A 72089-nucleotide genomic window follows, 5' to 3' on the forward strand; every position below is an offset into this window, starting at 1 on the left:
ATCAGAAGATCCAAACAAGGGCTATGTTCATGTTCCACGCCATGTTGTTCTTGTCTAGGAGCTAGGATAAGTGCTTTAGAAAATTCGTTAGATAAATGGTTATCAACATCAACATATTCATATTCACTATCAGAAGAAAGAGGAGTAACATTTTCATCATGAATAACATTTTCATCTATATCATCATCAAGATTTATAAAAATAGGATCTTTAACTCGCACAGGATCAAGACCATCATGCATCTTATGTTTAGGAGATTTTGGCTCAATTTTCGGCTGAGGAGAAAATGGAATAATACTAGCTGAAGATGTTTTTGGGGATTGCAAAGCTTGAGAAGCAGTTGCCTGAGCTCTAAGACGACGCTTTCGTCGGTGTTCACGTGCAGAACGATTTCGTCTAGTCTTAGTAGGAAGTTGAGAAGATTGAGGAGGAGGAATGTTCTCATCCTTATCACTTGGGTGTTTAGGTTGTGGTCTCTTAGGTTGAATAATAGGAGAAGAGGAAGGAGGAGGAACTACTCCATATAAAGGAGGAATATTTGGTTTAGGAAGGAGACCAAGTCCATCATGATGAGGAGGTATAGGTCTACCTTTAGAAAGTTTATTAGACATAGACGTAGTCACATCCATAGGGATGGGTTGGGAATCTTCTTGAGGAAAGACATTAGTTTTATCTTTCAAAGGAAGGACTGCCTTCTCAAGAATGATAGGAATATCAAGTTTGGGTGTTCTAGGTTCACTTAGAGATAGGATCATATCTTTTTTTCTACTTTTGATAAGATTTGAAAAGATGATCACTCTGCGGTGGAAGAGATTGGAATTGTTTAGGCCAAAAATAATCAATAGGAACGCTAGAAGTTCTTTCAGCCGGTTTAAAGAGACTATGATTGACAGTAACAATTTCACCATTATGGGGAAATTTCAAACACTTGTGAATAGGAGAAGCAATAGCTTTAATGGAAGATAACCAAGGATAGCCTAGCTTCACACGAAATTGTTCGGATGATGGAATAATAGCAAAGTCCACATTAAGGGGTTTGTTATGGACCTCAATAGGTAATGTAATAGAACCAATTGCAGGAGGAGAAAATGCATCAAATAATTTCACAACCACATTTGTTTTGTCATAGATTACTTGATTCAATTGCAAAGTAAAAAGAAATTCTTCAGTAATGACATTAACCATACAAGAAGGATCAATAAGCACTCCACGACAAGGTGTATTCTTGACTTTTGCCACTATATATAAAGGACCATCAGGTGCCCTGATAGTTTCACTGGAATCAAATGTGATGGAAGGCTCTTTAGGGATTTTCTGCTGCTCCACAAAGTTAATCACATTCGGAGTCATAGACACAAGACTATCAGGTGAGAAAGAGGAATCATTAGTCTCAATCACATTAGAGGTATGAGAAGGTAATGGATCAGTAAAAATCTTAAGATTTTGGTTAGGAGGAGCTACAGATGTGTTGCCTTTATCATTCACACCTGAAACAGAGATAGTATTATTATCAATCAAATCTTGAATTTTACCCTTTAAAGCAAAACATTTTTCAGTATCATGCCCAGGTTGACGATGAAATTGACAAAAAGATTTGTTATCAAAATAGGGTGAATTAATCTTTATAGGATCTATTTGCCTTATAGGACGAAGAGTAAGCACATTTTGTTCCTATAACTTATTCATAATACTATGCAATGATTCATTCAAAGGAGTAAACTTTCTTTCTTTCTTGAAAAACTTAGAAATAGGAGGCACACCTGATGCTGCATTCACATTGTTGTTGATGATGTTTTCATTGAACTTAATGACCTCTCTGTTCGGTTTAAACTTCCCAAATGGTTGTTGACTACTATCACCCTTATCACTCAGAGCCATAGGATTTGCTTGTTCCATTTGACTCATAGTCAGTTGATAATTGTGAAGAGTTGCGCACAACTGTTGGAAAGAAGTAAACTCAGAAAACAGAAGTTTTTCTCTAATATCTTTTTGTAAATTAGAAATAAAGATTCTTTGAATATCATTGTTAGGTACTGGAAAAGAAATTTGAGCATACAAATGCTTATATCTACCAATGAAATCATTCACTTTTTCTTTAACACCTTGTTTACAATGCATTAAATCAATCAAAGTAACTTTAGGACCTATATTGTTTTGAAATTGTTGAATAAAAGCATTTGCAAGTTGTTGGAAAGAAGTAATAGAATAGGAAGGCAACAAGCAATACCATTGTAGAGCTTTATCTCTTAATGTTCTAGTAAACAGTTTTGCAAGCAACCTTTGGTCATGAGCAAAATCAGTACATATTGTTTGAAAGGTCTTAACATGTGTTAGAGGATCACCCTTACCATTATAAAGCTCCAATTGCAGGATTTCAACATGCTTAGGGGGGATAGCTCGAACAATGTCAAGAGAAAGTGGGCTCGCAACATCAAATGTGGGCATACTAAACTTAGATTGATTCATAGAGGCAATTTGTTGCTGTAAAGAAGAGACAGTTTGTGCAAGATTGTTAATGGTTACTTCAGTTGAAGAGTTCATATTAGACATGTTAGATTGTGATGGAGGTATTATGTTATTGAAAGAAGGTATTGATTGAGAGTACGGTGGCGGGACACTATGATAGTTAGTCATAGGAGATGATTGGAAAGAAGGAACACTACAAGGAGGAATGGAAGGGTTAAATGAATTGCCCCCTTGCGTCATGTTCATTTGTGGGGATATAATAGGAACACTCATTGAAGGAATGAATGAAGAAGTAGGATTGCCCCCATGACTGGTGATCATAGGTGGAATGTTTTGTATTGAAGTAGTCATTATGTTTGATGTAAAAGTAGGTATACTAGCAATAGAAGTCGTCAAAGGGGTAGAATGATTGACTTGAGTAGGAGGTTGTGTATAACCTAAAGTTTCGGCACAACTCTTCATAGGCATCACATTCAAATCCACAATGTGTGCAATACCACGCAAAATATCAATTCCATTCTTATCACTTTGAACCATACGTTTTAGACCCTTAATCAATGAAAGAGCTTCACTATCGGGGTATTCTTGAGACATCCATTGCTGAAAATCATCAAATTGGTTATCCAATTTCGAAAGTTGTTCTACAGAAACCTCATGGAGAGCTTCTTCATCATTAAGAGGATTAGAGGAATTACTCGTGTCCTCGTTAAAAAGGCCATTCAAATTAGGTTCCATCTCCTGGGTAATTAAACCTTGGAAGGACTTAATTCTAAGGCTTCGTCTAACGGGAATAGTGTAAGTAGGGCTTATTGTTGTAAAACTCATGCACAACTTCCAAGAAAGGTAGGCACAATTGAAAATTAGGGCCAAGGGGGTAGCACTTAATTTTAATTGTTATCTTGAAAATTGAGATCTTGAATTTTGAATTTATTTTCGAATTTAGAGGTAGCAAATTTCAATAAAATCAGCCAATCTCCTAGATTTAAGCTGTTAAATGCAATCATGACAATCTCTCAAAGTTTCAGAAAAAATGTCGGGGACCGTGGCAAACGGAGTGCACACGGTCCTCACAACTTTTTTTGAAATTTTTAGGGATGCAAGTTATGGTGATTTTAAAGCTAATCTGAAAAAATTGAGTGATTTTACGATCTGTAGATAGGCCAAATTAAAGTTGCAATCTCAAAATTGAATCCTACCAAGATTGTTGAAAAATGCAAAATTTGAAAAAGAGAGGGAAACTGAAATTTTGAATTTTATGATTTTAGAGGAAATACTGAAAGCAATGCAAGCTTTGAAATTTAAAAGTTGACTCGATTTCATGCAAAAATTCAAATTTGAAAGCGGAAATCAAAGTTGTTGCAATTAAACACTTAATTTCAACAATCACAAACTGCAAGAATTTGAATAAAGTACTGAAATTTCGAATGAATGCCAACACACTTTTCAGATTTAGGACTATAAGAAACACAATTTTAACACAAAATTTCAATTTCAACAATTTTTGAATGATTATAAGCCTTAATCCAAGCAATCACTATACCAATTTTGACTTTAATTTTGAAAGTGTTAGAATTGATGAAATCAGCCAAGATTCTGGATTCTAGTAGAAAAATGCAGTAAGATCTAGCTACCGAAATTTCAGAAAAAATGTCGGGGACGATGGCGCTTGGGGTGCACATGGTCCTCGCAAATTTTTTCAAAATTTTCAGGGATGAGAGATATTGTGATTTTGTTGCGGAATCCAAAGTTACAATCGATTTGGAGGTGTTTTGATCAGTGAAATCATTGGTTAAAGGTTGAATCAAGAGGGTTCTAAAAATTAGGGTTTTGACACTTAACCACTTAATTTTCAGAATTAGAGCACAAATATGAATTGACAATTTGCAATAGAAGGGTAGATCTAAAACAAGCATTAACAATTAAACATTTCACAAGCTCAATTACTAAAAAGAAAATTTAGGGTTTTTATGCAATTAACCTCTAAAATTTGCAAAAGATCAAACATGGAAATGTAATTAAGTAAGCAAATTTTTCAGATCTAATCATGAATAATCACAATTAGGATGTTCACGTCAGGTTCACCAAAATGTAAAGCGGAAAATCAAACCCTAGGTGTTCCCCCACTCCAAGGAGAGAGAAGGAGGTCACTAGGGTTGACGGTTTTCACTTAGGAGAGACTTTACATTCAAAAGAGGGGTTGAAACCCACAAGATCCAATCCCACATAATGCAAGACTGAATTCTAAATGAGTTTCAAGGGTTGAGACATCAAGGATGCCCTCTTTTGTAAAGAATGTAGATAGAAAGATCGAACTAGGAATGTATGTAAAAGTAAGAAAGATTTGCTTGTAGACAGAGATAGGGACACGGGATGAAGCTACAGACCTGAAATTAGCAGTAAAATGTCGAGACGATGCTGTCCTACAAATTTGAGCGAAAGTTGACGGGACGATGGCGCCTGGAGTGCACACGGTCCTCCGAAAAATCCGCGAAACGAAGGGGGATCTGTTCATCTCGGCACAAGGATTCCAGATCTTCAATTACAGTCGCGTACCTGCAACCTACACACAGAAAAGAGGGGATGATTGGGGGGTTAGGGATTAGGGGTTTGCCTTTAGGTCAAACCCCGGTTTTGGAATTAACCAAGAAATGAGAATGCTGTAAATGTAAGTGTTTGTAATGTAATCAGGTACTGATACCTTGTTGTAAGAATGTTTGTATTCTTACATGCGAAGGTGTAATGATGTTGTATGTTATATGTTGTAGGTGATCTCCTCTTCAATGGTTGAATCCTTGTCTTGAATGCAACACCTAGCCTTGAATGGAGACTTAGAATGCTCAATTGCTTGAAGGGATGCTTGAATGCTTGAATGTTTGAATGTTTGCCTATCGCTTTCGCGTCTTGCACTTGCTTACTTCCTTACTACCCTTTCTAGGAGGGGAATTTATATACTTGTCAATTAGGGTTAGGAGACTAATTTTTCCGACCTTAGGCCGACCTAGGAACATTATTTTCCAAATTGCAAACTTGAAGACCCGATGCCCAACAAGAGACCGGGCCCAAAATAGGGCCAGGGACCAGGGCGTTGGGCGCCATGGTCCTGGGGGACCAGAGCGCTAGGCGCCATGGTCCTGAAGGACCAGGGCGTTGGGTGCCATGGTCTTGAGGGACCAGAGTGCTAGGCGCCATGGTCCCACCTCCCGGGACAGCAGGGTGCAAGGAGGATCAGGCCAAGGTGCAGAAAGGTGCAGTTTTTGATGTCGCAAATAGGTTTCGGGGTCTCCATTTAGGTTCAACGTTGTGCCGCCATCATGAAGACCCAAATGCAGTCAAAATTGCAAGTGTCACAATTTTAGGACGCTACAGCAGGCCTCCATAGGTTCCGTCCCCATCTACTGGGTTACCCTAGCAACCTTTCCCGAACCTTCGGCCCATACAAGTCCCATGTGGACCCAACACATCCTTTCGTGGAGACAAGGTTGTTGGTTTGCCATTTCAAGCCTTCTCACTGCATGTCGAGTCTGTACTAGCCCTCATCCCATGCGTAAGGCACAATTATCTTACTTAGTGATTTCATTAACTAAACTCTCTAATATGCTATTATGTTATCACTTATTTAGACACACTTTCGATGGGTTACCTTGCAACCACTTTGGGTGCAGCCCCCACTCGAAAGCCAGTTTCCCATATGACACTAGATCATAATCCAACGAAACTCCTAACCCAAGGAATACACCAAGACAAGATTACAAAGTTCAATATGGTAGGAATAGCCACTTGGCCAAACAAGTCTTCATACAAGGTGCACTGACTGATGGTACTCTAACTAGAGACATGACCAACTACAGTCAACCACAAAACAACACCCAACACTCGCATAAAGGACATGACCAGATACAAACAATCACAAGAAAAAAGTCAATACTCGAGATCAAGGACATAAGAAGATTTGAAACTAAACATACGACAATATCCAACAATTACAATCCAGGACTTGCCATTTCTTAATCAAATGCGAATATAGAAAATAAAACATGCATAGGCATAAATTTGAAAATGACAATCTTTTTCCATATTGTTTAAACATAACAATCAACCCAGTTTTCTAATAGATCTAATTGATTGAGATTTGTCTACCTTGTCTAGGTACATGACGCTCATGGTTTACTAACTCACTAAAATTCATTTTGTATCATAACATTAATATAAATACTTCATTATGAATTTTCAAACCAAAATCACATTAATATAATTGCAATTATATGCAGAACGTACAAAGGTACATAATCAAAAATACATTAATCCACTTAAAAATATGGTATTTATTTTTCAAAATAACATATCATTCCCATTCTTATTCGAGACAATTTATCTAAACTTATCTTTTCCAAAACCAAGATACACTTTCCAGAATATGGAAATATACATTAAAAGAAACTAAGATAGATAATCATTTCTATTTCCCTTAAACAGAAATGCCTATTTAACCTTTCAAAAAAATTAGGTAATGCCCTTTCATAGATATATATTTACAAACAAAAATACAAATTAAATATTAACTAATATATATTATATTAATTTACAATTAATAAAATATATACAAATTAATAATTAATCATTAAAAAATACTATTTAAAACTTTTTAATAATTAATATTAAAAACTTTTAAATAAACCAAATTTTATAAACTACGATATAATAATATATATATTTTAATTTTAAATAACAAATAAAAGGGAAACCATGGGGCCCACGTCCCAACACGGGAGTGGAGGATGTGCCCTCACCGCAAAGGTTGCGGCCACAAGGTGGACGCAGACTGTTGCATCCACACTGTGGAAGCGGCCGCATGGACGTAGACCTCTGCGGCCACATTGTGGACGCAGACCCCTGTGGCCACAATGTGGTCGCAGAGCTTTGCGTCCACACTGTGGACGCAAACCTCCATAGGCTGTGATCCATGGGAGGGGATGCCGGTCGAGCCTCAACTTCCCCGCCCTCCAAAACCTAAAACTGCTTCAACAATATTTTTTTTTATATTTTTTTATTTTTTTATATAAACTTTTAAAATGGAAAACCCCAGTTAATTCACAGTCTCAGACTGAGACTAAAACAAATTTCCAGAGTACCCATGGTTTTCAAATGATAAAATTTGTTGAATAACCAGACCCAGAATAGGCAAATTTTTCCAACCAAATACCATATTTGGGCAAATAGGATTGATTTACACACATTAATCCAATCAATTCAACCAATCTTGCCCTAAACAAACTAATTTCCAATTTAAAACTAGAATCTGAAAACATTTATTTGGAGTTTGAGCAAAATTTTATTAAGATCAACCAACCCCAATTTTTGATTTAATAAAAAAACAATTTGAGCAACCAAAATTTAATCTAGAGGTTTGGAAAGGAAGCAAGGAGGGTTTGAATTGAAGATTTAACTACAACTCTTCCATTTTCCCCCAAATATATGAGATTTTCAACAAGCACAACCAAATTTCTTCAAAATCCAAAACAATCTCTATTAAACAAAGAAACCAAGTAGATAAACAAGAATCCTACCTTATTCAACAATCCTGGAAATGATTTGATGAAGAGCCCAACCTGCAAGCTCAAGAAAATCCATTTTCCCCCAAATGCGCAAAATTTTCATTCCAAAAACAACTCTCCCAAAATATTTTTCCAAACCTAGGTTAAAAGGAATTTGTTTGACCAGTTTTTATTTTTTATTTTTGGATTTAAAATACTTTTCTCCAAATAAAAATGAAAATCATTCTTTTCAAACAATTTAAATATGCTAAACTTGCTTTTCTTCTAAAAATGATTTTCTTAATTTAATTAAAACTAACATTTCTATTTCAAAATGCCAAGGAGGATAAAATATTTCTATTTTTAAATACTATTTAACATTTCCTTTCAAAATGCATAAACTGAATAAATTCATCATTTTAAAATAACCATTTAATCGAACTTGCTACAAACACGAATAGAACAATTCTAATTAATGATTAATCGCACAAAGGGGTCCTATTTAATTTAGTCCCTTAACTTACTAATGTGTAAAAGAACACATTAATCAAATTAAATACTAAGGATTAAATACTCAATTTTACCACACGCAAAACACGTAACCCAAGAAAGCCAACCAGATACACGACCTGCATACCCAACCCAAGGGGAAACTGATGGACAACTGACGACACTCACTTGAGCACGACTAGGGTAAAACGAGGGTCTTATGACCACCTAATCCAATCTCTTAGGGTCAATGAGGTACACTCAAACCTGCGAATCCAGGTGGAGACGAACCTCGTACCTATGCAGTACTGTACCTGCAATCTCCTGCAACCATGAGCCACACATGCATACATATATATAATGAATGTGTTAGCCCGAGATTAATAACACGAATCAGGAGAACAAATAATCATACATAATACTCGATGTGAAATCAACATTTATAGGTACACACATTAAGCATAATTCCTAACTTTAACATTACAACCTGGTAAATCAACCATTCAAGAATGCCACTTAAAAAAGTCAACCAAGGTCAAACCAGTTTTAAAACATCTGATTAGGGTAGGGGTACTACAACACCACTCATCATACTCCTAGCTCTATCCATCAATTTTTTATTCATCCTCTATGAAAATCCATTTTTCTATGGGATTAATGGAGTTATCTTGTATCTCTCAATCCCACAATCCTTATAAAACATGACAAATTTTGTTGAACAACACTCTCCACCATTATTAGTTCTCAAGCACTTAAATTTTCTACCAATATTATTTAACTTGCTAATTTCCCAACATGAGCTGACACATAGTTGGAATTCCCACTCAATTTTGAAATATGGCAAAGAGTTTTAAAGAGGACCCAATTAGGGGGGACTAGAGCATGGCACCCTGGTCCTACCCCTATTTAGGGTTAGGATAAGATGACAGGTGCATAGAAAAAGTAAAAAATAATGCAATTCATCAGGGGCATGAGCATAATCAGGTCCCAATTAGGCCAAGGGGCACAAATGCTAAGGTAGGGACCCAATGTGGTCAAAATTGTACAAGGGTGCAATTTTAGGACGCTACACTTTTGAGTAAATACACACATGTCCTATTATAGTCATCTATGAAAGAGAAAAAGTACATAGATCTAGATAACAAAAGGAACATTAACATGACCAAACATATCAAAATGAATATAGTTCCAAACCATGGAAGACTTATAGCAAAAAGAAACACAATGTTGATTTGCATGTATACAATATTCACAAAAATAATAATTCAAGATTATAATCATCAAGTCCTTCAACAAGGCTCTTATTTTTTAGGTCTCTGAGACTCCTTTCACTAATGTGGCCAAGTCTTTGGTGCCACAACATTGTTCTCTTAGTAGAAAGTTTCATTTCCAAAGCATTGACACCCTTAGGTACCCATAAAGCATGACCATTAGATGTAGAAACCAATCTTCTTATTTGCTTGATCTAATAGTGAGGATGAAGAATCCGCAAAATTGCTATTGCATTGAACTGTGCTTGCATCCAACTTATACAATTTGATTCAAACACCCTTAATAAGCACCATAGAACATCTTGTCATCTTGCATCCACCACTTAATAAAAGAACTTGCACACCCACATCATTTAGCTTACTCACTAAAAGTAGATTCCATGCTAGAAACTAAGGATATGTAGAACACCATTAATCCCCTTAACTATACCATCTGGGAACCAAATCTTCACTCTTTGATGACCAACAATCTTTAGGTGAGAGTTGTTACCTAGATACACCTTCCCACCATCATACTCCTCATACTATGAGAACCAACCTCTATGAGAGGTCAAGTTGAAAGAGGCACCTAAGTCAATCAACCACACATATTCTAATGCATGTGTTTCCAAGGCTGTGATAAATCATCACAATCATCCTGAGGGGATTTGCATAAATTAGAATAAAAGGGTTTCTTATTTTCTTTTTCTTCTCCTCCTTGCATTCTTTTAAAAAATGACTAGATTTGTTGTAATTCCAACATTTTGACTTGAAATTTTTACCAGGAGACTTGAATTTACCCTTCTTTTCCTTCTTCTTTCCTTTCTCCATCAATCTACCAATGAGAAACTAAGGCCTTTGTAGCCATCTTGGAAGATTTTCTTTGCATCTCTTCATATAACAACATAGCAACCACATCCTCCATCTTGAAAGTGGTTGTTATGCTTCTGATGGCCATAACAAGGTGATCCCATGAGTCTGACAAAGAACATAACAAAAGAATGGAATTTTATTGATCATCAATATTTTATACCAACATAAACCTATTGGGCAACACACATGTTAAATGCATTCATATGATCCATAATTGATCCTCCTTCCTCCATTCTCAAAGAATACGACTTATTTTTTAGAAATGTCTTATTCAACACAGATTTGCTTTGATAATATCACCAAGCTTCTTCCAAAGTTCATCTATAGTCTTCTCTTCATGGACATTAAGAAGCATAGAGTCATCCAAACAGAGTCTTATCAAACCCTTGGCTTTCCAATCCATTATATCTCATACATCTTGAGTCGTAGTTTGAGGTTTTCTCGAGGATACTGCAACCCATATATCTCTATCTATGGGCATATCCTCCATCTTTAGTTTCCAAAATTCAAAGTTGTCATCATTAAACTTCTCTATCTCGATTCTACCAGATGTGCTTGACATCTTCATCCTAAAATAATATTATAGAATTTTTTTCTATAAATCTCCCACTAAAACTAAGTAGTACAAAAAACCCTTCAACCCAACAACATATACAAAGTTGGCCAAGCTTTGATACCAACTAAAAGGAAGCTAGGTAGTGGGAACAACCTCCAAACATTATTCTATGTAGGAGAGGCTTGCAAAACTTGTTTCTTAAAATTGTTAAACTATTATAGTATATACACATATTCATTTAAAACACATAAAATAGTGTATTGGAGTTGAGAAAATACAACACCACAGGAGCCCAAATGATCTCTACAAGCTGAAAAACCTGTTACAAGGAGAAGCAAGGAAGCAAATCACAGAAGAAAGAAATACACCGAAAATATGCTAAAAAAGAGAGAGCTCAATATTCACAAAATGTGTAATGTAATAATCCTTCTTCTTACAATGAAAAGAAAGAACTCAACCTTTAATAGGTCAAGAAACCCTAAAAAGGAAAACCTAGGTTTGCACATAATAATCAATAAAATAATTAATTATTATGCACCTAAAGTTAGCTTAAGTGTAAAAGAGATAAAGCGAACTTAAATAATTAAACAAATATTGTTTAATTAATCAAGTAAATACTTGAATACTCTAACACCCCCCCTTAAGCTAGACTTAGGGAGAAGCTAAAACCTAGAACAACTACTGAAAGCAAGAAAGATGGGTCCTGGCAACAAGGCCTGATTAGGTACCCAAATACAATGAAATCTCTATGAACTGGAGAAATAGAGAAAACCACGTGGGAAAAAAAATCTACTCCAAAAAGAGATGGAAAAGAACACCACTGAAGCATGAAGAACCTGCAAACATTATCGAAGAATAACTGCTAATTTGAAGAACCTCCACTGAAATAGAACATGACCAGGTAGAGAAAACTGTAATGTGTATGAGTGCCCTCAAATGACACTACTCAAATCAGAAGGCAAACAAGGCAAACAACTGAAATCGAAGATACAAATGGCATGAAAACACCAAAGCCTAAAGAGCTGATCAATCAAACCAAGGAAGCATTAGAACCAACAGGACAAACCTCCCCATAATGCTGAAAAGGGAGAGGGATAGGTACACTAAAAAGAACGGCCAACAAGAACTGCACGACGAAGAACCAGGAACATCGAAGGCACAGAGACAATACACAATGTCGTGGAAGGAAGACTCACTTGACACACAACATGAGGCGAATGTCGTGGAAGGAACACTCACTGGACAAAGGTAGATGGCAAACAAAAGGCAAACATCAACCCCCTCATGGCACTTTATAAGTAGTGCATGTATAATAAGGCACAAGATGTGCAAGATCCCAAGTAAACAATGCATGATGGCACTTTATCTCAGTGCATTTGCATAAAAGAAGCTACAATGATAAGAAGACTAGAAATAGAAAGAACAACAAAAACCGAGACATCCTACTCAGAGAAGAGATCCCAAGACCTGAAACAACCAAGATATCTATAGAGTGCTGAAAAGCAAAAAACTGAATAAAATATGCATGGAGAAGAATCTAGAAATAAAACTCATATGGTTTGAAAGTACACAACACACGCTTTCCAAAAATATTTTTTTTTTGAAAAACGGAGTTCGGATGCTCATTCTACATCTCCTGGAGTGCAAAAAAGAGACCCCACTTTGACTGGAAAAAAAATAGTCAAACAAAAAAATTGGAAAAAAAAACCAACATCATGAGGTCTGGCTCAGAACCATCTTTCCGATGCCTATTCATTTTTGAAAAAAAGACTCCGTATGCCCAAGATATGGCCAAAACACCAAACCCCCCTTCAAAACAAGAGGAGGGGGTAGTCTGGTGGCTGTGGCGGGCGGAGGTGGCCAGTGGGCTGCGCTCTGGTGGTAGTTGGGTGGAGCTCTGGTGACCAGGTGGTGCCTCGGTGGCTGGGTGGTTGGCAGTCCGGTGACAGTGGCGGCCGAGCGATGGTTTTCGGCAGTGAAGCCAGGGCGGCTGGCGGGTCGGGGGTTGCAGGCGGCGAGGGCCGCAGGGAGGCCGATGACGGTGGGGCGCAACAGCGGCGAGAAGTTGTGGCGGAGGTCGGGGGTGGGAAGCTGCGACAGAGGCCAGGGGCCGCAGGCGAGGCCGGGAAGCAGGGCTACCAGAAGGAAGAAGCTAACGGGGGCCGCAGGGAGGACGACGACGCGAGGCCCAAGGCCTGGTCAGATTTGCGGCACTAGCAGGGGGCCCCATGGTACCCTGCGTACTGTGGGGTTGCCCCAAAAAAACTTTTTTGATTTTTTTTTGAAAAAAAAACAACCTTCGCCTTTTTTAAAGATTTTTTATTTATTTTTGATTGATTTATTTATTTTTTTTTACAAAATCAAAAATTCAGCCTGCATGCCATAAAAAGGCAAAAACTTATTTTTTTGAATTTTTTTCTCGAACTGCGTGCTAGGGCTGTACGCCCTGATACTGGAGAAAAAAATACTCCCAAAGGCTTAGGAGCAAAAAATGGTCAAGTTTTATATGACTATAGGGGTTTTTGGGCCTTCTAAGCACGATGGTGAGGTCCGTTTAGGCCCAAAGTGCTCAGAAAAGGCATATCCCTAAGTACAAAAAAACTTCCTGAAACCCCAGATTTGCTTCCAATGCAAAATTTCTCAAAACAAGAACAAATAGCTGCAGATCTGAAGCTCTGATACCATATTGGAGTTGAGAAAATACAACACCACAGGAGCCCAAATGATCTCTGCAAGTTGAAAAACCTGTTACAAGGAGAAGCAAGGAAGCAAATCATAGAAGAAAGAAATACATTGAAAAAATGCTAAAAAAGAGAGAGCTCAATATTCACAAAATGTGTAATGTAATAATCCTACTTCTTACAATGAAAAGAAAGAACTCAACCTTTAATAGGTCAAGAAACCCTAAAAAGGAAAACCTAGGTTTGCACATAATAATTAATAAAAGAATTAATTATTATGCACCTAAAGTTAGCTTAAGTGTAAAAGAGATAAAGGGAACTTAAATAATTAAATAAATATTGTTTAATTAATCAAGTAAATACCCGAATACTCTAACATAGTGAACACCACAACACACAAATTTATGTGGGAAAATCCTTTTGGGAAAAACCCCACACACCAAAGCACAAATCAATTCTATTATTAGCAACGATGCCAGTTACAATACAATATCAGAGTCTATTCTCTTTCAAGTGTCTTCATAGTGTAATACAATTCTGGAGTAATCTTGATAGCATAATAACATTTCAAAAAATCTTTAAAGTCTCATACAAATTTCTCTATCATATCATATATTTATAAACCTCTAAGATAGGTGCCCAATATTTCCATGTGTCATCTCCAAAATCACTGAATGCATGCAAATTAAAACAAATAACATGCACAATTGCAAATTGACCTATAAAGCGATATGCCAATCATGCAACAACATGCAAGGCATCCAACTCCATATTTTATGCAAATAATAAGTCACCTTGACATGCATGGCATCCAACTCCATATTTTATGTAAATAATAAGTCACCTTGACATGCATGGCATCCCACAAGAGAAAATAATGCAAACTACCAATTTAGATCTCCCTTTGACTCTTAGTCACTTCGAGTGGTTATCATAGTCTCATTTTAGCAACATTCCAATTCCTACCAAGTGATAGCTCAAAAACTAATGACACATGTCACTATGGTGCACCTTTAAGAGGTTTTTTGCAGAATCCTCTCTCCAAATGAGTACTCAAGTGACAAGAGGTTCATTCTCATGATTTTCACCACACATCCAGGAAGCCAACTCATAATTAGGTCCCATAAAATGATATAGCAACTTAAAAGCTTAAAACTAAGATTTAATTAATAAAATATGAAGTTTAGGTACTAAATAAATTAATTATATAATATTTGGACTCTCAAAGGTTGAGACATATTTCACTTTCTTAGAATAGGTCCATAGTTTCAATAATTAGTATCCAAGAAATTTCAAATTCATAAGGCCAATCCTTCTTAACAATCAAATTTAATTACTCTAATATTTTGTCTCTACTTTCTATTATAGAAAATACTAAAGAATGGTCCTGCCATACTATCCATTACAATAATTTAAATTATAGAGCAACACGTTATCTTCAAGTAGAGGAATTTCTTGCTCCATATTTTCATCTACTCTATTATCGTATTCAATTTCTAAATTAGACAATTTCCTTTTAAAACTAGGTAATCCCACAATAATGAGTCTCACTTTTTGGCTAATGTAGGGCATTGAAATCAACATTTTCAACTCAATCTTCACTTTTTGACACTTATAGCAGCTAAAATGTTAAGAATTTGAAAATGATGCAAACTAGTGATTGTGAGATTTTGTTTGTAGATTCTAATATACATTTAAAAAAAAAATTAAAAATAAATTGTGAATTATTAGCATGACTTTTAATAATTTGTCTTTTATAGTAAACAACATTTTTTAAAAGTGACATGTATGTCATAACATATAACATTTTTAATACAAATGATAAAATTCTAATTTTCTAAGTATAGATTTGTAACACCAATATCTATTGTTTCCATTTTGTTTCACAATGTTTTGTTTCATATTTTTTTAATATTAAGATTTGAAGTCAAAGTAATTATAATTTAGACATAGGTGTATGTCAAAATGGACAACGCAGATATTTTACATATTTTTTTCACTAATTTACTATTTTTTCATGTGTTTAGAATAGAGACCTTAATGTTTGGTGAATTTAACCTACATTCAATAAAATATAAAAAATAAATATATACTAAAACTAAGATATATTAGAATTATACTTTTGAAAAGCTCATTTTGAGGGTTACGATCCTGCAAATCAATCTATCAAGATAATTCCATTTGGAGGTCCAACCAGAGCTTTGAAAGTGAAATTTCTAAGGAAAATTGAAGAGGCCTAGCCAAGGACATTCATTCAATGATCCTTTGAATGAAGGCACCTTGGAGTAAACATTTTACCTTTGTCCAAAGGCACCTTTGCATAAATTAACAATATAAAAATTCATTACTACCTTTGAGTGAAGGTAGTTACTTTCGCTCAAGGGTGTACCTTTGTCTGAAGGTGGACCTTCGAACAAAGGTACTTGCAAGATTTTTTTCCCTCCTCGTTTGGAAAAAGTTTATGTCCCAAGTGTGGGATCCAATATTGTGGGATGACCCAATTATATTTACCACTATTGTGAATCCTCCTCCTCTTTACTCTCTTCATAACTAGCTGCATACATGACCTTAATACCTACTAACAAATCTACCTATTATAGATAGTTATTAGTTTGCTCCTCTAAGATAATTGAACCACCTAGTACAAAGCTTCTATATTGAATGAGAATCACATATCCAACACTTACCTTTCTTAGATTCCCTTTTGAGGTCCCATTAAAGTTCAACTTTAACTCTCCACACTACGCCTACCTTCTCAAATCTTTCTTACTTTCCTTTTTACCTATTCAACCATGGATAATAACATGTTATATTAACCATTAAAGGATAGATTATATATTTACAAGTTTCATCATTTTCAAATTAAAATATTATGTTGTTTAAATATATGTAGCTAAGTAGGTCATTTCATCAGCTTATAAATGTGGTGATTCACTTTCCTAAAGCAAGAAGAACCTTACCAATTTATAGAAAATAAGTTATAAAGCATCCATCAACAATGTCCTTCAATTTTAATGCTTATTAGGAAATGTGTAGTTTTTTAAGTAAGGGGTGCAATAAAGTCTAGTTTTGCATATCAACATTAACACTAGTCCCTTAGTATTAGTAAATACTTTAAATGCCCATGAACCAAATAGAGGGTGGATTCCAAAATAAACTTCAAGTATATCTTACTTTGGTTGCTTATTTATTCATCTTATGAATGATTATCAACACATTAATATATAATTTTAATGGTGAAATTTGCATACCCATGCCATTTCTCATTTATTTTTATGCTTATTTAAAGGTAGTGTCTTAATGCACACATATACTGATAGCTAATATGATATGTGTGAAATTGAGCTTATTTTGCTAATCTACTTATTCATTTAGTACCTACCCTGTCTATCTATATATATATTCTTATATATTTACCACTATTTGAAAATTTTCCTCCGCTTTACTCTCTTCATAACTAGCCTCACACATGACTTTAATACGTACTAACAAATCTACCTATTATAAATAATTATTAGTTCTAAGAAAACCGAACCACCCAATACAAAGCGGATCTTGAATGAGAATCACAAATCCAACCCCTATCTTTCTTAGATTCCCTTTTAAGGTCCCATTAAAGTTCAACTTTAACTGTCCACACTAGACCTATCTTCTCAAATCCTTCTTACTTTCCTTTTTACCTATTCAAATATAGATACTAACATATTATATTAACCATAAAATGATAGACTATATATTTACAAGGATTTATAAGACAAATAATAATTTTTTTCATTATTTTAAAATTGAAATATTATGCTACCGAGCAAAAAAAAATAAAAATAAAATTGAAATATTATGCTGTTTAAATATATGTAGCTAATGCTAGTTCTTATTAGAATTATATTTTTAATTAATTTTTCTTTAAAGGAGTAAAGCTCTCCCAACAAATTTAGGAGAACAATTTACTTGGTACAAAGTACAAATATTACATATTTCTTTTGAGGAAATCTTGAAATGTTGACTCTTTCCATGCTAATATTAATCCTGTCTGTTTGCATCCTTCAAAGTACGTATATATCTTCAACCTCAAACCCTCATATATGCCATGAAAACCAACCCCATAATTCTGTAAAAGAATTTGCAGGTTTTAGCACAGCAGCGATCATGGGATCTAACTGGGCACAGAAAACAATTTCCCTTCCTCCCAAGAAAAGAGGCTGCCATCTCGTTACCTCTCAAGTGAGTCTCTTCTTCTTCATTGTCTAATTCTCCTTTCTCAGATTCATGGGGTTTTTATTATTGTTATGGACAATTGCATACTTTGAAAGCCAGAAACAAAGCAATACATATTATACACATCACATTAACTATGTGTCAATTATATGAATGGAATATTCGATTAGGAATTTATTTTGAAGTAATTGAAGAAAGGAATTGATATTCCAGTCAAAATCCTAAACTTGATTTGCATTTGTTCGACTGTGAAATCTTGATAGATTATCAATCATTTTGTGATATGAGTAACCGATAGTAGAAGAATTACCAATTTATACTATAGAGCTCCAGGTTATTGCAGCAGTTTTACGATAACGTATGTCAATTTGAGAATATCAATTTTCAGGGTAATCGAATGCCTGTTAATCGACAGCCAATTTACTTAATAATGAGACCATTTGTAACTCATTTTTCACGAGGGGCTTCTTTATGTGAAGAACCACTCATGAAAGATGGCCCAAATGTTTGACTTTACATTAACATGCAGTTGATTTCATCAGAGATTGGTTTAGGTAAACTGCTACTCATGAAAGATGGCTGGCACAATTGACTGACCTTAAACATGTAATTGATTCCCCCAATTTATGATATCAGGTCGAGGTTAAAGGAAAATATAATTGTATTCTGCGTTTCAACATCCTGATAAATTAATGTGTACAAATTATTGTCATTCACGATGCAAGCAATGGCAATGATGAATCCATCGGCAGGGGTCAAAGAAGAGCCATGTATATTCCAAAGCAAGTCGAGATCCAAGTTCTGACTGCAGTGACTTGAGGTGTAGATCTGTTTCTCCGATGTAGAGTGAAGGGATACGACATGAGCTTCACTGTCTTAGGCACGGATTAGTATTTGAAGTGAAATTTCAGTATAGTTGTTGTGCTCGATTCTTAATTTCGTTGCCTTGCCCTTCATATTAGTCCATAGGTATGCACGATAAAGTTTCTTGGTTATATTTATATTTGCATTATATTTCCTTTTTGATCATCGATTTGACCCCCCTGTTAACATTATTCGCTTTATTCACAATTTTCATTATTTGCATATATTATGAATTATATTATATATTTATATATATGTATAGATATGTGATAATGTGTGTTGTGTGTGTGTGGATTTTTAATATATTTATGTAGTTATTATTTTTATTTTTTATATTTTATAAATTTTCAATAATTTCAATGTAATATATTTAAAATATTTAGATTAGATTTATATTAGTTGAATTGAATCACAAACTTTTTTGGTCAATTTTTTATTGCTAAACTAATCCAAATTTTGTTTTTGTTGAACATGAACACGAACACAAATCTTCTGACATAGTTCTACAAAATAAGATAAAACTTAAAGTGCACTTCAATAGACACATACGTGAAGAGGCAGAACAAGATAGTGCTAGCTGATTTTGAATCAGATAGATCAGATGTGAATCTCCAGAAAATCAAAATACAATGACAATTTGACTCCCCACATACCTTGTCAAGGGTTCCATGGGGATGTGTCCCTGGCCCTCAAACCCCTGTTTCTGCCCCCAATGGCATTTTGGGTACGTTGGGATGGGAGGGGATGTCCATTGGCTGTCTCCAGAAATCTTCAAAGTTTCAAAATGTTTCAGAAACGCAGTGCAGGAACAGGAAATGCTGCAGGACATTGGCTGTCCCCAAGGCAACTAAGGACGGTTGAGATGTCCCTTGAACATCATGGGGACAGCCAGATGTCCCTTGACCATCATGGGGACAGCCAGATGTCCCTGATGGTAAGTCAACTTTTTAAAGTGTTTTTAAAATAAATAAAAAAATGACGACATTAAAAGAAGATTGTTTTAAAATTCCTTCATTAATCTGATAATTTATATAGCCGTTAATTGTTATATAACTGTTTTAAAATTCCTTCATTACTAGAAAAAAATAGTGTTAAGATAGCGTTTCTGTTAAATGTTATATAACTTGTATCATTAGCTATGAATCTGAATCATAATATATTTATTGCTTTAATACTACTTACATGATTAATATTATTCCTGTTATACTGCTGTCATGATATATTTATTAATGCTATTTTGTCTTAATTTTGATGTCATATTGCTCAATATTAGTTAATCTTATAGATATTTGACTCTCTCTCTCGCTCTCTGTACATATATTGCCATTACCAAAAATTGGCCTCTGATTGCTGTGCCCGAAGTGCATCCTCTGCCATCTCACCATCCCATCCCCAAAACGCCTTGGAACATAGTATTTAGCCTTCTCAAAGTTGTACAATCAGCCTTATAACTGCACCATATGGCAAGTCTGTTATTATGAGGATCTGGTTACTACTGAGAGGGGGGAGGGGGTGAATCAGTAGTAAAACAGTTCTGCAATATTTCACAAAACAGTACCGGTAACTACTCAAACAATCTCTTAAACTGATTTATCAAACCATTCACCCAAGTGTTCATCATTATGCAAACAATGTAAAGATATCAAATGCACAAATCAACAATGCATCAACCACATGAACACAACGATTTTTCACATGGAAACCCAACTGGGAAAACCACGGTGGGAATTAACACCCACAATATATTTGCACTCTTTTGGAATGCGCCTGGTTAAAGGCCTAGCCCAGTTAAGAGCTTACAATATGCCTGGTTAAGAGCAGACCCTATTAGGAGTCACTCGGTCAAGGGATTTTGCCTCAGCCCTGTTAGGAGCTTTACCCTGTTAGGAGTAACCTTGTTAGAGGATTTTAAACTCAAGTTAATGAGCCACCCGGTGAATGGATTTACAATATCAGACCTGTTAGGGTCTACCCGATTAAGGGATTTCAAACTGCTGTAACTGTTAGGGAACAACATGGCAAATGATCTGATTACAACACTTCCTTGCTTGCTAGTACAGATCCTTTTCAGCACAACTCTGCTACACACATGCAGACACTTCAATCCGGTTCAGCAATACCTTCGTCTCAAAACCACCGACACTAAAACTCTTCTCCAACTAGCCCTAAATACAATTTTCAATTAGGGCGGCTACAAACCCTAATTACATCAACAAGATTACATTACAGATCAATATAGATCATTACAACAAATTTCTAGATGATTTCCGCCGTTGAATGATCGTCGCACATCGATTTGATAAGCAATCAAACCTTTGTCACATTCTGCTAAGCACTTCGTTGTTTCCCAAGAAATCTGATCTTTGTACGTGCTCAAACACTATCTTATCATTACACACGGATTATGACACGTCATCACTAAGTTATGATCATGATAAGATCCACCGCCAAACCATAAATCATTACCGGTTGAAGATCTGTCACTGGTATTCATTCTTCTCCACAGAGTTCATATCAGTTAATTATAAATGTGCTTTCCGGTTCACCAAACTTTATGCGATTTCAATCACAGACTCATGCCAATGTTATGAACATATATTCTGAACCGCAACACTTGAATCTTTTCCAATCGTCCGTACCAGTCTCTTGATCATCGCTCTGTTCCTGTTTACTGGTTGACAACAACTTAGCAGTTTTGCTGTCCAACTGAGTCCACCACTGGTACCAGTTAGGCTATACTGGTAGGTCTAGATGACTTGGATGACTAAACAAACATGGTTGCCATCAATGACAACACAAATAAAGCCATCAAACAACTTATTACAACTATACCAACAATCTCCCCATCATATCAACTTTACCGGTCATCTTCTCATCATCATCATCATCATCAGTTATGCCAACAATCCAGTCATCTTCTCATCTCATCATCATCTCCATCAGTTATGCCAACAAAGTCATATCGATTTCATTCCATTTGGTGGTTTGCACATCATTAATTATTCTCATTATATGCACATACCAAATAAACAGACTATACTGGTTCTCTAGCAGTGAAATCAAACTACCTTTAGAATAAAATGTCTGGACACAACTCTTGGAAAATCAATTTAAAATGAGCAAAAGGTCTCAATTTGATTAATTTTATCATTTGGATTTTGGTTAAGTCTCAATGCTTCTTGAGTTAGAGACCTGAAGAAACCATAGGGATGGAGTGCAATATGCCCTGTGTGCCATGGCAACAAGGAAGGACAAAGGTAGTTTTGTAACTGTTAAAACATGATAACATGATTTAGTTTTGAACAGAATGTGCTACATGGTGATCCTTAATTTGCTATCCTATGAACAAGCACAATTCACCCAACATATATTTTCCAAAACTACAATATTTTTATTATCCAATATTCTTAACTTTCTGTGTGAAGAAAAACAACAACAAATTATATCTAAGTAGAGTCTGAGAGTTCTGAACCTTCTGACTGTAGAAAAAACAGACATAGAATGACATTGAAATGAAATACAAAAAGAAACGTACCATACAAAAGATGCAAATATTCAACAAGGAAAAACCCTCTTGTTGTAAAAACTCTTGAACTACTTTTAACCATCTGGAACACCACAGGATTATTTATTTGCTTTAAACAATTATAATGTGCTTCCTCATATAGAAAAATGCTACAAAAGTCTCCTTTGTTTCTAATTACTCTTCTCTCAAAATTGGCCCCTGGACAACAATTTAAGATCAGGGGTACATTGGGAAATGTCCCTGCCCCTTTCCCATGTCTTCTCACTCCTTTCGCATTTCTGGAACACAGGAACATCCAAAAAAGTCCCCTGGATTTAAAAAAGGACAATTGAAAACACAAAAAATGAACCACCAGAAAAAATTCCATAGGTTTGAAGAATACCATTGAAATTTTGTGATCAATCTAATATTTCTTCTCAAAGATGATATCTTTATACTAGAGATTCAAGAAAAAGATAAAATAGTCCATAGGCATTATTATTACTTCTGTCTTCTCTTTCAGTGTCCTGCAATCTATCCAGTTATAGTTTTATTATTTGATAGGTAGTAGGTAGGCTGAATTCCGTGAATCTATATATTTGAGCTAAGAGATGATTCAACAGTAACACAACTATTCAACTCCTTTGGTTGTTGGAAAGTACCTTTTTCCTTAAGACTTAGTATTTCTTTATCTTCTTCTTTCCTCACAAAGGTTCTAGTGTCATTTATGGACGTAGAGGACTGAGAGCTTTAAATCAAACTGTTGAACTTTTTGCGAACAAGCAGACATCCCTCCACAAATTCATTGTTTTGCCTTTAAGATATGCGAAAGGCATTGCCATGGAAAGGCTAATGATTGATTCAAGTGCCTAGAGTAAGTAAAGGCAAGCGAAGGCTAAAGAGTCCATTAAAAAAAAAAAATAAGAATAGGGTTATTTTTATAGGAAGCATATTTTCAGGGAGGGCTTCCTTGTCATTAAGTATGAAAAGACTTATTGTAGTTAAGAATTTTTCTTTTATGTAAATTGTGTCATCTAGCTGAGTGAGCTCTTATTACATGGAAGATTGGCTTGCTATCTATAATTAGGAGTGGCTCACTTGAAAGATTTGGCTGTTGCATTTACTTGTGGTATCATGGCAGTTTCTAATTGTTTTTAATGGTGGAAAGTTTAATTAAATATGATATGATTTGTTTGTTCCAAAACTTTTCTTTTGGATTTTCGTGCAAAGTTCCCTAGGCAGATTTGTACTTATCTATTTGATTGTTTCCAAGAAAGTTTTTATGATCATGTATGGACATAGGGAAATGTCACAGTCACAATCTCTCCTTGAGAGGTGGAGAATGAATCCCAACCATTACCTCTAGAGTGGCTGGATCATGGCCTTTAGATTGCTTGTGACTCCTTAAAGACAAATAGACAAAAAGGGAAAAGGATTTACTTATGTTTCTTTGAGTTTCCATCTGTTGTGACGTTTTCACACATCACCCCATTGCAAATGGGGACCTCCTTTTTTTGCTTTTTAGGGTAGTCTTTTGGCGTCTTGGAGTTTTGTCTCTGATCTCTTGCCTCTACAAATGAGTCAAGGGTTACAAAATTTAGAGGAGTCATCAAAATCGATAAGGAGAAGTGTTGGTCAAAACAACGTTCCGATGCTATGGATGTGTTTAGATCAAAGTTCCCAAACTCGGACTCGGCTCGGACTCGGCAAGGCCGACTCGACTCGTGACTCGGCAACAACTCGGCAATGACTCGGAAAAATTAAAAAACCCTTGAAATTTAGAGATTTTTAATGATTTAAAACTTGTTTCATGCACCCATTATTGAATAAAGCTTAAAGACACTATAACATCATCAAATAGAAGCTCTAGCTCATCCTCAGCCTCAGCCTCAGCCTCAGAGTAGTTTGTCTGCCTCCTACAAAGGCGTCTAAGGTAGGTCCTGGATGACTGAGTAGCCATAGTCTCCGCCTGTGAGGTGCCACAATGATCAACATCAGTTGTGCCTGTGCCGGATCGTGCTCTATCCTCCTCCTCTGCCATTGCCATAGCCTCAGCCTCTTTGTTTGCCATGTCTGACATGCCGTAGCACGAGTCCTGGAGCTCAGACTCGGTGAGTTTTACCATAACTCGCCTGACTCGCCCGAGTCAAGCGAGTTATGAGCAAAACTCGCCGAGTCCGAGTCATGAGTTGTCAAAACTCGCTGAGCTTGGCTTGATTTGCCAACTCGGCAAACTCGCCTGACTCACGGTGAGTTTGGGAACTCTGGTTTAGATAGGTCGAAGGAGTAGAAACACGATTTCCTTGGGTCAATTTTGACAACTTCCTATTTTTAGGAAATTTTGCTTTTTTTTTTTTTTTCTAAATTTAGAAAGTTTTGTTTTTGGCATTTTGGGGCCAATCTGGGGACTTGCTTTTTTTCTAAAAGTAAAAAGTTGCTTTTTAGAAAAAGTAAAAAGTTGGTTTTTCAAAAAATAGAAACTTGCTTTTTTTTTTCTTTTTCGAGATCATAGGTGGTCATTGGATCAGAAGGAATGTCAAGTCAGGAGAATTCATGTAGAATAAACTAGGTGTGGAATTGCTTTCGAATCTAGAGGATAATTCCAAAAGCTAATTAAAAATTGACTGTAAGGAACTTGGATCGAGAAAATCTCTTGTTCAAATCATGAAGAATGGCAATCCATGGAAGAATTTCTTGTTTCATGATGAAGTCCGCCTTGGAGATTAGGAAAATTCCTATCCTCATACCAAGTCTCCCCTCCCTATGGCGAAATTTCCAAAGCAACATGAAGTCCACATTGGGACATGAAAAAGTTCCTCATCAACACATGAAGTCTGCCTTGAGACATGAAAAAGTTCCTCATCAATTGAAGTCCGCTCCAACATCATAAAAAATTCCTTGCTCCAAGACCAAGTCCGCCCAAGACATAGGGTAGATTCCTTGTGGGCAAGCAAAGTCCGCCATGCTTTGTGAGGAAAATTCCTAATGGTATTATGAAAGTAATTGGTAAAAAACTTGATTGTATTAACAAATGATCAAACGATCATTAAATAGAATTACAAGAATGATGTTTCTAAAAAAGAAACAATCGTAAATAGAAAGAATCTAAATATTTACAATATAATACATAATTGACCATTAAATTATAATAAAGAATATTATTCTAATAAATGGAACATGAACTCCGCCCTCCAAGATGGAAAAATTCCAAAGCAAGGTGAAGTCCACCGTGGAGGCATTAGAATTCCAATCAAGGATGAAGTCTGCCTAGGGAAGGGTGAAGTTTCCGAGTTAACATCAAGTCTGCCCAAGGTGAGGAAGAGAAGATTTAGCTAAGTGTTTTGGCGTGATAAATCCTATCCAAGTGCAAAGTCCACCCAAGATGAAGAGAAGGAGAAATTCGGCTATGTTGGTGGATTGAAAGAAAAGTGGAAATCAAGTGCCAAGTTTGCCTGAGGATAGTCAAAATTCCTTGTCCAAATGTTAATTCCGCCTTGGGAATAAGAGAAATTCTTTGACCCAACATCAAGTCCGCTCAAGCAAATGGAATGCCTAAGTGTTGAAAAGGTTCGAAACTCTATAAAATTTGGCGCTGTGTTGAAAAAGTTCGAAAGTACAAATTTCCAAGACATCTTTCGGGAAAATTTCAAAACCAATTTCCATGCTTGAAGACAAATTTGAAAGTGATTCCTTTAGCAATTTGAGGGATTTCATCAAGATTCCCAGGTTTACTAAGTGTTGAAGGCAGATTTTCATTCAAAATTCCAAATTTCTTTCAGACTTTCAGTCGGAGTTTCTAATTTTTTGAACTTCCAAGAGAAATTTCACTTCAGATTCTTCAAGTTTTATTCAAAATCATCTTTTTTTTATGCTTTTAGGGGCAATTGCTTCAATTTCCAAAATTTTACTAAGTCTAATTCTTGGAATTTCATGAGTTAGATAAGACTTATTAGTTATTCTTTGAAAATTCCTTCAAACTTTGCACTCTAGGCTGAAAATCAACATCAAACCCCCTTATTGTTTTTAACTTGGAAAATTTTCTTGATTTTCAGGTGGTAGATGTCAACTCAAGGAGGGATTTCTAGAAAGACATGCGAAGTTCAAAGTTGGAGTCCAAGATCGTGACGAAATGGAAGAGAGTTGGGGATACCAACCTTGGCCATGTGGACCTCAGAGACTTCAAGGAAAGAAGAAGAAAAGAAGAAACGATCCAAGCAGTCTGAGACAAGGACATGGACATAGAAAGCCAAAGTTTAGAGCAACTTCTTCACTTTTGCAAATCCAATATAGAAGCAGCATTTTAACAAGGCATCCTCATTTCTGTCCATTGAGGATGGTTTTTCGAAAATTGGAAATAGATTGGATAACCACTTTTGCCACATGTGAAGATGAGGTGGATATTTTGCCAAGTGTCCCAATGGAAGAGCTTGGCCCTATAGTGACTAGGTTCATTGAATTTGCTGCCAAAGAAAAGGATAAGGGACACCCACTTCTAGAAGAAAGTTGGATTTGATGGTTGTTTATTTCTCATTGGCCCACTTTGGATAACTATTGTAACAAACCCTAATTAGGGTTTAGGGTTTTAATCTTGGTCGTCGATCTTGGATCAATCTGGGCTGTTGCTTTGTAATGGGGTGCTTATATAAACCCTCCTCTCATTTGTAAATGAGATTTTTTTGAGAAATTGTTATAGTGATACTTTTCAAGTGCTAAGACATTATTCATTGTTCAATTGTTGGTGAATTTTGTCCACTTTTGCAAGTTAGCATGGTTTCTTGGTTCTCAATAGAATAGATTTCATTTTCAAGTTGATAGATTGAATGAAAAATTTGATAGAATTGCTTGTGGAATGGATGTGTTCATACTTTTGATGATTGGATGATTTTTGATTTTGTGCAAAGTTAGCCTAAACCAGTAAATGAAAACTTAACTTCTATTGCTATATTCATTGTTCAAAATGTTAGTGAATATCAGTGATATGAAAATCTTTTGAATTCCTTAGAAGATAGCACCATTCTTGTGTAGTTATTGAATTTGGCGAAACAAGAATTGGTTTTGAATTCCACTTCTGCAATTTCTATCTCCAAAGTTCATAGGATTAGCCTAAGGTTAGAATTATCTTCCTAGACCTTTCCTTTTGCCTTTTTTTTCTAAGTCTTAGTAAAAGTAGGATCAAAAAGAACTCATTGCAAAATCATTCCAAAAGAAGAAAGTTAAAAGTGTCGGCAATCAACAAAATCCTTTGATTGATTCACTTCTCAAACAATTGTGTAAGTCCCCTTTGAGATTACCAGCATATCACAATGAACCAACTGAGACTATCCGCATGAATCTGGAACCTTGGAGTCGTCTTTGTGATCACACAGTCCATCTGTTTAGCACATAGAAGATTTTGATCAAGAGAGAATAGGATATCTCTGGGTATTTTATTCTGAGTTGTGCGTGCATAAAAAACACAGCAACACCCTCATGACAGAAATTTTACCATATTTTGGGAATGGCAGGTAGACAGGGCAGGAGACAACAAATTGGATATATTTGTAACTATTACCACAAGAAAAAAAATTAAAAAAAACATATTTATAGCTTTTCATTTACATAAAAACATCATGTTTTTTGACAAAGCAAATGCGTATTTTTTAATTTTGTCCAGGGCTAGGAGTAATGAACCTATAATATTTTTGATATTTAATAAATGTCTCACCTTGGTACTTGGAGGGAGATATATTTACAACCATACAAGGTTACTGTGTCACTGTTGGCCAGTTTATACTGTAGTTGAATGCTCCCTCTTTAGTTCCCTCAATCTGAGCATCAGATGGTGCTTTCAGGGTTTGAACTGGGGACCATACACATATTGGGCCAGCATGTTACGGCTGCACAGGGAGAGACCTCCAAGTTAATCATCACCAAACATTCTAAAAAGCTGCATTAAAACTAAAAAAATAATTAGCATTGTTGCGATTGAGAAGTGAACAATGAACATTGAACACGTAAAATTAAAATAAATTTGGACTTGTGAAATTGCAAATATCTCACTCTCACAAGCCTTTTTTTTCCCCTGTTCTAAATCTGATTTTCTTTTTCTTTTTTAAAGTTATTCTATAATATTGTATTCTAAAGGCTATTGGTGAAATCTTTCTTTCTGACAGCTTAGGGACATTCTCAACACGCTAGGGATGTTCCCAGTAATCTGGGACGGCCCTCAAATGTCCTGGGACAGAGACATCTGTGAACTTTTTGGAAAAATGGGATGTACCTTGGATGGCTCCCTGAGGGACCAAACTTCCTAGTGATGGCTGGAGGGAAAGATGTTTAGGTGATGTTTGGGAGGGAAAATAATTTAGGTAATGTCTAGTTAACGTTTGTCCCTGACCCCAAGTCTCTCCAAAACAGCAGTGGATGCCCCATTCCTTCAGGCCAGGAATGTATAATACTTTTTCTTGGGTTTTCACTTGTCAAAACAGAGCTGTGCATATGCATAGAATGTAACAATCCTCTGAAACTTAAATCCAGATGCTTTGTTTTTGCTTCACAAACCATGTCTGTGGTCTGTGATCAAGGTGGATCGCATGTGTATGGCCTGTGATCAGGGTGAATCGTGTGTAGGAAGTTGGCCCAGCAAATATATCTGCAGGACAGAAAATACAATGAATTATTTTATAAAATAAATAATATCAATTGTAAAATAAAATAAAATAATATTATAATAGAAGGATTAAATAATATTATTATTGATGTTGCTGACTAATACATTGGATGTGTGCACTTTGGAGGTTGGTTTTTTCTTGAGAGGGTTTTCCTAGGGTATATTTGTGTCATTTCTCTTATTGTGGTTGCTTCTGTTCTTTTTCTCATTCTTTCTCATGTTTAAGTGTTGTTTTATATGCTATTATGTTGCTAACATTTTTGTAGATTGATTTATGTAATATTCTTCTCCAAGGGTTAATAGGGAAATAGCTGCATGTTTAATAGTTAAGCTTTGTTTTTAGTTTAATTGCTGAGGGATTTGTGGGTTTTTTTTTTTCTAACAAGCATTTGAAACTGTAGGTGAACTCTCTTGTTTGCCAAGTGACTGGTCACTTTTTTCTTGTTCTTGCTGACATGGTTAAAAGAAATTCTAGCAAACTATCTATAAATAGTTATAAAGTTGAGCTGCCAAGTTGAGAAAGCTCCTTAATTTACTGTATCAGTGACTATCTTGGACTTTTGTAACCCAGATAGATCTGTTTAGAGAAGGGTGCTTTCTTTGTTTATTATTGGAAGTTGTGTAAGTCGAGGCTAAAAAGGAGCATCAACTTGCCTTTATGATCCATCTAAACATCCCTTCCACCAGCTGAGCCAGGGTTGCCATTAGTGTTATCATTGAAATTGAATTTTTAAGTTTCCTTCATTAGTAGTATTTACTTTCTCATTGGACATTGAAGGCCTAGATGTTCTCAGCTCCTTAGCAGTGATGAAATTACAAACCTTTCCAATACAATAATTACAGTTCATAAATTCAACCATATTATATTCCTAACATGGAATTTATTTCTTCTGAAGTTTATATTAGCAGTTTCTCTTTTCTTTTTCTTTTTAGGACAGTTTTGTTTACTAGTGTATTTATTTGTTTTTGTTTTGATGCCCTACCATTCTCAGAACAGGTGGGTATTGGGAATTGAACTCGTTTCTTCTCCTTGGCAAGGAGAAATCTATCATCCAACCATAATTTAGAAATGCATTTGAATTGTATGTTTGACTTTAATCTTAACCCCGCTATTAGAAAATCAGACTTGATTTCTTGAAAGAGGCAAACGTGTTATCCCCGATGTTTGTATGTTTGCCTGGGCCCTATATTATATGATACCTAACCAACCATGCCTTCTTTGGGCTCAATTAAATTAAGGGCATGTCTGGGTGTGCAAGATTTGTGGACTTATTATCTTTTTATTGTCTATTACACACCTGGAACTCCTAATGACAGTTTTTTTTCCTTGCTAGAAAACATTTTTTCGGAAAGAAAATCACACCATTATGAATGGAAATTTTGATTTGTGCAGGATGTTGGGATTCACGTGGAAGGAGAAAGCTAGATGTGAAAAGATAGGTTTGACAGTTTGCAGAAAACTGCTCTGTAGAAAGGAAAAACTATTTTAAGAAAACAGACAAACATAAATGTAGATGAAAGCTAGTGGATTAAAAGTGTACAGATTGTTGATACTCTATTTCTGTCTGATTCACTGCTTAAAGACATTGAACAACAATTCTCATGTTTATGAAATTTGGAATGTGGAAGCAAAAATGTTTTCATAGTAGCTTCACTTAGAACATACACTGGAATAATCTGTTCCTATTCTGTGTCATGCTTATGCATTGACGAAGCTGTTTATGTGCACATTATTGCCTAATTTAGTATTTCCCAATATTTTTGTTATATTATTAGACTGTCAGGAATAAATATACTTGCATCTGTGTTTCGCAGGTTGTAAAAGAGATTCAATCAGAGTTACAAGGATTCAAGATTGGACTCGCACACTTTTTCTGTGAGAACTAGACTCATCTATCATATAAACTCTGGAAAGGATGCCAAGAAATCATAAAATACTTCTCAACAATTTGTCATTATATTTTAGTTGTTTATCTCTTTAATTACATTTCTTTATATACAGTGCAACACACAAGTGCATCACTGACAATAAATGAGAACTACGATTCAGATGTTCAGCATGATACAGAAACTTTTCTCAACAGGATAGTTCCTGAGGTCAGCTTGTCTAGAATTTTTTTAATGGCTATCTTAAAACTTGTTGACAGAAATTGCAAGCCTACCTTGGTACAATCAATTGTTTCAGGAGGCAGAGTCTAACAGTAGACTTCATTCATTGTGCATTTTGTATGCAGGGAAGGTCAGCTCCATGGAGGCATGTTATGGAAGGTTGGTTTTACTTTGGGTCTTAAATACATTTACATGTTATTGGCAGTGCATTTTTTTGAATTGCGATTTTATTGAAATCTGACTATTTTTCCAATTCAACATGAATGTGTAATCTACTTGCCCTAATCCCTGGAAAACAAATTGCATTGGAAGGCATTCTGCAATTCATAAATTCACTTTTTATTTTGTCTGACATGATTATGGATTCCAACACTTGGACCGTAACACTGAACCATATGGAAGAGTTGGTTTGATGGGGGAATCAAAGAGTTTCATTATGGACCATATCTTGGAAATGAATTTACTGGAAATGAATTTGAAAACTCTTATCTGATTTAAGGGAAATGAATCTGAAAACTCTTTGTGATATCCTAGAAATAATGCAAACTCTATCTTATATGCTGGAAATGAATGAAATTGTATTTGCCAAGAATGCCTAAGGAAGTGTGTATTCTGGACGTCTTGGGATGCAGGTTTTAGGCTTAAGACAGGTTCAATAAACTGATCTCATAAATAAGTATATAGCTAGCAGCTTCCTTTGATGTCCTCTAACTTAGAAGCAAGCCTTGAAATGGTCTCATAGAAGTATTGAGGCCATTCTCCAAGATTTGGTGGAACCGTGGAGGTGTTAACCAAGATTTGCATATGAGTCCTTGATAAACTTTTCAATTTCATGTACATACATATAAAAAATATTGGGAGAAAAATGGGATCTATAATTCACACCAGTGGTGATATCCTTAAAAAATCCACAAAGTGCACAGAAACAGTTGTTTGATTAAGTCTCAGGATGGGCAAGAGAAGAAAATCAGGCAACCCAGGAGCATAAAGCCTCTGGAAGAGAAGACCTCAATGAAGCAGGAATTGAATAACAAAGAATACCTATTTGGCCTCATTAACAGCACAGGTTGTGAAGACAGTCTATTATCTTACAGTCCTTGAATCCAACTTAACCCTTGGTCCTAAAGCCACTGAAAATAGAAGCATATGACAGTAGTGTAAAGCTTGGAAAAAGTATCTCTAATCATGATTGTTCTGTAATTATTTGATTCAGAGTCTCAGATATGCCCTCAGTCTTTTCAAAATGGCATTTCTCGTAAACCAGACTAGCATTGAAATTTTGTAAGTTTAAAAAAAATAAAAAGTAAAAAATCGCCAAGTCTTAGGCCAAGACTTGACAAGACTCTTGCGAGTCTTGTGAGACTCAGCAGCTGAGTCTTCCAAACTCGGTGGGAGTGCTTCACCTTGGACTCGTTGAGTCTTGGCGAATTTAGTTTCTTTAATCAAACAGTAGACAACTTTTTCTTTATAATTACAGAGGCCAAGGACTGACTCAGAAGGTCTGTTTTCCTCATTGTGCCACTGGTTTTCATATCTGAGGTCATTGATGTTACCAACCTACTCTGATTTAACTTTACAACAACTTCTATATTACAGCATTTATGGAAGAATGGATCCGTGTTAACAAAGAGAAAGATGACCTTCTCATATTCTCTATACAGATCCCTTAATTTTGGTTTCTAAATTCTCTCTAGGATATCCTTCTGTCACATAAGCACCTTCCTCAAAGGAATGTCTCACATTTTGATGTCCTGTTTAGATTTACTTGTATGACAACTTGGGTTTGTTCTATGCAGTAAATGTTACAGCTTCAAAAGAAACTTTAGATTTGATGAACTTTGTTGGAAATCTATGATGTATTCCATTCTGGGGAAAAGAAACTGCATTTGGGTGCTAGAAAGGGCTTCAAATAACTCCTTTTCTTGTTTGAAAATGCAAAAAACTCTTTACAATCAACAGACCATTGCAATCTATTCTAGCAAAATAATTTTTTCTACTCTCAGAGCAAGATAAGTACTTTTGAGGCAAACAACAAATCTGCAGTCAATAATCGTCAAGCAACCATCATTTTGGATGATAAATACAATAACGAGGATGTACCAGAATGTCAACTTGCAGTCCAAGACTCAGAGACCACCAGCGAGTCATCTATTTTTATCTAGGGTAAGCTCCAGTTTCATTCTATATTCACTCCTATTTTGAATCAATATAGTTCTTGTGTGGTTCAACCTTAATGGTCTCTAGCATTGTTGATCTTATCTCTAGAACTGGACTCCTTCACTATACTTCTTAATATGCAACTCCTTTACACCCTTCTCCACATTCAATACTGAAACTATTTAAATTCTGTGTCACCCTTTGCCATAGGAAGTGGGATCTTTTTCCGGGTTCTGTGGCAATCCCATTACCCATAATAATCCATATTCATCCAGCTACAAGGCCCACCAACCCAATGCCACCAAAAATTAGCCACCTACTTAGCCATTCCTCGCTTAAACAACCATTCACCTTGCTCTCACCAAAATCAACGACACATTGAATGGGCTAATGAAGGCAGTTGAGGTTCAGAACATGTTGCAAGATCTCAAACGAGTGAATACTAATTTACTGCTGCAAAATCTGCAATGCATCAAAGAAAATCAACGAGGTATCATCTCTTGCCTTCAGCAAGAAGGAGGTTTAGTTGTTATGAGACTCTTCTATTATTGTGTCTTAAACAAAAAAGAGGCCATTGAGAGGATTCCTTGCTCTAAATGGATCACAAGGGACAATGCTAGAGTCAACCAGCAGCTGTAGGCAATGTCTATCCAGAATTCTGGATGCACTTTTTACCAAAATATTAAATAATTATTAATTCAAAGTCAAATGTATCATGTACAACATATAACAAATTAATAAATATTTTGATAAAAAAGTGCATCCAGTACTCTGGATAGGTACTGTTGCAGCTCACCAAAATATTTGTGCCCAATGAAGTAGCTGGGCTTGCTAATCAATGGAACATACCTTTAAACAACCATGGCAATGGTTATCTTAAATAGTCTGAAACTCAGAAGGACACCCATTTCCAGCAGTGGAAAAAGAATCTGCACTACTCTTGTCATCAACAATTAGGCTAATTACACGGAGAGATGTAACTACAGTGGCAGTGAGGGATGGAGTGTAATGGCTTGAGTGTGTTAACAGAAAGTTAAAAACTATAAAAGAGCCAACACATATTTTAAAAAAACTAGAACTATAAAATAATTTTTAAGTAAATAAAATAAAATAACTCTTCAAATAAATAAAAATGTAAATTAAAGGAAAATAAAATAACTCGTAAGTAATCAATATAAAATAAAATAAAATAGATCTTCAGCAAATAAAGCTCTTATACTGAAAATAAAGTAAACAACGTAAATAAAACATAATAATTTTTAAGTAGTTCTAAAGTAGAACAAGATAATAAACATTCCCTAAATACTAATTTATGCTAGGAGTTTTGGTAAATTGACATTTAATACTTTATACAAATGCTTATCTTTGTCAAAAAGAAGAGAGTGGAAGCTAACTTATTCTGTAGCTTTTACCGAATGGCGATTGCTGCCAGTTATGTTAATGTTTCCCATAGTAACTGAAAGTAGTCATTTCGTGAAAAGTGATTCTTGAATTGTCTAAGAGGCATGGTTTCCTTTTTCTGACCTGAAGTTTGCTGGATGCCAAGACTGTGGTCAGATTGTAATGAATTTTCTGCTTTGGTGTCCCTATCTGGTTTAAAATGTTAAGAAGTTCCAATCACTAAATGATTGATATAGCTGTTCTTTTCTATGCAAAACTAGTATTAGTCAGTCCAAAATCTTCATTGTTTTTGTTAATTAAGTGCATACATGACGATTATAACAATAAATAGAGAGCATAAGCATGCATGAAAATGGAGCGCAATAAAGCTTTTGCCTTGAAGAAAGCCAATGCAGGTAAAAACTCCAGAAGAGTCAGGATTCACCTCCCCTGGCCACTATCTGCTTGCTGGTTATAGAGTTCAACTGCCTTCTAGAGGCCTTGTTGACTCATTACACCTCCAAATGAATGTCCAAACATTTACATGACAATGCCAGGTTTTTCTAACCTCCTCAAGTACTTGTTGACATATGTTTGTCATTGATGTCAGAGATAAAACAATACAGCACTTACATTCTGTTCTTTCTGTGCGATGTGATATACCATGTCTTGAGATGTCTGCAAAATAGTTCGAAGATTAGTAATATTCGGCAATACATTCCACACATATGGTCACGGCAGAGAAAATACTTATCGTGTTGAGCATCTGGCATATAATCATGGCAGGACATATTGTATGAAGTGTCGGGTATACATCTGACACATACTGTTATCAAGCGAAAAATGCTAAGGCTTTATCAGGCAAGCAAGGACACAGGTCACTCAATCATTTATCGGGCTAGCAGGCAGATGGTCAATTTTTTTATTTGTAAATGAGCACAAAGATTTTGCACATTAAAATGTATGCTTTATATAAGTTTGTTCAATCAGTTTGGAAGTTATTTGTTTATTGAAGACTAATCACGTGAGAATCTAATTTGATCATATTCTGATCATATCAAGTAAATGTTAATTAATATAAAGTGATTATGGTTCAAGACAGTTATATCTGGCAGTTCGAACTTTCTAACTGATGTGGAAGTTAATTAGTTTAAACTTCCCTATCATTGAAGAAAGGGAGTATTATATATATGAGCAGTGTTTAAAGTTGAAAGAGAGTTGATCGAATGTGAAATATCCTGTGAAAAAAAATATCATTCAGATGTTTGGGTTGAGTGATATTATTAGATTTTATGAGTCTGAAGTGTGAAGCTTTGGCATTGTAATGGAGAAAGACCTTTTGCAAGTGCTGTGACTGGTAATTATTGTTCATGAAAGTTTGGTATTGCAGTTGAATTTTATTGATAAATTCTGTTTCAAAAGACATATATGAAATACCGTAGAATTGTTCTGAAAATCATTTGAGTGCAGATACAAATTGATATGATGTGTTTAAAAGAAAGTTCCTAATTCAAAAGCACATATTGTGAAGAAAGTTAGTACTTAGAAATCATTTTCAGAAATAAATTTGATATGTTGTGAGGCATTCATATAATGCTGAGTTAGTGCTCAGATTGACAAGTTTGTGACTAAGACGGTTGGTGCTCTCTAGCAGAGTTTTGATTAGGTTGGTGCCTTTAACATTCTATACATCAGAAAGAGTTGGTGCTCTTGAGATAGGGGTTTGGTGACTCAGTAGATCCTAGTAGCGTTACTCACCGTGGTTTTTCCCATCTTGGGTTTCCACGTCAAATCTTGTGCAGTTGTTCCTTGTGTGATTGCTTTGCATTGTTATTTCAGTTTCAGTTTAAAAGCAATTTTACAAAAGGATTTAATTGATCAAAAAGTTTTAAGATTCATTTACTACTGATTAACCCCCCGCCCCCCTCCAGTAGTAAATCTGTGTTCTACAGTACTCTTTAACATAAACAAGGCTACTTGATTGATGCAACTTTCAGAATTACTGTTGGATTATTTGTCATTGATGTCAAAGGCTTAATTGAGTTTGATTATGAATTTTTGGTTGAGCTGCTTGCCCTCTTGGTTGCTTGAGGTGCTTGCTTGGCTGTCAGCTTGAGCTAAGTGTGTGTCTACTTCAGTAGCTTGTGTGCTTACTTGTCAACAAGTTAGCTGTTACATCAGATTTTGTGCCACATAATCACTTGAATATTAAAAGGGTCAATGTGTATTGCAATCGAATTAATTCCTTTGAGGTGTGATAATCATTTCAGACTTTATTAATTAGCAAAGGAGATATATGCACACTCAAAACCTTTGCTAGGCATTAAATTATTTAAAAGGAGGCTGTGCATTTTTCCTTTATGGTTGACTATTCTTTTATAGTTTGAGTGATTTTTTTTTTAGAAGCTGTTTTAAAGGATATGACTTAGTGCTGTGTCGTGCTTTCAAAAATAGTCAGCAAAATTGTTTTCTTGAGCAGGTCAAGTGGGTATTGAAATCGTTTTGGCAAAACATGATAAGGAGCGACGCTTTTTTTATTAATGATTGGTGGCTGTGCGGAGAGATGGCATTTATGATTTATTTCTGCTGTTTTTTTATTTCAAAAAGATCGTGGAGTTTAATAAATGCAGTGGTTTTTGTGAAGTTTGAAGTATTGGCTGGTGTGAAAGATGTGTGGGAGTGCTGGATGGTTTTTGGATATTCACGTCTTTATGGGTGTTGAAATTTTTTTTCTGTGTTGTGTTGAACATGATGGTTGGGTTGTATGATGCTAACGTGGCTGTAGTTTTGTGTTCGTTCCTTTAATGGGGAGTCGTTTTTCATTTTAACTTACAACAGTAATTTAAAAAAAAAAAACAAAAACGCAAGGGCCAGAGTGCACGATTGGAGATGCCTTCATAGACAACAAAAGAAAAAAACGAAGTGCTTTATTTGTTTTGGCAGGGAAGCACAATAAGTCTTTTTTTTGAAAATATTCTTTTTGGATTATTTTGGAGACATTGGCAGACATTTCAGAGAGTTATTGGCTTTTGGATACTATCATGGGAATTAAGTGTGTTTTGATCTCTTTTAAAAATATAAAAATGTCTTAGTTGGGATGGTTTTTGTTTTTGCTTTTTGATGAAATGGATAATAGATATGATGGTTGGCTTAAAATGGGAGTATCTACATAATTCTTTGTGTTTTACTTTTGCAATTTGTTGTTAAGAATTTGAAATTTGATTCCCCCCCCCCTCTCAACATTTCCTATGTGCTTCTCAATGTCTCTTAGAATGTGAGCATACTTAATGTCTCTTGGATTTGATGTCTGGAATTGTGTGGTGACTGGCTATAAAATTCCTCAAAACCTACCATCCACTGCCGATGAAAAGAAAGCGTTTGAAAGCAATGCGAAGGCTATGAATGCTATACTGTGTGGATTGCCATAATCTGAATTTGTTAGAGTCATGCACTGTGATACTACACAGGCTATGTGGGATAAACTCAAGAATGCTTATGAAGGAGATGAAAAGGTGAAGAAAGCCAAACTTCAGAATTATAGGATGCAATTTGAAAGTCTGAAAATGAAAGAAGATGAGAATGTTGCAACCTATTTTCTAAGAGTAGATGAAATAGCAAATTCTCTGAAGGGTCTTGGTGAGAAAGTTGATGATAGTTTGGTTATTCAAAAAATCTTAAGGTCTTTACCTTTAAGATCTGATGCAAAGATCTCAGCCATAGAGGAGATGGTTGATCTCGATAAACTGCCCATCGACAAGCTCCATGGTATATTGACTGCATATGAGATGAGAACAAACACAAAATCTTCAAAAAGGGAGACCGCTTTCAAAGCTTCAAAGAAAGGCAAACAAAAAGAGCAAGTTTCAAGTGACAGTTCAGATGATGATTCAGACTAAGAAGAAGTTTTGTTCATGAAAAGGGTGAAGAAGGAATTCAACAAACAAAAGAAGATGCCTCTTAAATGCTTTAACTGTTGAATGGTTGGACATTTTGCAGCCAAATGTCTGTATGAGAATAATGAAGACAACAACTATGAAAAGAAGCCTAAGTTTAACAAAAAGTTCAGAGGAAAGGACAAAAAGACATGGAAATCCAAAAAGAGTCTATATTCAAAGGAGGAAAGTGATTCATCTGAAGGAAGTGATGAAGAATCTCAAAGTGATGAGATTTTGTTTATGGCTCTCGAAGAAACTCACATTGAAAATCAAGAAGATGAAGATGTTTTTGATGAAGAAGATGGAGAAGTGGATTTTGAACAAGAATTGTTGAGTGCTCTCAGTGAGATTAAAAGTCTTAAGAAGAAAATTCTAGATTTGAAGCTGCTGCTCAAAGAAGAAATTGAAAAAAAAAACCAGAAAATCACAAGCTCTAGATGATGCCAACAAGCTCATAGATGACCTGAAAATTCAGTTTGAAGAAGCTAAGAAGGTTCAAGAGGATCTGAAAAATCAGATTAGGTTAAAGGAAGAAACTTGAGATAGATTGGAGGCTGAAATTGTCCTCTCAGGAAGTTAGACAAATCATCAACATTGCTGAACCAGGAAGAGATAAATTAGAAAAGTCACTGTCTTTGGATGATCTTTGAGCTTCTCAAAAATAGTCTTCAGATAAATGTGGAGTCGGCCTTGTAGAAGGTCAAAGCTCTAAGACTTCAAAGGAAGAACAATAAACTCCTAATGGTGATAGTTCAAAGTTTTCTTCAACAAAAATCAGAAGCAATGGTTTCAAATAGCCTTTCAGTACTAGACAAACACTTTTAACCAAGTTTAATCATTCTTTCTTTCATGGTTACTGTTATGCTTGTAATTACTTTGGGAACAAGGCAATAAATGGTAGAATGCCCTTTAGAAATGATTTCAGATGTGTGAATCAGAACACCTTTGCCCCTTTGAGGAGTTATAATTATGTTTTTTACAAATGTAATAACATTGGATATAGTGCAAGGTTTTGTAAGAATGAAAGTGCAGATTTTTCAAAGAAAGATTCTAAGAACAATGCTAAGGAAACCAAAGTGTGGAGAAAGAAGGAGAAAGAAGCTGAAACAAAGTCTTTGATTGTGCAAACAACTCTTCTTTCACAAAATGAGAGAGATATTTGGTATGTGGATAGTGGCTGCTCCATGCACATGATTGAAGATGAGAGTAAGTTCTTCACTCTCAAGAAATCCAATGATGGCAAGGTAAGATTTGGTGGAAATTCATCTGCAAGGGTAGCTGGAAAAGGTACTCTTATGTTGAATGATGGAAACAATAAAGTTGAAAAAGTGCTGTTTGTTGAAGGCTTAAAACACAATTTTCTCAGTGCTAGTTAGTTATGTGATCAGGGACATAGTTTAACTTTCAGTTTTGATTGTTGCAAAATTAGTAAAGATGGTGTTCATATTGCTGATGCAAGTAGGGCAGCAAACAACTTATATATTCTTGATGATGTTAAGAGTGAAACTTGTTGTTTGAGTTTACTTGATGAATTTTGGTTGTGGCACAAAAGATTTGGTCATTTAAATTTTGATAATCTTATTCAGATCAGCAAGAAGGGAGTTGTTAGAGACTTGCCTAAACTCACTAAACCATTTGACATTGTTTGCAAGGATTGTCAATTGGGCAAACAAACTCGTAGGAATTTCAAATCAAATGATTACTCAAGCACAATGACTTTAGAGCTGATACACTGATTTGTGTGGATCTACAAGAACAACAAGTATGCAAGGTGAGAGATATTTTATGCTTTTAATTGATGAATACTCACGTATGACTTGGGTGGCTTTTTTGAAGGAAAAATCAGAAGCATTAGAGAAGTTCAAAGCTTTTAAAGCTTTGGTTGAAAATGAGAAGAATCTGAAAATTAAGTGCCTATGATCAGACAATGGAGGTGAATTTATCTCAAATGATTTTGTGAGCTTTTGTGAAAAGTTTGGTATCAAAAGACAATATTTGGCTTCTAGGACACCTCAAAAAAATGGGGTGGTTGAGATGAAGAATAGATCCGTTCAAGAGATGGCAAGAAGCATGATGAATGAATCCAAGGTAAGTGATTGTTTTTGGAAGGAGGCAGTTCATACAACTGTCTACATTCAGAATAGAGGTTTGATTCGAGCTAAGCACAACAAGTCACTATGTGAATTGTGGAATGGTAAGACAACATCTGTTAAGCATTTTAAAATCTTTGGTAGCCCTTGTTACATTAGGAGAGATAAGGATAACTTGGGCAAATTGGATCCTAGAGCTAATGGGGGTATCTTTCTAAGATATTCTTCAAAAAGTAAAGCATATAAATGTTCTAACAAGAGATTACACAAGATAGTTGAGAGTGCTAATGCAAAAATTCATGAGATTGCTAACACTTCTGAGAAATTGCAAAGTTGTGATGATGATTTATGGAATGAAGGAGTTGAAAGTGCTGATTAGTCAACTTCTACTAGTGTGCAAGTTGGGACAGCAAGTAACAATGCTGGAAATACCCCTGAAAACAATCAAAATGAAGGTGCTGGTATACGTTTTGAGGATGGAACAACAGATAATCAGTTTAGTAAAGCAGATGCATCAATTGGTCCTACACCTTCACATGATGGAAATTGATCTACAATCAAAATTTCTTTTAAACTACTTCAAGGTTTGTTAAAAAGAACCATCCTATCAATCAAATCTTACAAAAGGATACCTAGAGCAACAAGGAGGAAAGTAAACTATTATGAAGATGATGATATTTTATTGCTCTCTATGATTGAACCTAAAACTTTTGAAGGAACAAAAGACAAATTTTGGGTTGCAACTATGAAAGAAGAGTTAGATTAGATCCAAAAGAGTGAAACTTGGGAACTTGTCCCAAGGCCCAAGGACAAGAACGTGATTGACACAAAGTGGGTCTTCAAGAACAAGTTGAATGAGCATGGCCAAGTGGTGAGAAACAAGGCAAAGTTAGTGTGTAAAGGTTATGCTTATTAGGTTGAAGGTATTGATATTGATAAAACCTTTGCACCTGTTGCTCATTTAGAGGCAATTAGAATGTTTTTAGCTGTTGCATCCTTTAAAGGTTTTAAAGTTTTTCAAATGAATGTTAAATCTGCCTTCTTGAATGGACATTTGAATGAAGAAGTTTATGTTGAACAACCTGATGGGTTTGTGTTATCAGCAAATCAAGATTATATATGCAAGTTGAAGAAGGCTCTTTATGGGTTCAAACAAGCACCACGTGCTTGGTATGACAGACTGGATTGTTATTTGCAGCAGCAGGGGATTCAAAAGAGGCATAGCAGACAACAACTTGTATGTTAAAGGGAAGGTAAACATATGATGATCATATTTGTTTATGTTGATGATCTAATTTTTGGTAGTGACTGTGAATAGATGTGTAAAGTCTTTGCTACCAACATGAAGATCGAGTTTGAAATGTAATGTTGGGAGAGCTATCTTTCATCCTTGGGCTACAAATTTATCAATCTAAGGCAAGTATTTTTATTTTCCAAATTAAATACATTAGAGAGATGTTGAAGAGGTCTAAAATGGAAGAATGTACTCTTGTTAGCACTCCTATGGTGATTGGTTGCAAATTTAGTAAGGATGACGAGTCCTCAGATGCTAATCAAACTCTTTACAGGTCTATGATAGGGAGTTTATTGTATGTTACAGCCACTAGACCTGATATAATGGAGGCTGTAGGATTTGTTGCTAGATTCTAGGTTGCCCCTAAGGAAACACATGTTCATGCAGTTAATTTTTTTTTTAAATATCGCAAAGGTACTATGGAGTATGGGCTTTGGTATCCCAGTGGAAATGATTTCTTACAACATATACAGATGCAGATTGGGGTGGCTCAGTTGATGATAGGAAGAGCACAAGTGGAGGTGCTTTCTTCCTTGGGAAGTGTTTGGTTTCATGGCATAGTAAAAAACAAGCATTTGTTTCTCTCTTTACAACTGAAGCAGAATACATTGCTGCAGTGTCTTGGTGCACACAGGTTCTTTGGATGAAGCAGACAGTGAAAGACATCAAGGTAGCTTTCAGTTAGCCTATTTCTATCTTTTGTGATAATGCAAGTGCCATTAGCATATCTAAAAATCTTGTTTTGTACTCTAGAACCAAGCATATTCCTATCAAGTATCACTTCTTGCGCGAACAAGCTAGTAATCAGTAAGTTAAGCTTGAATATGTTTCTACTATAGATCGGATTGCAGATGTGTTTACTAAGCCCTTGCTAAGAGATACATTTGAAAAGCTGAGACAAAAGTTAGGACTGATTTCACTCCATCATTGAAGAGTTGTATTGCTAAGGGGGAGTATCCATTGCACTATTTTATCCCCTTGTTTAGTATTTGTAGGGTTTATTGCAGATTTGTATCAACTTTTTGGTTACTTGCAGCTTTATATCAGTCATTGATGTCAAGGGGGAGCAGGATCTCAGGGGAAGAAGTGTTGTTTTCTTGGTTTCAATAAGTTGCAGTTGGAGATGGAGTTGCTATCAATGACAAAGGGGGAGTTTGTTGGATTATTTGTCATTGATGTCAAAGGCTTAATTGAGTTTGACTATGAGTTTTTGGTTGAGCTACTTGCCTTCTTGGGTGCTTGAGTTGCTTGCTTGGTTGTCAGCTTGAGCTAAGTTTGTGTCTACTTCAGCAGCTTGTGTGCTTGTCAACAAGTTAGCTGTTAAGTCAGATTTTGTGTCACATCATCACTTGAATATTAAAAGGGTCAATGTGCATTGGAATCGAATTAATTCCTTTGAGGTGCGATAATGATTTCAGACTTTATTAATTAGCAAAGGAGTTATATGCACACTCAAAACCTTTGCTAGGCATTAAATTATTTAGGAGGCTGTGCGTTTTTTCTTTATTGTTGACTATTCTTTTATAGTATGAGCGATTTATTTTTAGAAGCCATTTTAAAGGATATGACTTGGTGTTGAGTCACGCTTTCAAAAATAGTCGGCAAAATTGTTTTCTTGAGCAGGTTGAGTGGGTATTGAATTTGTTGTGGCAAAACACGATAAGGAGCTATGTTTTTTTAATTAATGATTTGTGTTTGTGCAGAGAGATGACAATTATAATTTATTTCTGCCGGTTTTTTTTTTTAATTTTATTTCAAAAAGATCATGGAGTGAGTTTAATAAATGCAGCAATTTTTGTGAAATTTGAAGTATTGGCTGGTGTGAAAGATGTGTTGGAGTGCTGGACGGTTTTTGGACATTCATGTCTTTATGGGTGTTGAATTTTTTCTGTGTTATGCGCTGAACACGATGGTTGGGTTGTATGATGCTATCGTGGCTGTAGTTTTGTGTTCGTTCCTTTAATGGGGAGTCGTTTTTCTTTGTAACTTACAGCTGTAATTTCAAAAACAATTAAAAAATATGCAAGGGCCAGAGTGAACGATTGGAGATGCCTTTGTAGACAACAAAAGAAAATATTGAAGTGCTTTATTTATTTTGGCAGGGAAGCACGATAAGTCTTTTTTTTGAAAATATTCCTTTTAGATCATTTTGGAGACATTGGCAGACATTTCAGAGAGTTCTTGGCTTCTGGATACTATCATGGGAATTAAGTGTGTTTTGATCTCTTTTAAAAATATAAAAATGTCTCAGTTGGGATGGTTTTTGTTTTTTCTTTTTGATGAAATGGATAATAGATATGATGGTTGGCTTAAAAATGGGAGTGTCTACATAATTTTTTTGGGTGCCTGTACGCAATGTGCTGTGTGGTGTCCCTGAAGAGAGGAAGAGTCGGGTCTTAGAAATTATGAAAAGTGAGATTCATCTCTTTGTGGTAGAAATAAAAAGGGTGATAATATTGCTGAAGCAGACGATGAAGAATATATAAAAAGAGTATGTTTTTAGAAATAAGGATGAACCAAATCATTCTTCGTGGTATTGTGGTCAAGGGAGTATAAACAAGATCTTCTTAAACATATGTTTTCGACCTTTAATCATGAAGGAGCAGTGAGATCTATATTTTCTGATTGCTGGTATTTTATTTCAGTCTTTCTGTTATAAAGTGGAGCAGCTGGGTATAAAAAGAAAAAAATCTGTGTGGAGAAGATATATTCAGTTTTAGTATTTCCTTGAAGTTTTGCATTTGAGATTTGTGCCTGAGTTTGCTGGAGTTGGTGCTTCAGTTGTTTTGTTTTGGGCTTTGAAGGGAGTTGGTGCTCTCTATAATCTGTTTAATCTCTTGTAATCTGGGCTGGAGCCCATTTGAGCTAATGAAAGTAATTTGATGCTGTGGTTTTTTACCCGAAAGGGTTTTCCATGTGAAATCTTGTGTCCTTGTCAAGATGGTTATCCTCTGTGTTTTACTTCTGCAATTTGTTTTTAAAAATTTGAAATTTTGATTCACCTCCTCTGCCTCTCCGACACCCCCTTCCTCCACCTCTCAGTATTTCCTGCGTGCTTCTCAATTACAGCATGAAAGGAACCCCTTCACAATACAAACAAGGGGAGTTATAGTTCAATTGTACCCAAAGATTAAGAATTACAAATGCTCTTAACTCTTGTGTCTGTGACTCTTTTTTTTGTACCTGTAATTGTTTTGGCCTCAGGCAAAACTGTCCTCTGTACCTTGCTGTTATCAGTGATGAGTTTATTTGCAGTGGAACTGGTACAACATGTTCTAGCCTGGTTGAAACTGGAATTATTTTTTGGCCCCTCATTGGTGTAGTTCCCTGGGTGTCTAGATTACCCAGTTAACTACTGTTTCTATTTCCACCTTTCTGGGATCTCTGAAACTCTGTTTTATTTTACTTTAGGGGAATTTTAAGTCTTGTCTTGGTGTTAGGAAGTCGTCTAGAATTAATCACTGTAGCTAAAGGTTAGCACTGGTCAAATTTGGAGACAAGGGTAATTATCCAGAGACATTCAATCCTCCATTAATCATGACAGGCGGATACTTTTGGCATTATATTGATTTTGGGGAATGTATGAAGATATGAATGCCTCAGCCTATGCTGTCCTCAGTTGTAGCAACTATCAACCAATCAAACAGTGGAAGCATCTTTGGTCTCTTTACACTTGTTCTAAAATCCAGACTTTCCTATGGCTTATGCTACATGGAAAAGTTCTACCTATGCATTATTTACGAAAAATGGGGATTTTAAGGACTAAACATCTTCCCTAATTGCAAACGTCCTTGGTGACTGCTTGCTTAATCTTTTCTTGGTTCTCTCCCAATTTATTTTAATTCTCCCTTATTACAGTTATTTGGTATGACTTACCCCTTGAATTCACACATTGCCTTATTAGGTGTACAGCCCACACACCCCTCATTTTCCTCATTTGTCTTTGTACAAATGTCTTCTTTCCCAGTGTGTTACATTACCCTTGGCTTTTTTATTGTCTTTTTTTCCCATGTCTGTATCTCTAGCTGATCAGGCATCAATTGGATTCTAACATCCACTTGCCTTTATTAATGCTTTGGCATCTCCATTCAATCTGAGCAGTGGATATGTATTCAACTCACATCATGTGACCTGTACAGCAGTTAATGGCAATAAATTTGACTTCATAAAGACATGAATTACTTTGGTGCATTGCCATTAACCCTATCAGGAGCAGATAATTTAAGAGGGCTTCAATACATGATGCAATATTTATTGTAGAAAATCAGAAGAAAGAAAGCACTGGAAAATTTCCCTTTTATGGGCAATTGGACTATGGTGGGCAAGAATTTTGATGACCTTGTTTATGAGGTCCATGTACAAGAATCCCTTTGTATGAGGTCACTAAGGGTAGTTTTCATCAAACTACAATAATTTATAGGTACAAATCAATTTTAGTTTTGAGTATTGCTTGATGGCATGGTTTGCTTGTACAGGTCGTTCAACCAAATTAGCTCACCTTGGGAACTGCTAAGTTTATTGCAATGAATAATTTCAAGATCTTTAGACTCCTTGGATAATCTGTAGAAGGAACCATGCCTTGTTAATGCAAATACCTAAACACTCCACACAAGTGTCTACAAGTTTATTTGAGAAGAAGACACAAAGTTTATGAAAGAAGTAGCTCTGGAAATGCAGAAATGTCGACAATTAGAAGATGGCTTCCGGTGCTACTCCCCTCAAGGGAGGACAAATCCATCAGAATTGATCATGAAGAGTGTTAATAATGTGATGACCAGAGAGATACAGACCTCAAGCCCAACAACAAGATGTCTATCAACTAAGAGGTCTTGCATATTTCAGGTAAGGGTCTCCTCTAGTATGCTATAAATATTTCAAAATTGCACCAAACACATTTTCCAGTACTTATGCCCAATCTATTTGCAATTGGATGGTACAAGGAGGACTTGTAATGAATTGCCAAAGATTTCTTTATAATGAGTGACTCCACCTCTCCATAAGTTCATCATTGATAAACTGATTGGGTACAAAGTAGCTAGTAATGATGCCTTTATATGTGAATGAGTACTTTTATCCACTTGATGTTGGGATTGCTTGCCACCAAAGTGAAATAAATATTTATTTTGATGTCAACAAAATGGACAAAGCTAAATCTATGTTTCTTGGGCATGGCAATGAAAAGAAAAGGTAATAAGTTTAGCGAAGAGGAGCATTGGTAATGTTTCAATTCTCCATCCCATCAATTTACTATGTAGAGGCTTGTTGCTGCTAAACTGCAGGGAAATATGATTAAGTAGTTTCTTCCACCAACACCAACTCCTTCCTATGCTTACTAAACAGAATTGTTGATCTCATTAGAATAATGTGTTTTAAGGATGCAGTTTTCAGAGTCAATTGGTGCAATGCCTTTGAGATCAGATTGTTTGAAGTGGTCCTTTAATCCCCAGATTTCATCTTTTTGCTGTACATATTGCGAAAAATACATTTATTCTCATACCATGATAGTATGGTTGACACAAAAAATTCACCATCACATTCTTCTTGCCATTTATGCTGCAATGCAGGAACTATGAACAAGAAACTAGCATGATCTCTGTCGAGCCTACCTACTAGCAAATATCAGTGTCAAAAAAAGTTTGTCTTTGGAGTTCATACACAAACTTGAGGAACATAATCAACAGTGAAAAGGCAACTTTCTGTGTGATATTCCATGGTTATTCTCATATTTGCACTGTTGTTAAATAACTTTGAAATAGAAAAAACTCAATCATGTATAAAACTTGTCACACATATAATGTGTTTAAAGAGTGTAGTGGCCATATTAATATATTTAATTGAAATTAATTCACTTTAAATGTTTGTGAATATTCTTAGAGTGCCGCTGGGGCTCACTCGATATTTCTTGCCTACAATGGTGATAGTGTCGATTCATTTATTATATTTTGGGAGTAAAGCACATCCGTTTCATTTGCCTCCCTCTTATATTTAGCATTTTTCATTTTGTTAGACATTGTGCTTGCCATAGATTAAAAGAACACGCAGTATAGAGGATCTTATGTTGATAGCACGTGCATGATGGTACAGGAACTGATGACATGCCAGCACACATAAAGTCTTCATTGTTTGGTTGCTCTCTTACGTAAGTAGCCATTAACCCAAAACTATTATGCAGAGAGCATCCTTTTCTTTATTATAGACTTCCCAGGTGTCTTTTTTGTCTGAATAATGGTTTTAGAATAAAGAATTGTTGTAGTTGCTCTGGGGAACTTTGAGTGAAGGTTACCTGTGCATTAAAGGATTTTGCCTTATTTTGCAGTATACCAATTAAAGATGGGCATCTTAACATGGGAACATGGCAGGTAAGTTGCAAATAAATGGATACTTTATGGTTTATGGTCTCATATGTTAAGACTAAAACTGCTTTTTTGAACTTATATGCAGGGAATTTGGCTTTGTGAGCACAGAGATCATGCTAGTTCCCGCTCTATTGTAGTTACAATGAATGGAATGCCTGCATGAATAATCAAGTCATTACTTATGGTTGAATTTGGTATAAATGATATCTTTATCAATAAACTTATAACGATCTTTCAATGTAAATTTTATATGGTAAATATGGAAGTTTTTTGGCTCTATCATTGTATTGCTTGGAGAACCAATACTTCGGAAGTTTTTAAGAAGCTTCCAAGTGTAATTTGATTGTTTGTCCTGGTGTCATGTTTATAGCCAATTTTCTTTTCCTTGAATCTGAAGAATTTATAAAACTGTAAACTGTTATATAACTGTTTTAAAATTCCTTCATTATTATAAGAAAATAGTGTTAATTGTTATATAACTTATATTATTAGCTATGAAATCTGAATTGTGGTATATTTGTTGCCTTTATACTACTGTTGCTGCTGTCACTGCTTCATCATTAATTTTATTACTATTATACTGCTGTCCCCCCCACTGTTCCCAAAACATAGATGCCAGACTGCTGTCCACCCGCCATCCCTAAAACATGCACTCCAGACTGCCATCCCCAAAAGTTCAAAACATATGCCCTTCCATCCTGCTGTACCCATCCTTCGAATGCCATGTAACATAGCTTATTTTTGAGATGTGTTTTTATTATTCTTATTTTATGGTTTACATTTGGGCAAACTATTCATTTTTAATTGATAGTGACTTCCAACATGTGTTTGGACCAACCGTGAAAGGCAACATGAATACTGTTTCAAAACAAGAAGCTATCCCTTGCTACCATCCACTCACGTTTCAAGATACCATTAGTTTCAAGGGTGGTTCTGCTCAGAAATTGAAAGCTCCCTGATTTTCAGGTCACTTGGATAGGGAATAGAAAGCCTTAACCAGTTGGCCTGCTTCCATTCCCTCTTGAGTTTGCCCGTCCTTTGAAGAAAAAACAGAAGTTTGATAGAGATTTTAAATTTTTAATTTGTCTGTTAGTTACATCCTTCTCTATGTGTAATTTTTTCATACCATGAATTTTTTTTTCCAATTGTGATATGTTTAGAAATAAGTGGAAAACTTGTTCAAAATTTATGAAGCATACTCTTAGTTTGGAAACCAAGTTTTGCATGGCTAATTCTGGATTTTTTTCATTGATTTTCTGTATTTGATTTCACGAAAGAGATTGATATTTGAAATTTAGACTAATTTTCTGCAGCTGAATAATTTGGGCATTCATTTCGTGTGGATCTTTAGCTATTTAGACCCGGAAACCTTATTGATTCCATTTGACAAAGTGAATAACAAGGGTGTTGAGTCAGATGTCTTTCATGGTTAATTACATTTGATGACTTTTTGATTATATCTATATCCTTCTCGAAACATTACTGTAATATCTCGTTTAATGTTTCTGAAACTGTACAAACCCTACGTCACAATTATAGAAGTTTGCATAAAGGGAATAGTACCAATATCAAACCCTAGTTCACTTTGTAGGGCTTTGCGCACAATTAAATCTAAATATAAAATCCTTCTTGCTTTTATGATGGATTGATCTAGAAATTGCATTTATTGCGTTTAATTCTTTAATCGGATATAATGTTCAGAACTTTGATTAGGAAAGACCGAATGTATCTTTCTCTAAATCTGCAATGATCTACTTAAATGGAATGCCTTTGAAATACCTTAAAACATGCTTGATATCCACCTTATAATGGCATGACTTGCTGTTGGTTGAAAGATATTTTAATTTAACCTAAAGTTAATCAAAATTACACAATACTGATCTCCCGTGAAATCATTTTTAAGAAATTGTGGGGTTTTGTTCTGCAATTCTAGACACAGGAGTTACATGCTTCAGTTAATTGAATTGTAGTTCCATGCTACACATGTAGAAAACAAATAATAAATGTTTTTTCTAGAGTCAAAACTCTTCAAATGCTTCTTCATTAATAAAGTTCAATCATAATTCATCTGTGAGCGAATTTCTGGAATTGATTGTGTGCGAGTTTTTGAATCAATGTTTCGGATCACACTTTGTGTTCCATTGTCGCACTCTGTTTTTGAATCTTCATTAATAAAGTTCAATTATATTTTATAATAATATTTAATCCTTGTTGGAATCACATTTTTTCTTGTGTTGAGGACTTATTATGTATATTGTGGAGTCTTTCAGGTAATGGCTACTTCAAATCATTTTCTTCTAAATGTTGAACTCTTTCAAGATCTTAAAATTGATGTTATTATTCTTGGTTGCATGTACAATGTTTAAATATATCTAATGTTTGCATTAATTTGTGGTGATTGCTAGAGAGCAAGCAATCTTGGGAAGGATGGACTATAATTCCCCTTTTAAATTAAAGACTGACCAAACAAGATACATAACAAGTCACTAATTCTAACAATGTCTATGGATTATGAGCACGATGAGGTATAGAAGATCCTTATATTCTACATACTTGATATGAATATCATCTTGTATTGGACCTTGTGGTTACCTTGCAATAATTTCTTTCTAAATGAAAGGAGGATGGAGGGGTTTATTAGTAGACCCAACCATGGTTCCATTGTGTGGCTTTTCTTCTTACGATGGTTGTTGGCTTCAAAAGGTCCTCCTTTCACTATTTTGATTATTAGAATTTATTGCCTTATTTGATATTTTATAGTAGTTATGCATCATATATAATATTTACCCCATCATATCTAACATAAGGTCAAATCCATCTCTCTCTCTCTCTCTCTCTCTCTCTCTCTCTCTCTCTCTCTCTCTCTCTCCATATTTGCTTCTACCTCAAATTCCAAAGGAGTTTTTGTTTCCACCTCCATAGATAGCTAGATAGATAAATAAAACAAGATATAAGAGAAATTCAATGATAGATATGCTTATAGATATGAAAGTGATTAATACAAGAGGAAATAGACTCCCCTTCAACACCTAAAAGTGAAGAACTTGCATGAGAGAAGTATGGAATCCTCCTGAAACATAGAGTAGCAACAATGGAGTTCCAAGAATAGAGTAATTAGGAGAGCCAAGAATGCTTCCAAAATTATTTTGAATGCTGAAGATTGTGTTCAAAAGGTGAGAAATCGTGTGAGAGATCAATTAGAGAGCCAAAATGAAGCTAGAAGGGCAAAATATGTAGATTGTTAGGTGAAAAAATGCGAGAGAGATCAATTAGAGAGCCAAAATGAAGCTAGAAGGGCAAAATATGTAGCCTGGAAGTGAAACTGATGTCAGTGTGTGCTATAGAGGGTGTTAAAAGCTTTGCCAAGTGCAAGCATAACACTCCAATGACCACCTTTAGATTGCATATTCGTAGGATGCTAGTGCAGTGCATAGACATCTTCGCAGCACACATGCATCCTCGAGTCAAATAGTTAGCATAGTCGAGAAAATAACAAAGGCGAGGTTGACATGGCAAGCCAAGCGGGCAAATAGATAAAAAGGTGAAGGGGTTCTCCAATCAACATAAAGCGAAGGCACTTATGTAGCATGAAATTGTTGTTGGCAATTGACACTCATCCGGTGGTTTCTGATGGTTCATTATTGGTTTAGGGTTGTCATTGATGGCAACGCTTCATGGAGATTCGATCCAGTAGCTTTTAATCTTCTTAACTGGAAGCAAATGTCAACCGATAGCCAATTAACCAGTATTTCAGGATGAACAGAGCAGTTTTGGGTTCAGAAGCTTTCCGGTGATTGTAGTGTATTGAATCGTGTTTGGGATGATTGGGCTGACATAGAGACATCATTTTATTATTGTTTTGGTGATTCACATTTATCTTTTTTTTATCCGGTCAAGCTGACATGTGACTCCATGTTACACTAGCAAACCGACATGGTAAATGACCTATTTTGTGATTGTGGATATATAAGATCGGTGTAGATGATCTTTTTGGTGAATGGTATGATTGTGTGCGAGTGAGTGGTGATCGAGAATCCATTTTGGCACAGTTTCATGTGCACATTTTTGATCCGGTAGCTAACTGAGACAGTGAATAGGTCAGAACAGAGCAGAACAACATAGGTGATCCAGTCAGTATATTTGGTACTTCATTGGAACTCATCCAAACATTATAGATGCTATTTTGGAGTTCATTTTACTGTAATTCATCATTGTAACTAATTAGTAAGCCAACGAACCTTTTGGGGTTGTAGCCCTTATTGTATTTGAGCAGTGAGCTCTAGGCAATGTGCCTAAATGCCCATGCATTCCCATTTTGTAATATTATTTTGCTACCGGCCATAGTGGAATAATATTGTGGGTTCAAATTCCACCATAGTTTTTCCCATTTGGGTTTCCATGTAAAAATCCAGTGTTATGATTTTGTGGTTGATTGTTTTAAGTTTTTGCATTTCAGTTTCAAGTGTATGCTTCCGGTGGTTTAAAGTTAAGTTTGAAAATATGCTAAATGGTAGATCACTGATTCACCCAACCCTCTTAGTGGTCCCTGATTCCAACATTTGGTATCAAATTCTAGTTCCTCTGAGAAAGCTTAACTGCTTGAGGAAGATCCGGGAGATTGAATCAATGGATTCCGATTTTCAGAGACAACTCAATGTGACACTTAAAGATCTTGATGCAACAAGAAATGAGATAAGTTCTTTGAAGAAAAACCTGAATGTTGCCGATGATTTCATTAATGACTTGAAGGATCAAGTGAGCACTTCAAGAGATAAGAGGAAAGAATTGATGGACAAGATGAAGGAGAAAGAAGATCAGATCATGGAAAATTAGAGCAAAGTTGATGAAGTTGACAAGTTTGAGAGAGAAAATGTTGCATTGAAGTATGAGATGCAATCCATTGTGATGAGGTTGACTAAGGAGATTGGGGACCAGAAGAAGAATGAAGAGAATTTGGCACAATCATTGAAGGAAAGAGCTGATGAATGCTTCAGGCTTACCTATGAGAATGATCAATTGAAGCCTGAGTTGACACAATCAAGGAATAATGGTGAAGAACTTGAAAGACAGATTCCTACCTTAAGAGATGAACTTGCTATTGCTAATGATTACAAAGATAAATTCAAAGCTAGTTCAGCAAGGCTTGATGAGATGCTGGAAAGTCAGAGACATGGAAAGGACATGCGAGGACTTGGATTTGAGAAAGGTGAATCCTTTGGACCTGGACAAGGAAATGCAAAACCTGATCAGAAGAAGAGTAAGAATCCTCTGGTAAGACAACTTAATGCTCATAAATTCAATGGTAGATGCTTTACTTGCAATAAATTCGGTCATATGGTGAATCCATACAGAAGTAGACCGAATAATGGAATGAACAACATGAATAATGCTCCTACCTTAAACAGTCAGTGTTTTATATGCAATAATTTTGGTCACAAGTCAAATATGTGTAGAGCAGTAATGAATAACTTCCAAAATAAGAGATGCTATACTTGTGGGATGTTTGGACATATATCTAACCAATGTAGGATGAGACCAAATCAAATGAACTTCAAACTATGTAGAGAAATGTTGTTTGCCGTGCATGCAACAAAAGTGATCACATTGCTAAGTATTGCAAAAGCAAGAATAGTGCTCTAGTAGACAAGAACAATTCAGATGAGAAGAGAAAGATGAAGGTAGAAGAGATCATAGACAAACATGAGAAGATGTGGGTCATAAAAGATGAATCTAAAGCAAAAAATGGATCTGCACTTGAATCCGATGCAAGATCTTCATCTAGTAACTAGGGCTTTATGCCTTAGGGGGAACATTTCATGTAGATTTTAAGAACCCCCTCTTCGATGATATGCAATCGATTCAGGAAGGTTGTAGAAGGATTAGATTGTATATAGAGATGTTATCCGGAAGTTTCAGAGAAGATTTGGTGCTCTAGTAAGCGACTCCATGAAAATCATGGTAATCACTTGCAACTTTTATTGCAATGAAGAATTAGGTTTTTGAAGGATAAAAAGGCATTTCAAAGCTCCATTTGTCACAATGCAATCAAGAGAGCTATGCAAAGAAGAAGAGAAAAGTGATTTGGCTATTTCAACAGTGATTATGACTTTAAAGTGAATTCTAGCGCTTGGTTGTGAATCAAGGTATTTATTTGTTCCAGACTATCAATTTCTGCAAACCCTAAGTTCGAAATGGCTTTAGCTTCTGGTATTGCTACCCCATTGGTCATGGATATTAAGGATAGGGCCAGACCTATATTCAAGAAACATTGTTTCAAATCGGTTGAAGACAATGCAAAAGGTGCATTTTCTTCGGTACCCTATGACGTCCTTCATAATGAAGATATTAGGGCATACATCCATTGTGATCTTGAGGAGAGTTGGTGAACTCCAGAACCTGATTGCCCCCCAGTTGGACACCATGATAAGAAATAAGGTAGACTGCATGAAGGCGATGACACAACCTGTGTCAGCTGATCTGAGGGGAGTAGAGATTCATGCCTACCAGTGTATTAAGTGCATTTATTACTATTTTGGATGACTTGAAGAGCGAGTGGGATACTCACCTAGGATACTTGAAGACCATTTTTGCTGACATCTTCAAGTATTTGTAAAATATCCGACAATTATCTCTGTATATAAGTTTTGGACTGCACCCATCTTTGGCATTGTTGTCAAAGGGGGAGGGAAACGGTAAAAAATGTACAATATAGAAGAGTGGGATTCTTTGTCTAAGGGGAAGCCTTAGAATTTTTTTTGATCTAGTGTACAATGCTCAACACTTAGCCATTTTTCATGAGTGTTGTCATCAATGCCAAAGAGGGAGATTGTTGGCAATTAACACTCATCTGGTGGTTTTTGATGGTTCATTATTGGTTTAGGGTTGTTATTGATGGAAAATCTTCATGGAGGTTTGATCCAGTAGCCTTAATTCTTCTTAATCGGAAGTGGATGTCAACCGGTAGCTAGTTAACCGGTATTTCAGGATGAATAGAGCAATTGGGGTCCGGAAGCTTTCTGGTGATTGCAGTGTATTGAATCATATTTAGGATGATTGGGTAGACATAGAGACATCATTTCATTATTGTTTTGGTGATCCACATTTATCTATTGTGATCCGATCAAGCCGACATGTGACTCCACGTTACAGTAGTGGGCCGACATGGTAAATGAACTATTTTGTGATTGTGGATCTAGATAAGTCCGGTGAGATGATCTTTTTGGTGAATGGTATGATTGTATGTAAGCGAGTGGTGATCGAGAATATGTTTTGGCACAATTTCACATGCACATTCTTGATCCGATAGCTGATTGAGACAATGAACATGGTAGAACAACAGAGGTGATCCAGTCAGTATATTTGGAACTTAACGAGAACTCATCCAAACATTATAGATGTTATTTTGGAGTTCATTTTGTTGTAATTCATCATTGTAACTAATCAGTAAGATAGTGATATTTCTGGGGTTGTAGCCCTTATTGTATTTGAGTAGTGATCTCTAGGCAGTGTGCCTGAATACTTGTGCATTCCCATTTTGTAATATTGTTTTGCTACTGGTCATAGTGGAATAATATTGTGGGTTCAAATCCCGCCGTGGTTTTTCCCATTTGGGTTTCCACTTAAAAATCCAGTGTTATGATTTTGTGGTTGATTGTTTTAAGTTTCTGCATTTTAGTTTCAAGTGTATGCTTCCAGTGGTTTAAAGTTAAGTTTGAAAATCTGCTAACTAGTAGATCACTGATTCACCCCCCTCTTAGTGATCCCTGATTCCAAGAATTGCATGGGGTGCAATCTACGACATTACATTTTATCCTCACTTTAGTGAGCACATCATTATCATGAGATGTGAACTAAAGTAGAAAAGTTTAAAAAGTTTAACAAGATACGAAGGGGAAGTAGAATCCTCTAATCGCATGGAGTTGTCCCTAGGAAAGAGATTTGGACCTTCGTGAGATACTGCTAAGCTATTTCATCAATCGTGTGAGTTGCAGACAAACATGTTAGGCTAAAAAGCAAAAAAAATGATACAAAAATGATATGATCAAACACAAATATAGAAAAATAGTGATCAATGAGATAAAAAGATTTCATCAAATATGGTTAGCAAATTGTGTTATGCTAGATAGCCATATGGTAGGGTGACTGTAGATTGATTAGATAGTGGTTTGGCCCACACAAAGGCGATAAAATAAAATCAAGTGGTTTGATTGCCACAAAGATGATGAGATAAAATGAGATAGTGGTTTGGTCCCCACGAAGGGGTCGAATACAAGATATGATTTGAGATCATTAGATAAATAGATATTGAGATAAAAAGATGCTAATACAAATATGTAGAAATGCAGAGATGATAATATGTAGAAATGCAGAGACGATAGCCCCCCTTTAGAATGGTATGCGTTAGACACATGTCATTCTAAGGAGAAGAGATGCTGTGTTACTTCAACATAATGAGATTTTTCAATAGAATTCTACCTTGTAACAGATGACAAATGATACCCACAACATCAATAAAATACGAGACAAGAGAATCAAATAGTTCGGCATTAGAAGAACTCACAGTAGTGAAATTAAATAGTGTATGGTTGCGTATGAGTTACTCATCATGGTCTTGAAGTTTGCAGATTTGAGGAAGGCACATCAAAAGAAAGATAAAATAAAACTTCAGGTCAACATGGAAGAGAACCTAATTGCTCCCAATTCTTTGCATCATCCTTGAATGTTGAAAATCAAGACACGAAAAATAAAAGGAAGATTAACAAACAAAGGAAGGTTGTGAAAAAAATACCTTGTTTCCAAGGACCTACAAAGTGACTTGGGTCATGCAAGAGAGCATAAACACAAAGATAGTCATCACCCCCTATTTTCAAGTACCTATAGAGTAACTTGGTTCCTTCATAGGGGCACAAAACATATAAAGCAAGCACATGGGAGCATCGGAAGACACTTCCTAATCTACAAGACACAAAGGGTACTATCGTAAAAGTCACCCACTATTAGGTCATCGTCCTCCCAATCTTGATCATATGGGGAGGGAGGATGAGACCGAAGAGGAACAACCACAAGGGTAGCCCCTATGCACTTCACCAGTAGAAAGAGCTAAGGATGGTGTGAAGTGAAAGTCAATGATTGTGTGAAGATCGTCCCCCATCCTGGGGTGGGTGGGGTGTAGATAGAGAGGGGTGGCCAACTAATTAATTGGAGATTGAGGATCCCTATCCCTACCATTCCTCCCCACCCCTTATTAATCAGTACATTAATCATCCCACTATTTTAAGATAGAATAAGGGGTCAAACCGCCGACCTATAGAAGAGGGACACATTTTTTTTTTGGAGAAGGTGGGGCCTTCTCAACAACACAAATAAATGCATATTACATGCGTTGAAACAAAAACAAAAATAGAGGTTGCTAGAGTTGGCTTTTGATGATGAAACTCAAGAATGGGGCCATGCTCAAACTTTCACTTAGGTTTTCACAAAGGCAAAGGCTTCAATGAATTGTAGTGGGTTTAAATGACTAGAAAAACTTTGATGAAGATGAGGCTATGAAACAAACAAGGCTACACAAGACACAACCTGTGTATGCAACATTTCAATAGGTTGGGAAAATAGAGAGATATCGAGTAGGGAAGTGATCAGGGGTGGCTCTAAGGAGGGAGCAATGAAAACCTATGCCCTTTTAGGGTGAGGCTCATTGGCAGTCCTGGGAGTAGTAGCACAAAAGACAAAGAAAACCCAAAGGCAATAAGATCAATGAGAGTGGGAGCAGACATGGAAACTATAGGAGCAAGAGTGGACATTGACAAGTCACCCAAAACCTTCAAGGAGGCCTCATGTTCTTGCGGAATTTCTCACCGACGACACTTACACTCATGTGCAATCTGGTTCTGATATAAATGGGGACCAAGAAAATAAGTCTGAGAAGGCTCAACGACATCATGTTCCATGGGAGAGGCCTCTTGATTTGTTGCCAATAGAGGAGAATGCCTAACTGATGAGACAAGAGGTTCTATTGAAAGAGGTTCTATAGGTGTAACTACGAACACCCTTCCTCATTTTTATCTAAGAGAAGTTAGAGGAATGGGGGTACCCTCAGAGGCTGTGATGTAGAAGCCAAAGGTGATGAACAAGTTAGAGGTTAACACCTACCCTTATTGTATTGGGAAAGATGAGGGATATTTGTGATGATTAGAAGCTCGAAGGGAGGGTAGGCTGCAATCATCAACAATATGGGTGTCCTTCCTTTGCTTGCACTAAGTATAGACATAGGAACAAAAGAAACCATTGGGGGATGTGTAGTCCTAGGCAGACGAGGAGGTCTACCCTGAGGAACAAGTCTATCCTTATCCCCTACTAAAGAAGGGGCAAAAGACATAGCCTATTGTAGTACAAGAGTAGATAGGGAAGGAGGAGTGAAAATTGATGGAGAAGGAGATAGAGAGACCGCAAACTGAATTGATTTAGGAGCTAGCTCCCTCATTTTATACTTATAATAAGCTTTATATAGTAGGTCTCCATAGGAAAGAATAGGCCCAATTGGAGTAGGCCAAAAATTGATCTAACAAAAAGCCCCCACGAGCAACTAGTGACTGAAATATAATGTCCTAAATGACATGCAATATGCCCTCATGAGAGAAATTCAAGCACTTATTAATGAATAGGGGGATTGATTCCATGACAATCAACTAGGGAATACCTAGCTTAACTCAAAACATGTCTAGCTCAAGAATGACAACGAAGGTGCTTGACATTGCCTAGGGTTCCACAAGGATTGTCAAGGTAATGTTACCCAGAAGAGGAATAGACAATCCATCATGCTTGCAAAAAAAGGCACAACACTCGTCATATCTCACCCTATGTAAACCATTAATAAATAGAGCCTCCTCCATAATAACATCTACTCGACATGTGGCATCGATCATAACACCTGTAATAGTGTGACTATTTATCTCTAGCTAGGATGTATATGTGTAGTGTCATAAAATTGTGACCCTAGCAATTTTAACCACATTTGGGTTCCTCACCTTGGCGACAACATCTTCTTCCCCAACCAAGACCTCTTTCTGCATTTTCATCCCTTGACCCCTTCTTGTTTGAGCCTTGAAATAGCCTAAGGACCCTGTCCAGGCCCCAAGATAGGTCTCCCCGTCCCTATCTGCACTTTGGGATCCCAAATCTCCCCAATGTCGGCCTTTGGTGAGATGAATTAATCTTTTGAGGCATGTATAAAAGGGGAGTTGGTCCTCTCATTTGCAAATAAGCAATATATACATGAAATACATAAGAAGTGAACTTCAAGAGGAGGCCTTGATTGTCGTCATCAAGCATTCAAGTCTTCTTCATTCATCCATTGGAGCAATATTACAACATTCATTTGCAAGTATGTGTGTGTGTTAGGGTTTTGTCATGTTACATGCCATTTCGTGCAACACTTATGATTACATTTAAGAAGAAAAGCAATCATCATCAACAAATGGCAGATCTATAAGGTATTTATTTCCATTGTTTACATTCAAGCATTTGCAGTTACTTTCTTTCAAGGTTGATTCCTCAACTGGGGTTTGACTAAGGCAAACCCCTATCCACAACCTTTCTCCCCTTCTTTTCTATGTGTAGGTTGCAGGTGTGCAACTGTACTTTCGGATTTGGACTCCATTTGTAGAGGTGGAAAAACCCATTTCGTTTTGCTGATTGTTCAGAGGACCATGTACACTTTCACCATGGTCCCGACGACTTTTCTCCAAATTTGCAGGGCAAATTCTTATCAATCTAATTATCTCAGATCCAATGTTGCAGTGTGATCCCGAACCGGTAGCTCCTCATTTCACTCATTTTCTCTCTTTGTTTCACATAGTCAACAAGTCAACTTTCCTATTTACAAAAGAGGGCAAAACACATATCAACCCTTGCAATCCACTTAGAATTCACATCCTTTCCTTCCTTGGATTTGGATCTAGTGGATTCAAGCCTCTCTTTTGAATGTAAAGTTCCCCCCAAGTGAAAATCATCCTAGTGAATTCCTTTCTCTCTCCTAGGTGGGGAGTCACGAGGGTTCAATTTTCCACTTTACATTTTGGTGAACCCAATGTCTTACACATTGAATTTTAATTTCTCATTATTAGATCCAATTAATTGCAATTTTAATTTCAAATTTTCATTTCCAAGTTTGATTTATTTATAAATTTTAGAGGTTAATTGCATCAAAACCCTAATTTTTCATTTTGAGGAAATTAGGCTTGTGAAGTGCAAAATTTTAATTGATTGTTTCAGATCTGATTTCTATTTCAAAATTGCAATTCAAATCTATCTCTTTATTCTGAAAATTCAGTGGTTACATAATAAAAACCTATTTTTAAAGATTCTTCTATTTTCGACCTTTGACTGCAAATTTGACCGATCTAAAAATCTCCAAATTAGCTGTTTTTCTGGATTATGCAATAATATCATAATATCTATCATCCCTGAAAATTTTGAAAAAAGTTGGTCGGACCGTGTGCACTTTCTCCAAGGTCCTCGACTTTTTTCCCGAAATTTTGGGAGACAGAATTAATCGTATTTTTTTGCTCAAATCCAAGAAATTGACGCACTTTATCAATTTTAACACTTTCAAAAAGGTCTAACACAAATTCAAAATTCCTCAAATTCAAATCTTAAATTAATTTTCATAACAAGGTCCTAATTTTCGATCTTCTTTTCCAACAGATTCATATTTTAATTAAGAGACTTTCAATGACAATTAATAAATTAGATTTACTTGCTCTATCGCATATGATTACGTTGCTTTTTACATATATTTACTACAATCATGTGTTGGATAAGAGTTTCTTTCATTTCTTGTTGCTCCTCTTTATTCATAGGACTTGGTCATATTGTGTTGTTAGGATTTCCAAAGTCTTTTCTTTTCAAATAAACCTCAAAGATTTTATGTATCATTTATGTTGCATTATGATGATGTTGTTAACAAAATGCATTTCCTATGTTAATCACCTCAAAGCTTTTGTAGACCCTAAACCTAGCAATCCTAACCCTTGTACCTCTCCTAGGGTACCTTCTGTGGATGAGATGCGACCTAATGCTTTGACCAATGATCTTTTTAAAAGAAAGCAAATATTGGAAAGTAAAATGGGCCCATCTTTTTCTTCTACACATACCCTTGAGCAAGGGGGGCAAAATCAAAACATCAACATTCTTACATATTTAGATCCTCCTTATTCTCCTAAGACCTATCTTCAACATTAAAGTATATGTAGGGAGGATGATGTCCTGCATTTTATTCATGACCTTTCCCCTCGCATAGAAATAACTAAACATAAGCTTTTAGATGATGACGATATTCCTCCCCAATCTTCTAAAAAGGATAAGCTTGATAAAGGAAAAGAGATTGTCATTTCACATGATACTCCTTCATCTACAAATCCTTTTCTTCCTCCTTACACATCAGATTTCAAAGAAATTCATGATCTTGTTCCTCCATCTAGTCAATTGCAACATTCTTATAGTCGTGGCTTTTATATAATTACAGAACAAGGTTTTAAAGGACAAGGAATTGGGAAATTTGAGCATGGAATTCATGTCCCTATAAATCCTCCCACACAAACTACTACAAGAGGCCTAGGAAATGGTACACCTCTTTCTATGGATGAATTCCTTAGGCTCCAAAACTTTAAAAACCATCTTCAAAAACAACAAATCAAAAGAGCCTGTAAGACTGCTTCTTCTTCAAAGCATCCTTTTTGTTCATTTCACCAAACCCATGATCACAATGCTAACGATTTCCCCGATTTTTAAAAATCTATTCAAGATGGCATAACTAAAGGCAAAATTAGAGTTGTGGATAATGAAACTTCCTCTCCAAACAAACCCTCTCCTTTATGTCAAGATGACATTTACCATCCTAACAAATTAGCTGCAAGAATTTATTGTAGATTGAAATATGACAAGAACATTTCCTTTCTTCCTCAAAATAAAAACAAAAATCTTAAGTAGAAAGGTATTGGATATTGCATTTTTCATGATTCATATTCACATTCTCTTGGAAAATGCTATGCATTTAAGAAATTTGTTAAGCTACAATATGATCCTGCACAAATTTGTCTCACAACAGATCTCGCCGTATTTCTTGGTAAAAACATAATGCCTCAACACTTCTTTTCCCTTCATGTTGCTCTTCACCCTATGACAGAACTATCCTGTTTAACGAGAGCTCTTTATCATTTATGGTGGTATAGTTTCAATTTTACATACTTTGGAGCAGAAACATGAAGTCCATTTTCCTTCTTCTTTCTATACACATGTCTTTGTCTTTGTGCATTATTCATTATTAGATCTCCTTTCTTGCATTGAGTTATTCTTATGGTTTTCCACTTTGATTAGAAGGGAGTTTATTAAATAAGTAATGCACCTCTTCTCTTTCTTTCATTCTCTTGGAAAAAGTATCTTTTCTATGGTTGAGATTATTCTCAAACACGATATGTCTCCTTGCATGGAATGATCTCTCGAGAAGTACATATTCCTTCCTTTAGAGAATTTGTTCCATTAAGAAGGCATATCACTTGAAAATAAACACCATTGGAAAATGTGTACCCTTTTTCCCCTTGTCCTTCTTACTTGGGGGGTAAGGATTTTTTCTCCTATCCCTTTCTCTTTATCTCATCACTATTTTATTTAGGGCCTGCATTTTTCATATGTGCTTATCATATTTACAATGGTATGCTTTCATGATTAATCCACCTTGGAGAATATGTGATGCTTTATCTCTCTTCCTTTCGAATATTACCACTTCTTGAGACATGTATTTTACATATATGAATGTCTTTTCTTGCATGCATTCATTTTGCATTTGATTACGTTAATCTATCTCTAGAAGATTGTGTAAGTTCTTCTCATTGTCCCTACACTTCAGGGCAATGATCTCTCTCTCTCTCTCTCTCTCTCTAGGGATCCACTTTGCCCTATTATGTGGGTGATGTGAGTTTCATTACTTGATGTCATTCCTTGTGTGACATCGTTGTTGTTTGATCAAGGATTGTCTCTTATACAAGAGGTGCATGTCCTTGATTACAACCTCTTTCACACTTGGTAGTGTACATCTATGATAAATTCACCCATCCCTCTGGGGGATAAAAGTGAGTCATCCCTCATAAAGAATCCCTTTCACTTAGCAATAGGAAGAAGGATTGAATTCTTGTTCTCTTGTACGCTTCATTCTAGAAGATGTTATATTTGTCTAAGATGACTCCTCTTGGAGGATGATGTCTTTTGAATAAAGATCTCTTCTCCTCTAAGGATCACCTTTACACTTACAACAAGATATCTCTTTTCAACAGTCTTATCCTTTCTTGAAGAGTATTCCCCTCTCTTGCTTGGATTTATGACATACTTCTCTCATACATTGTACAGTGGGACATTCTTGGAACCAGAGGGCGACCTCTTAGAGCAAGGTGTCATCACTTTTCTTGTACAATGGGACATTCTTGGAACTAGAGGGAAGCCTCTTAGAGAAAGATGTCATCACTTTTCTCTTGTACAGTAGGTCATTCTTGGAACCAAAGTACAGACTCTTAGAGCGAGATGTCTTCACTTCTTCTTTTCTTGTACAGTGGGTCATTCTCGGAACTAGAGCACAAACTCTTAGAGCGAGATGACACCACTTTTATCTCATGTAGGGTGATTATTCTCAGAACCAGAGCACATAGTCTTAGAGCGAGATATCGAGCCTTTCTTGACACTTGTACTATACATTCCATAACAGGTTGTAGCGTACTCGAGAATAGAGTCCTATGAGGCACTTTGAACCTCACTTGCACACACACGCTTTAGATTGGGTGGAACTAATGGTGTTCTCACTCTTCTCCCTTACATGGATCACCCAGACAGACTTTGTGGGCTAGATTTCCATGTCCTTCTCTCCATGGATCACTTAGTTTTAGGGACGAGATCTCCATGGTTTCTCTCTTGTTCGCCTTTCTTCTCATGGATCACCAAAGTGTGTATTCATGTCCTCTCTCTCCTTCCTCTCATGAACCCATAGTTTTTCTATTGATGGTTCATGGATGATGTCAACTTTTCTCTTTTACGTGATTGCTTGTGTTTATGTGATGGCATTGGTCTTTGTGTCCTAATTAGTTGTTGAGACATCTAAGTATCGAGGTCTCTTTAGCTAGTTGGTTTTTCATCTTGTGTCTTGTGTTTGTTGTGTGTCTTTTGTGCTTTGTTTTTGTTTTGTGTGCTCTTGCATATGTTTGAGTGGGTTAAGATCCTAGGATTTGGGGCTTCGTTTCCTCAAGACTAGTGATACCTTATACTCCTTGTGGCATTGCTCCGCAACTCTCGTCTTCATATTTATTTCTTCTACTCTACAGTCTGTATTGGCGTAAGTTGTACTCCCGCTAAAGTGGGGGCTAAATGTAGTGTCATAAAATTGCGACCCTAGCAATTTTAACCACATTTGGGGTCCTCATCTTGGCGACAACATCTTCTTCCCCAACCAAGACCTCTTTCTGCATTTTCATCCCTTAACCCCTTCCTATTTGAGCCCTGAAATATCCCAAGGACCCTGTCCGGGCCCCAAGATAGGGCAGGATAGGGGCATGATGCCCCTATCCCACCCTCTTAGGGTGGCCCCAAGATAGGTCCCCTCGACCCTATCTGCACTTCGGGATCCCAAATCTCCTTGATGTCGGCCTTTGGTGAGATGAATTAATCTTTAGAGGCATGTATAAAAGGGGAGTTGGTCCTCTCATTTACAAATAAAAAAGATATACATGAAATACATAAGAAGTGAAATTTAGGAGGAGGCCTTCATTGTTGTCATGAAGCATTCAAGTATTCAAGTCTTCTTCATTCATCCATTGGAGCAATATTACAATATTCATTTGCAAGTGTGTGTGTGTGTGTTTTAGGGTTTTTTCATGTTACAATGCCATTTCATGCAACACTTATGATTATATTTAAGAAGCAAAGAAATCATCATCAACAAATTGTAGATCTACAAGGTATACATTTACATTGTTTACATTCAAGCATTTGCAGATACTTTCTTTCAAGGTTGATTCCTCAACTGGGGTTTGACCAAGGCAAACCCATATCCACAACCTTTCTCCCCTTCTTTTCTGTGTGTAGGTTGCAGATGCGCAGCTGTACATTCGGATTTGGACTCCATTTACAGAGGTGGAAAAACCCTTTTCATTTCGCGGATTGTTTGGAGGGCCATGTACACTTTCACCATGGTCTCAATGAATTTTCTCCAAATTTGCAAGGCAGATTCTTATCGATCTAATTAGCTCAGATCCGAATTTGCAACGTGATCCCGAACTGGTAGCTCCTCATTTTACTCATTTTCTCTCTTTGTTTCGCATAGTCAACAAGTCAACTTTCCTATTTACAAAAGAGGGCAAAACATATTTCAACCCTTGCTATCCACTTAGAATTCACATACTTGCTTCTCTTGGATTTGGATCTAGTGGATTCAAGCCCCTCTTTTAAATGTAAAGTTCCCACAAAGTGAAAACCATCCTAGTGACTTCCTTTCTCTCCTAGGTGGGGAGTCACAAGGGTTCAATTTTCCACTTTATATAATGGAGTAGGCTCCCCACTATAAATAGCATCTAGAGGTTTAAAAGATACGTCATTATTATTTGTCCTCTAGCTAAGGGGTGAGATTGGAGTGATACTGACCATGTTAACATATGGGCCACCACTTGCTTTAGGGTCTAATGATGCAAATATAAAGTTTGATGAATGAGGTAGGAAAGGATCGATGTATATTTAGAGCTCAATGTTGATTTTGTCAATAAACTTGTTAGAATTTTGTTTATGTTCACAAACCCAGATAGACTGCTATCTATATGTCTAAGATGAATACACTGCTCGATGTTGTGTCTAGGCTCATGGTGATATCGACAGAATTTGGAATTATCATACCATCGAGGGTATGGTTTATTATTGAGAAATGGTTTGATTTCAAGAAGGGTTATGGGATTATCCTTTAAAATATCTTTCATTATACTTAGATAAGAATTAGATAATTTGGTAAAGGCCCAATTCTGTCATGGTTCTTGCATAGCTCTCTTAATCACCTGAGGTATCGTTATGACATTCACAATAGCTTTATTCTTTTTCGACCTTCCTATAGAATCTACAAACCTTCAAAAGTATCAATACAAGAGTTCAAGGAAGATTCTTCAAATTGAGCTAGTGTGTGTTGATAGTTAGTGACATAGAGCATAGGTTGGTGAAGTTAGAATAACAATTAAGAGCAAAATTTTCCCTTAGTCTTGGCTGGAGATTTTTGATAAACATTTAGTAAGTCACTTCTGACAAGGCAAAGGGGATCTTTATAGAGATGGATTGGTACCAAGAGATAAAATCTATAATCATCTCGTTAGGTTTTTTGTTGCAGTGAACAAGGTTTGCTATAGTGACCTTTCTTCCAATTTTCACCTAAAATTGTGTGCGAAAGACATCCATAAGTTGATCAAATAATTTGATAGAGTAATTGGGAAATGAATTGTACCATTTTAGCATGGTTCCCTTGAGGGACCGAGAGAATAACTTCAACTGTACAAATTTTAAATTATGATAATTGCTATAGACAATCATGATAGAATTGATAGGAACGTTAGGATCTCCTTCTCCATTATATCAATCAAATTTAAAAGATTCTTCCCCTTGGGGGTGGTGGTGTTTAAGATGCTTAGATCAAGAGGACTACAATAATAATAAGCAAGAAGTGAAGATTGATTAGCAATATATACAAGAGTAGTAAGTGGTTGCTACAATTGTCCCCTATTTTGCAAAATAGTATTCAACACAGAGTTGTTAGGAAGAGAAGGCAAAGGTGGAGAAGTAGAGCCACAAGGGCCAATACCACTGCCAATACTAGTAGCCATACCAACACTAATGAAGTACCCTATATAGCAAAACTAGAGGTCATAGAAGTAGTAGACATGCTAGTATATCACAAGAGCATTTGTGAAACATTGATGTTGTGTGTAGAGCCACTAGTAAATGGATTGATAGTAGGTCTAGTATCCACCATGTGGATCCATGCTCTAAGGATATCAAGGCCATTCTATGGGCTAGTGGTGTCAGATTGATCATCCTAGCTTTCCCAAAATATATTTTTTCTATTGTGATGAATTCTTCATTTGTTTTATGTATTTTCTAAAATTGTCTATATTTCTTCTCTAATAGATTGGTGCATGATGGGTTTCTAAAACCTTAGGTTCTTTTTAATTATAACATGATAATTATTATATAAAAAGTGCACATAACCATCAAATAAGAACTATGACACAAGCATGATAATTAAACATAAATCGATTGAGATAAATTTTTTTATAGAGATTAATGTGATACGTACCTTTGTTGAATATCCCAGACAATTGAGATGGGGGGGGAATCAGTTGTACATTAAAACATTTAACTTTTCCCACAGAAATAGATCTGGTAAACAAATATTATATTACTTAACCATAAGAAGATATAAACATGAAAGATCATACACATGAAACACCAAATATGACGTGGAAAACCCAAGAAGGGAAAAAAACCACAAAGAATATTAGTTCCCAATATAAAAACACATGTTAGGGTGACACCAGCTAAGGTGATTATTACAAGATGGCTTACTGCCATAAATGCTCACTTCAGGCTGGCTTAGTGCTCGGCTAGAATTGCCAGAAAAAGAAAGAAGGGCTCACTGCTAAGAAGAAGAAAGAAAGAAAGAAAGAATCCACCACTGAAGCACACAACTGACTTTCCAGAAGAAACCTTAGGCTCACTGCCACCGGTACCAAACAAAATCAACACACAACCATATTGATCATCCACAACCAAACATAACTTCACATAAACCAATAGGAGATAGGTCTTCTTTTCAATTGAATTTCTCTAAATATCTTTGTATCTTTTTCTATATATTCCTCATTACAATAATTATTCATTTATACTAATCTCTGAAATAGAATTCTTAAGTCGGCCAAGGAGATAATTCAAAATAGGTCTTCACCAAACATTCTTGCAGTGGAAAGGAATGAGAAATGAACAACACCATGGTGCAACAACATGTTATAAAAATTCCACAGTCACCAGAGAAAAATATAGAACATCCGAGGATAATCAAACTTGAACCGATCAAATCCAAAACCACAACTTTGGAGCACACCAACATGTGCCAAATTAAAAAGTCAAAGATAGACATATGAATGACATAAATAAAAAATCTCATCAATAAAACTGGAAATGCAGAGCACTGAAACTTATGCTAAAAAACATCATTCCTACATAGACTTCTAGAACACAAATTCTAGACTTCCAAATCATGAGAGAAATATCTCAAGGTGATATCCAACAACATATCAACACATCATGAACAAATCTGCAACATATCAACCATGCAGAGCAAAATCAAACACTGAAAGCACATAATCAGTACGTTGACATCAATGATAACCATATTGACACATCAAACATATTTACATTTGCAAAAATCCTCATCTTTGTCATTGATGACAACATTCATCAACGACAAACACAAATTTCATCTTTCAAATTCTTCGCTTTAGAAAAATGACTATATCTCTCCAAACTTCTAAAACTTATCCAAACTCTCCCCCTTTGACATCAAGGACAAAGGCAAGCAATGGCTTAGCTCAAAGTCCACATAGATCCCCCTAGGAGGAAGCCCCAAAACATTAGCCCAAACTAAGATATGCATGAAGTTCCCTGGACTAATGCATTGCTAAATGCACTTAGTTCAAACTAGGAAGGGGTATGACCCCCAACATTTGCCAGAGATACTCAAAAGTATCTGTTGCCACAAAACTCTGCCCGCTTGATTAACAAACTTGATCATCAACCCCATGACACATTGAAACAACCTCCAAGTGTGGGACCTTGCATAATTGAGGCCGAGTCTCCGGAGAGGGCCAAATTCATTTCCAATCTAAATGCAATTGTTGGTCTTACCCAACACATAAATATATTCTACTGATTTTGAAGGGAAAAGGGGAAGAAGGAATGATTGAAAGGGGAAAGGAGGTTTGAACCTAGATTAAAGTTTGAGCTTCCCCGCTTATAACTGCACAAAACATCAATAGGACTACCCAAAGCATGCACAAGATTGTATCCTAATTAGCCTCCTAAGTGAAGAGTGAAGGTTGTAATTATTGTAAGATGGCAAGAGGAACTGAGATTAGTTCACAAATGACATCCAAAGAGGCTTTAACACAATCACCTACACTAATAAAAAACCAATGAAGCTGTATTCATACAAGAAGGTAAGCAAATTACACAATTTGTCCAAACTGAATGAAGGCAAAATATGTAAATTCTATTCAAGTAAAGCCAAGGCAAATTTTTACAATTGTAGAAAACATGTATTCTGTAATAGAAAAAGAAAATATCCCTGTAACAGTTACAAAATTGCCTTTATAGTTCAAGCATAACTCTAATTAAATTATAGTTAATAAACCCTAACCCTAGCTAGGATTAGGTTACAAACTATTAGAGAAGGGATAAAAATAATCAAGATGATTTGATCTTCATTTATTATAGCCTCTAAGAATGTCCCTATTCATGGGGAAGAAGCAAAAAGATCTGTAGAAAAGGGGAAATCTCTACGTTCAATGCATCTCTATGGCATCTGCAGGTCAAGAAAGTCTCCATGCTACATTAAATGGACATAATTGCCATCTGGAACCAACCCTAGGGTCACTTTTGGAGTAATGGTAGAATTTCTTAGCAGTTGGACTGAAATTTGATCGGATTTGGGGCACCGACTAGGTGTAAAATTGATTTTGACTATCCAGTTGGCAACCATCTTGTGTAGAGAATTTAAATTTTCACTTGCCTGTCAAGTTTGAATTTTGGCCATTGGATTGTCCTTGACGCATGCAGATGGATGCCTTAGATTGTGCCACAAAGCCCTCTCAAGGGCTCAAAAAGTGTTTAAAACGCCACCGTCTGATCGGGCTCTTATAAAAATCTGACTGCTCAAAAAATGTGCCACGTATCGGGCTAGGTACACCCTCCATATAACCTTTACCGCAATACCATCGAGAGAAAATGACCCCTCCACCTGACCACTGTGGTAGTGCGATAAACAACAAAGTAATCAGTGCCATACCATGGGAAGGGAAACAAAACGGACCTCGACTGCTATTGTAGCGTGATGAACAAAACACTATTACTGCAGTGTTGCAGGGGAAACTAAGCCTTTGTTCATGCTATTGCCGTAATGCGGGAACTGAAATGATTCAAGTTCCACAAAAAAAGGGGGGAATTGGCCCCACCATGACTTAAGATGCTCCAGCCAATGGAAAGTTAAGTGATTTGACTGGTGCAATTGGTCAACTTTGAAATAGATTTTAAATCCCCAAATGGATTGTAAAGGAATGAAATCCCCTTAGGGTTTAGGGTTTTAGGGCTTTAATAGGAGGTTTATCATAGGGTTTTAACTAGTGAAATGATCTCAGACTAGATTTCTTCAGGGCTGAAGTTGACACAAAAAATGTCAACATTTTGACAACTCAGAGGGGGCCCTTAGCTTGCTTAGGGTAAAAAATAGAAGCCTTTGTGTATTCATTGGGCATAGGGTCAATAGGGAAAATATTGTAAAAATACAAATTTTCTATCCCTACACCCTATAGGATGTCAAAATTTTCTACTATTTTGGAAAGAATAGCTTGTGCATGTGCACTTATTGGGGAAAGACTAGAAAACTAACTAATATTTATAAATATTTACAAGAACTTGAAAATCACCTTAAGCACATGCTTTGAGGTGAATACCATCAACTGCAATAGGGAGGTCTTCACCACTCAATTTGGCCAAATCGAAATAATTTGCCTCCTTGCAGCCTATAATCACATAAGGAACACATCATATTGCATCAAACTTTGAGTGTCTTCCTGGTTTTTCTCTATTAGCATCCCACTTTACGACAAAGTATCCAACCTTGAAAGTCCTAAAAGTGGAATTCTTGTTAAAACATTTCTTCACTTGTCCCTAATGGACACTTAGGGTCTACATAGCCCTTTCTCTGAGTTCTTCTAGCTTTGTGAGATCTGCATACCTGATTGACATGGTATCATTTTCTAGGAGCTCTAGACGATGTGCTAAATTAAGAGAGGGTAATTCAAGAGATAAGGGAAGCCTTGCTTCTCTTCCATATACCAACATAAAGGGTGAGTTATCTCAAGCTATTTTTGGAGTAATTGTATTATCCCATAGGGTTGTTCGCAACTTTAGGTGTCAAGACCTTTGATTGTCTTCTAAGGTCCTCTTGACGATCTTGATTAGATTCTTGTTGGAGGACTCAGCTAGGCCATTGCCTTGAGGGTAATAATTTGATGATGTCTTCAAGAATATATTATGTTGGATTGCCCATAAGCTGATCTAAGATCCTACAAAGGCCTTTGCATTATTTGATATGATTGTGGAAGGGGCTCAAAATCTAGTTGCAATCCCCTCAAGGAATTGAGCCTTTGAGTTCTCAGTTGTATCTTTCAAGGCAACTGCCTCTATCCACTTAGTAAAGTAGTTTGTGGAAACCAAAATCCACCTATGGATTGAAATTGACAATGGATTAATAGGACCAATAAAATCAAGGCCCCATGCTATAAAGGGTTGATTAGTTGAAATGGGATAAAGAGGAAGAACAACTAACCTTTGCTTTCATGAAAAG

At 36.1% G+C, this 72089-nt stretch overlaps 1 protein-coding gene across 1 annotated transcript; it reads left to right on the forward strand.

Annotated features, from left to right (window-relative positions):
* The first annotated feature begins 17826 nt into the window (after positions 1-17826).
* Positions 17827-48859, forward strand: LOC131042702 (uncharacterized). The gene is made up of 7 exons (XM_057976028.2): positions 17827-18067; positions 30895-30955; positions 31082-31176; positions 31314-31347; positions 48129-48183; positions 48361-48403; positions 48486-48859. The coding sequence occupies exons 1-7, from the start codon at positions 17843-17845 to the stop codon at positions 48561-48563; spliced, it is 591 nt and encodes a 196-aa protein (XP_057832011.1). The 5' UTR covers positions 17827-17842; the 3' UTR covers positions 48564-48859.
* The last annotated feature ends 23230 nt before the right edge of the window (positions 48860-72089 follow it).

Source organism: Cryptomeria japonica, chromosome 4, assembly GCF_030272615.1.
Source record: "Cryptomeria japonica chromosome 4, Sugi_1.0, whole genome shotgun sequence".
NCBI lineage: Eukaryota > Viridiplantae > Streptophyta > Pinopsida > Cupressales > Cupressaceae > Cryptomeria > Cryptomeria japonica.

Coding starts and splice junctions, on each gene's coding strand:
- LOC131042702 (XM_057976028.2), top strand. CDS start 17,843: ATGTTGACTCTTTCCATGCTAATATTAATCCTGTCTGTTTGCATCCTT. Junction 18,068..30,894: donor GCCATCTCGTTACCTCTCAA/GTGAGTCTCTTC, acceptor TGTGTTTCGCAG/GTTGTAAAAGAGATTCAATC. Junction 31,177..31,313: donor TCAACAGGATAGTTCCTGAG/GTCAGCTTGTCT, acceptor TTTTGTATGCAG/GGAAGGTCAGCTCCATGGAG.